This window comes from Cornus florida, unplaced genomic scaffold, assembly GCF_030987335.1.
Source record: "Cornus florida cultivar Cherokee Brave unplaced genomic scaffold, ASM3098733v1 CherokeeBrave_3.0.0_Hap2_Chr04, whole genome shotgun sequence".
Lineage (NCBI taxonomy): Eukaryota > Viridiplantae > Streptophyta > Magnoliopsida > Cornales > Cornaceae > Cornus > Cornus florida.
In genome coordinates this window covers 81,981,845-82,053,228 of record NW_026775574.1, presented here as the reverse complement: position 1 = coordinate 82,053,228, position 71,384 = coordinate 81,981,845, and the positions used below count along the sequence as shown (strand labels likewise).

General features: G+C 36.4%; 7 protein-coding genes and 1 non-coding gene across 9 annotated transcripts in view; 4 read left to right on the top strand and 4 right to left on the bottom strand.

Annotated features, from left to right (window-relative positions):
- Positions 1-7,820, top strand: part of LOC132303672 (uncharacterized) — an 18,221-nt gene extending 10,401 nt beyond the window's left edge. The window contains exon 2 of the mRNA XM_059801030.1: positions 6,973-7,820. Within this exon, the coding sequence (XP_059657013.1) occupies positions 6,973-7,591 (619 nt within the window). The 3' untranslated portion in view covers positions 7,592-7,820. The remainder of the gene's footprint in view (positions 1-6,972) is intronic.
- Positions 7,821-7,975: 155 nt separating this feature from the next.
- Positions 7,976-8,137, bottom strand: LOC132305995 (small nucleolar RNA snoR143). The gene has a single exon (XR_009481792.1). It is a non-coding gene; the product is annotated as a small nucleolar RNA snoR143 (small nucleolar RNA).
- A 3,697-nt stretch (positions 8,138-11,834) lies between these two features.
- LOC132303671 (ATP-dependent Clp protease proteolytic subunit 4, chloroplastic) lies at positions 11,835-27,427 on the top strand. Its single transcript, XM_059801029.1, has 3 exons — positions 11,835-12,321; positions 20,743-21,245; positions 27,096-27,427. Exons 1-2 carry the CDS (start codon positions 11,870-11,872, stop codon positions 21,224-21,226), a joined length of 936 nt encoding a protein of 311 aa, XP_059657012.1. The 5' UTR covers positions 11,835-11,869; the 3' UTR covers positions 21,227-21,245; positions 27,096-27,427.
- LOC132305221 (probable transcription factor At1g61730) lies at positions 24,417-24,875 on the bottom strand. The gene has a single exon (XM_059802894.1). The coding sequence runs from the start codon at positions 24,873-24,875 to the stop codon at positions 24,417-24,419; it is 459 nt and encodes a 152-aa protein (XP_059658877.1).
- Positions 27,428-28,349: 922 nt separating the features above from the next.
- On the top strand, positions 28,350-31,657 carry LOC132303670 (putative pentatricopeptide repeat-containing protein At1g31840). Its single transcript, XM_059801028.1, has one exon. The coding sequence runs from the start codon at positions 28,852-28,854 to the stop codon at positions 31,381-31,383; it is 2,532 nt and encodes an 843-aa protein (XP_059657011.1). The 5' UTR covers positions 28,350-28,851; the 3' UTR covers positions 31,384-31,657.
- Positions 31,658-33,278: 1,621 nt separating this feature from the next.
- LOC132303669 (uncharacterized) lies at positions 33,279-50,088 on the bottom strand. Its single transcript, XM_059801026.1, has 5 exons — positions 49,676-50,088; positions 41,084-41,214; positions 36,874-36,996; positions 36,519-36,646; positions 33,279-33,883 (listed from the first exon to the last, which is right to left on the bottom strand). The coding sequence occupies exons 1-5, from the start codon at positions 49,899-49,901 to the stop codon at positions 33,610-33,612; spliced, it is 882 nt and encodes a 293-aa protein (XP_059657009.1). The 5' UTR covers positions 49,902-50,088; the 3' UTR covers positions 33,279-33,609.
- Positions 50,089-51,257: 1,169 nt separating this feature from the next.
- Positions 51,258-58,496, bottom strand: LOC132303668 (uncharacterized). 2 transcript variants are annotated; one of them, XM_059801025.1, is made up of 5 exons: positions 58,346-58,476; positions 54,251-54,302; positions 52,855-53,021; positions 52,370-52,663; positions 51,258-52,165 (listed from the first exon to the last, which is right to left on the bottom strand). In XM_059801025.1, exons 3-5 carry the CDS (start codon positions 52,993-52,995, stop codon positions 51,518-51,520), a joined length of 1,083 nt encoding a protein of 360 aa, XP_059657008.1. In that variant the 5' UTR covers positions 52,996-53,021; positions 54,251-54,302; positions 58,346-58,476; the 3' UTR covers positions 51,258-51,517. The 2 variants fall into 2 exon arrangements, with proteins under 2 accessions (XP_059657008.1, XP_059657007.1); XM_059801024.1 differs by lacking the exon at positions 54,251-54,302 and having other exon boundaries at positions 58,346-58,496.
- LOC132305220 (putative F-box/FBD/LRR-repeat protein At3g59240) lies at positions 57,411-66,631 on the top strand. Its single transcript, XM_059802893.1, has 6 exons — positions 57,411-57,515; positions 65,225-65,455; positions 65,631-65,710; positions 65,827-66,190; positions 66,325-66,474; positions 66,590-66,631. Exons 1-6 carry the CDS (start codon positions 57,411-57,413, stop codon positions 66,629-66,631), a joined length of 972 nt encoding a protein of 323 aa, XP_059658876.1.
- The last annotated feature ends 4,753 nt before the right edge of the window (positions 66,632-71,384 follow it).

The window sequence follows — 71,384 nt, the reverse complement described above, 5'->3', positions numbered from 1 at the left end:
CTCTGGATCGCTCGATGATTTCAAATGGTGTGTCTAGTCAATGTTCTAGGTCACTTGATTAACTTTTAAGATAGTTCATTCGAGGCTCTGGGTCGCTCGATGATTTCAAATGGTGATTCTAAGTCGAGGTTGTGGCCATCTGTTGATGATATGTCACTATCATGTGGACCACAAATATACAGGTACCTACAGTAGGGTAGTCCCCCTGAGCTTCATAAAAAGTAGAAGGTTAGTTGTGCATAAAAAGATGTTTATCCAATTTGGGGAAGACGAATTGAGGTGCTGGGTCCATCAATTGACTGTTGGTAAATTCAAGGCTCTATGGCGGTCAATATCCAGTTTTGGTGACCTAGTTTGGATGCCAGTGTTGGATGACTCGAGGGCGTGGCCCGTCGAGGCTTTGGATGACCTGGTGTGGATCCCAGGGTGATGACCTGAGGGTGTGGCCCATTGAGGTCTGAGTCCGTTGATTGACTAGGCATGACGTTGGGACAGAGGCTCTGGGCGCTCGATGTCCAAGTCAGATCAAGGTTCTGGGTCCGTTGATTAACAATTCATGGCGTTGGGACACAGGCTCTGGGCGCTCAATGTCTAAGTCGAATCGAGGCTCTGGGTCCGTTGATTGACAATTCATGGCATTGGGACAGAGGCTCTGGGCGCTCGATGTCCAAGTCAGATCGAGGCTCTGGGTTCGTCGATTGACAATTCATGGTAGTGGGACATTCCAGGAGCTCGATGTCAGTCGGATCAGGGCTCGGTTGTTCGTGCCATTTTCGTCGGGTCAACTCTGCAGATGTTGTGCAATTGGGGTGTGTTTGGTGGTTTAATTGAAGTGGACACGGGTCATGACTTTCACTCGCCTAGATAGACATAAACCGAGCTTATAAGAAGAAAAAATAACAGAAGTGGTAGCGAACATGGATGAACAGAATGGCAGACGGCGGTCTGACGGCGACGGCAAATTGCTCGGCGACCCAACCGCGTAGCCCAAAGCAACCACGACAAAACTCAATCTAATGAGCCCTTAAGCAACGACGAGCTCTCAAGCCTCAACGAAACTTGTATCCATTCAGTGGTCTCCATATAAACACCAGACCCGTCCTTATGTTCATTGGCTACCCAACCGGCGCGGACGAAATCGATGAGCGTGGTCGTGAATCCAAACGGGTTCAACGAAATCGATGGGTTGTCGCCAGAGATCGACAAGCCCATCTAAAAAATGTGCGCTAAGGGCTTGTGAAGCAATGCATAATTATCATCTAGGTGAAATAAATCATGGGCACAGTTTGAAACTTGAATTTTTGTTTTATCTTTTTTATGTGTAATACTTTGATTGTCATGTACTCTGCATTTGATAATATGGCTGCAGCCAGTCATGTCTTTCATAAAATTCCATGGCAAAATGTTTATGTCATGGACAGTGTTGATTTCTGGGTACACAAAACAATGGGATGTTGAGATTGATGTTTGATGAAGCACCAGTGAAGGATAAAGGAATATGCACAGTCAAGGTTGGTTGTGAGAATCACCGGTCATCGACCAAACTGGTGGTTTGAAATCGACGAGTTTTGTTGACAAAAATGGTGGAATGAAATCGACGGTACTCGTTGATAGAAACGATTTGCATGAAATCAACGAGTGACGACGTATAGATGGTAACGCTAAACATTGATGGGTCGTCGACAAGGTTTGGTAATCCAGAATTGAAGGGTCATCGACAAAGCAGATGGATCGTCCATGAGGCTTAGCCCCAAAATCGAAGGTTCGTCGACTGGTTTGAGGCCATTGACATGGTCTAATTGCTCGGAATGGGGGCCTTGCCGACGAGGAGGCAGGTGGTACGAAATCGACCGGCATCGTCGGTAACAACTGGTTGCACGAAATCTATGGGTTGTCGCCGAAGATCGACAGGCTCATCTACGAAGCGGCTGCATGAAATCCACTGGCTTCGTCATTTAACAAAATTGGTCATCGAGTTGTTTATAGAAATCGCGTTGAAGTGAAGGAATTCAACATTTCAATGAGATTTCCACCAATAGAGAAGGGTCGATGTATACATGTGTGCATATATATGTATATATGTATGGCTGCACTTATAAAATTATAATATATCGCGTGGGTCTTCAATGTAGTAATAAAGATCTTTATTTAATGAGATATTCATAAAGCTGACATGGCCTTTTTAGATAAGGATAGCAGGTGGATTTTGGCATGTAGTATCATATATATATATATATATGCGTGTTATATAAATGTGACTAGTCAGCAGATAAGATTTTTGTGGCTGTAAAAGAAAGTAAGGAAAAGTGATATACATATATATATATTTTTTCAACAGTTGAAAGGATATAATACTTGTGGCTGTAAATGAAAGTCAGAGAAGTGAGCTTGTTTTCAGCAGGAAAGAGTATTTCTCATTAATGTTCAAACTGTAAATTATTTTAAGAGAAGGGGTTGAATGTTGTATAATGTATACATATATGCGGGTAAAAATAATAAAAATAATGAGTCAATGCAGCAGGAAGTGTGTATATATACAAATGCACACGACTCATCGAAGGGTCATGGACAAGGAAATCGAAGGGTCATTCATCGACAAAATATCAGCCTGTTGCCTCGGCAGTTTTTAACTACCTAACAATAAAAAGTAATATACTGACACAAGTAAACATTTGGCGATTATGCTGGGGAGGTATTCTCGTGTAAATCATCGAAGGAGTCCTTTGTGGAAATGGAAGAACTCAGAAGCCCTCTATTGATCTACTGGTTTGGGCTTCAATCTTGCACTCGCTGGCTTGGAAAATGAAAGATTTCTCTATAAACTTACGCTTCATACAGTGATCTCACTCCATGCTCTTTTCTTGGTTCAATATTTTTTCCTCTTAAAAATATTGCTCATCTCAAATATTGCACTTTATTACTTTGCTGCTTGCATTCTCTTAAATCACCATAGTTCTGAAATGGGTCTCGCTTTCTGTTGCATTCTATGACTTATTATTTTTACACACATATATGTGTACACTATACAGCATACATCGACCCCTTCTCTCTAAAATAATTTACAGTTTGAGAATAAAGGAGAAATACTCTTTCCTGTTGGAAAAAGGCTCACTTCTTTGACTTTCATTTACAACCACAAGTATCATATCCCTTCAATTGTTGAAAAAAGAAAAAATATCTCACTTTTCATTACTCTCTTTTACAGCCACAAAAATCTTATTTGCTGACTAGTCACATCTATATAGCACGCATATATATATATATATATATGACACTACATGCCAAAGTCCACCTACTATCTATCATTATCGAAAAACGCCAAGTTAGCTTTATGAATATCTCATTAACTAAAGATCAGGTACCTGATACTCAGGGGGGTTCCAAATCATAATAAAGTAACAAATGGTGAGGTATACCTTGCAACATGATGGAGTCCGAGGTGGATTGAGAGAGGTGGAAGCCCACACAAACTAGAGAGAGAGATAGAAAGAGGATGGCAGTGTACAAAAACACCATTGACTCCCTTGATGAAGGTGTGAAGTGTGGGGAGAAATATCGATTCGAGAGAGAGACTACAACCTCTAAATCTGGGAGGTCCTTTTCTCCCTCCTTTTGTCTACCCCCTTCTTAGCCTTAGGTCTTATCTTTTTATAGGCCAAGTGAGAGCAGGTGATGTCATTGATGACATCGTATGTGGGCCCATTAACAAAATAATTAAAGAGATTAATTTATTAAATAATTACAAAGCAATGTTAAATAAGATGGGATTAAATGCTCGGGAGTCAAAATGGTATTTCTCTCTCTACAAGTCAGGCCGAGTGTCGGCTTGACGAACCCTGGACTTCATCCACCAAACTAAAACCTCCTCAGATCTCACGTAATCCTGAGTCCTGCTCCCAACTCAGGTCTTCGTTCTTCTGTTTGAAGTATGCTGATGCCACGATAACTTTGGACCAGGTTATGTGGGCGATCGCTACTGATGTGGCATAGCTCGTTGATCGCTTGACCGAGCTGTGTGGGCCATTGTTGATGATGTGGCGTTTGCTATGTAAACTCGAGGGTATGACACCCACACACCCCATCTAAGATTTCTGATAAATCCATGAAGACTTCTATATTATAGGCTTTTGACATTATTTTCTGCCAGATCAGAACTCATTACTTCAACTGTCATGTGCCATGTGTCGTGGTAGGAAGGTCTTGATTCTTCACGAGATCAATTTCCTAGAGTGCTTGATTTTAATGCAACATTCTAATTACATCATTTGTGTTAGTTAGAAGAATTTACTCACATGCTTCTCTCCAAGCATATTTCATCCAATTTTATCCTGGATGGTTAAGGTTCATTGCTCTTGGTGCAATATAAAGGCTGAGACTCACAAGTGCGAGGTTGTTGGTTAATGTTAGAGCGTTATACAATATTCGGTAGGAAGGAAAGAAGAGCGGTGAAAGGAAAATAGGAAAGAAGGAATAAATTTCCTTCGTTCGGTAGAGATGATATAAGGAAAGAAAGAATAATAGGAAGGATAAGTCATCCATCCTTCCTCCTTCACAAATTTTCATCCGCCCAAATATGGGCGGAAGATAGGAGAGAAACAAGTGAGTCTATTATAGAAGTTTTAAGTTACTAAATCACCCTTCATTAATATTTAATAAATCTCATAAATAAAGTAAGGAATGGGTTTGATGGTAAAAACAACTTAAAAATTTATCTTTCCTTTTATCCTACAGATCAAATTAAATTTTCAGTTTTTTTCATTCTCTTCCATCAAACCGAACAAAAAGAGGGAAACACTTAATCTCTTCCCTAGGGATGTCTCAGTCATCATTTCCTCTCTCCCTTCTATTCAATTTTTTTCCTTCCTACCGAACAAAGCATTAAAGATTATTTGTCTCCAGTCTTCCCCTGCTTGCACCTTGCATAGATGGTTGATTTACTGCAAATATTTTTCAATATTACATCCGTCTTAAATAATTTTAGAAAAGCTAATAAATGAAAAGGAATTGCTTTTAATTATGCATTCCATGGGGTTTATTTGTCATTTTCAATGGCTTACTTCCTTTCTCCCAACATTTTATTTATTAATTTATTGACTGAGATGAATTGAATATACTGCATAACATGTTCTCCATTAGTTACAGCTTTCAAATTATTACTCGTGTCTGAGCAAATCCCAAATCCTAACTTGTCATTTTAATTTACGAGGGAATCACTTTGAGAACTGTGCCCATTTTGTGCTTAAAGTCCTTTTATTTTTTCCTTTTTAGTTGAATCATTTGTTATTTTATGGACTTTTTAGGAAGCGTAGTCCATTCCAGAATTAGACTGAGCTTGTTAAATTTCCAAGGCATTTTGCCACTCAACACCCCCATTGCTGAAATTCAGGTTTGCAGTTGGTGCTTTAGAATGTCAATACATGTTGCATCCTTCCAATAATGACAATAGGAAGGTATGCATATTTGGAACATCTGATAGTTAAATTAAAATTATGGAAATTATTTTATGTTATGACATTAGAGGTGCTCTTGACGTTCACTTCATAGAAACTCCAAGTTGGTCAAATTGACAATGCAAAGAATGAGATGAAAGATTGAAGTCGTGTTCTTATCTTAAATTGTATAGATCTTGCTGTCTAATGGCTTTTTTTTGTTGGTAAACAAGCTCTGAGTTATTGGTGTAGATAAACCTTTAAAAGAGAGGGTGATGTAGGATCAGAAAGAAAGTAGGGGGATGAGGAGACACAGAAGAAGAGCTGAGACTAGGAGGGGTGAGAAGATAGATGAAGGGGCTGAGAAAAGAATGACTAGATATACTAGACAAATAGAGAAATTTGAAAATCACGATAATCAGTAATCTTCAAAAAAGTTACTGAATTTTTTACATGCAGCATTTTATAGATGAACTAAAATGAAAAGCAAATAAAAGTAGTTGTTAAACCCCTCACAATCTCTCATCAGAAAGCCTTCTCATTTGTATTGGGGCCATTATTTGGTACTGTGGTAGCTCAGGCTTCCAAGCATATTCATTTTTTTGAAGCTATTTTTTGCATTGTAGCTTGTCCACCCCTCTTATCACCCTTGCTCAATGGTGTCAAAACTTGCTACTTTTCTTTTTGCGATTTTAGTGGCAGTTATGCCTTGCCGAGTAGTTGGTTGATAAATGAATTACTGTTCCTCTGAGTGCATTTTTGTTGTAACCTCGGTGTGTTTTTAGTATTCAGCTGGTTATTATTGGCTGCAAGTTACCAAGTGATGGTGGAAATATTATGTAAAATGAATGAGATCAATGAGTCATTTTGTAAGTTTCTAATTGTGTTTCTTCGCATTTTGAATGGAAAGCAAATAAAAGTCGTCGTGAAACCCCTCACAATCTCCCATCAGAAAGCCTTCTCATTTGTATTGGGGCCATTATTTGGTACTGTGGTAGCTCAGGCTTCCAAGCATATGCATTTTTTTGAAGCTATTTTTTGCATTTTTTTTATAAGTAAAAGCTATTTTTAGCATTGTAGCTTGTCCACCCCTCTTATCACCCTTGATTAATGGTGTCAAAACTTGCTACTTGTCTTTTTGCGATTTTAGTGACAGTTATGCCTTGCCGAGTAATTGGTTGATAAATGTATTACTGTTCCTCCGAGTGCATTTTTTTTTTATTTTAACCTTGGTGTGTTTTTTAGTATTCAGCTGGTTATTATTGGCTGCAAGTTACCAAGTGATGGTGGAAATATTATGTAAAATGAATGAGACCACGGAGTCTTTTTGTAAGTGTCTACATGTGTTTATTCCCATTTTGAATGGAATAAGGGCACTCCCAAGAATTCCCTGAACAACACTGCATCTCTTCTTATCCTCTCCTGTCAAAAAATTTGACTGGTTCTGGATATTTTAGCCTTTTCTTTTTACTACTTCTGATCCATATTAGCATTCTCTTTCTTAGCTCGTTTCTTCCTTGATTCAAAAAACATTGGACCATAGATTACATTTGGCAGCATGGTCTGGGCATGCAGAGGTGGTGAGTTATCTCTGCAAAAACAAGGCTGATATTGGTGCTGCTGCCATGGATGACATGGGCGCAATACACTTTGCTGCCCAAAAGGGCCATTTAGAAGTTGTTCGAATACTTCTGTCATCTGGGATCTCTGTCAAATCTTGCAATCGCAAGGGCACAACTGCTCTTCACTATGCTGTTCAAGGTTCCCACCTGGAACTTGTCAAGTATTTGGTGAAGAAAGGTGCAAGTCTCAATGCCAAGACAAAAGCCGGGAAAACCCCTATTGACCTTGCAAGTAGTGAAGAAATCCGCTCATTGTTGACAGAATGTAAAGAAGCATCTAAAAAAAAAGATTTGAACAGTGCAGGGAAAGCTGAAGAAGCTCATCCGGAATCCTCAGTCCAGGAAAACACACAGGTTTCTGGTGGTGAAGCTTCTGTAGCCATGCATGAAGCAGCAGAACATGAGAATGAAAAACCGGTCAAGAGGAAGGGTGATGAAGATGAGACAAAGGAAAGCGTACCAGGAACGAAGAAGGCAAAGGTTGCTCTTAATCATCTTCTAGCCGCAGATGATGCACAAGAGGAGGAAGACGATCAGTAAGGACTGATATACCGTCTGCTATGGGGTTAACTTTCTTGTCAAGTGTAGTATCTTTTACTGATCGGATTATAGCGAAATTGTTTGTGTTGTAGATGGTTTTGTGCTTTCCATCCCGCCTTTCCCCAACCCCTATAAACTGATTACATGAAAAAAGTAAATCAATTGATGTACTCACCACTAACAATTGCAATATCTTAGGTTGTGTACTGATGCTGTTAGAAATGTTGAACTAATTCTTGATAATTCAGCCTTTACTGTCAAATTTGGTCTATCCAAAGGCATGGTTTCTTTACCACCCATGGATTCAGCTAGCCACGTTCTACCATATTTTCGATGTCATAAGTTTTAACCAAATATGACATTGAACTAATGGAAGTAGAGTGAAAATGACAGGTGGAATTAGTAGGCAAGAATCAGGTGAAGCCATTCGCCTGTGGATCCATCTCAACGGCTGTCTGGCCGTCGCTGTCTAAACACCTTTTTCTGTATGCACCTTACGCTCAAGGCCCGCTCTACCAAGTCAGAGAGGCCACGATACAAGTGCAACACCATTCCTCATGATTTCTGCCCATAGACACTGCATGACCATGAACTTGATTCTAAATTTGCAACATCAGTGTCTGAGACAGTAAAATCCTAAGTTCTCAACACTTGTATTCACGTTTGCAAAACAACAATTCAGAGTTCATTATCTTCAGATATAATTACGCATATGTTTGTGAATTTGTCATATATCTAGACGTTCTATATTATTATTTTCATTGTGATCATCATCATACATCCTTTTGATTTCGATCAAGGAAGGCCAATATGAAATGAAGGCAGACAATAATCTAAAATTTCAATATGAATTCAATAGCAGGTAACAGATAAAGCATTCACCTGTGGATTCTATTTACATTTGTCCGCCGCCGCTGATAAGACGGACTCAGATCTTCTCCAGCACACTTCAGTGTGCAAAACTGCTAATATTCTGAAGTCGGATCAGACGACATGGTAAAGAGAGATATACATATTTATATAGAGGAGTGCTAGCGACAGTCGTGCTAGCGCGAATGTCGCTGCACAGTCGTTGTGATTGGTTGAAAAACCAATCATTTAACCAAACACAATAGCGACTGTGCAAAGACCGTCGTTAGCACTCCAAACATATATATATTACGGCTAATTGTGTATGTCTTAGGCTATCATCACACTGCTTAAAGTCTTTAAGATGGATTTGACCTTATTTCAAGCTAACTAGTATGTGATCCACCACATATTTATACTATTGTTAAAAGTACAAGGAGATTATTAGCATTTTTTTATAAGGGAAAATTACATATAAATGGAGTCAAAGTTTCATATTTACTTAGAGACTGAGTCAAAGTTCCATATTTCTCTAAAATGGATTGCTGAGGTGGCACATGATTTTTTACTGTTTAAAAAATTGTGGTGCCTAAAATGCCCTTCCCTAATAAAAAAGTAGTACCTTCAGTTCAAAAAAGTAGTACCTGCAGTTCAAAAAAGTAGTACCTTCGGAGAAAAAGTAGTACCTTCGCAAGTGTTTAAAAAACATGGTACCTGGACACCAAAAAGTAGTACCTTCAGTTCAAAAAAGTAGTACCTTCGAAGAAAAAGTAATACCTTCGCGGAAGGGTATTTTAGGCATCACAATTTCTAAACAGTAAAAAACCATGTGCCACCTCAGCAATCCATTTTAGAGAAATATGGAACTTTGACTCAGCCTCTAAGTAAATATGGAACTTTAACTCCATTTATATGTAATTTTCCCTATAATATACAGGGTGGTGATACCCAGACCGAAATGTCTGGCCTATTTACTGGGCAGAATTGACATGGCAGTCCAACTGGCATAAATTAACCATATTTGGCTTCAGCGCGTTGAGATTATTACACGCGCCATTCCCCGATCACAACCCAGAGAACAACCAAAATAACACATCAAAATCAGACTAGGCAATCTGGTTCCATTTGGGTGGTGGAGGTTTACATCTGTTGTTTGATTCTCTGAACGATCATCCATGGTTCTGGCGTGGTGTAACTTCTGGGTCTAAATTTCTTTTTTTTTTTTTTTTTTTCAACAGAAAGCTCTCTCTAGCCTTCTCAAATGGCAATCCACCACCGCCGCCACCTGCACTGAGAAGCATTAAGATGGCATCAGCCGCTCGCGCCGTTCCGAGGCTTCTCTCGCCACCACGCCGTTCCGAGGTCCTCTCTCGCCACCGCGCCGTTCCGAGGTCCTCTCCCTCCACCACGGCCTCCTCTCTTAGCTCTGCTCCCTCGCCACCCTCCAATCTTCCATCCGCAGAGTCCGTTCCGAGATCGCCGACCCACACCGCCAGATCTTCCGTGTCCAAGAAACTCCACGAAGTCATGGCCGCAGCCGAATGAGGGTTTTGGAGAGAAGATTGTTGTTTTGTTTTTGGAGGTGGGGATTTGAAGGCCAAAGATGCCATTTTTCTTGACAAAAATGAGGGTTTAGATATAGGTTTTTTGCAGGTCTGTTAATATGGCTTCCGTGGTGGTTGTGTTGGGAACTGTAAGGGTGGCACATAGGTTTGAACAATTGGGAGTGTTTGAGAGAGAGCCAAAGATGGTGAGGAGAGGACCGGCAGAGAGAGAAGAGTGGGAATAGAAAGAGGGAGGTTAGAGAGAGAGAGGAGAGACGGGAAGATGAATGGACTATTGTTTTAGCCAACTAGACGCCATTTAGGATTTGCCAAACAAATCGGCCAAATCCATTGGGCGTGAATATCATTTTCCTAATATATATAGGGAAAATTATATATAAATGGAGTTAAAGTTTCATATTTACTTAGAGACTGAGTCAAAGTTCCATATTTCTCTAAAATGGATTGCTGAGGTGGCACATGATTTTTTACTGTTTAGAAAATTGTGGTGCCTAAAATGCCCTTCCCTAACAAAAAAGTAGTACCTTCAGTTCAAAAAAGTAGTACCTTCCGTTCAAAAAAGTAGTACCTTCGAAGAAAAAGTAGTACCTTCGTGGGTGTTTAAAAAACATGGTACCTGGACACCAAAAAGTAGTACCTTCAGTTCAAAAAAGTAGTACCTTCGAAGAAAAAGTAGTACCTTCGCGGAAGGGTATTTTAGACACCACAATTTCTAAACAGTAAAAAACCATGTGCCACCTCAGCAATCCATTTTAGAGAAATATGGAACTTTGACTCAGCCTCTAAGTAAATATGGAACTTTGACTCCATTTATATGTAATTTTCCCTATATTATATCTACCGTCAACCTCATAACTCCCGGTATTGAAAAATGATAGGTATTTCGACATTAATTGTTTGACTCATATACAAATACAACGTAATTGGATTTCATTGAAACTCTTAAAAAAATTTCCGTAAACATCACTTTCTTTTCGACTCATTCCCAATCATGTTATATTCGAAGGAATAGTCGACAATTGAAGTCGAAAAATCTATCATTTCTCATATACATTATATCTTAAGTTACTGATTGCTAAATTTTTAAATTTATTAGAACATGTTTTAGTTATTTAATTTTGTATTTTGATTTTGTAATTTGAAATTCTGCTTTTGTGAGTTGTAGGTATTTATTTTTGTATGTAATTATTAATTTATATAAAATCACAGATTTTTTTGTAAGATTTATTGTTACAAGCCTTCAAATTAAAAATAAAATATATATATAAAAAGCAAAATTTTATAAGTTACAAAACTGGTGCCTTTTCTTAGTATTTATATATATATATATGTTGTAGATATTTATTTTTGTTTATATTATCGGAGTTTTGAGGCTAAAATTTTGATTATTTATGGTATGTAAGTATTAATTTATATAAAATTGCAGATTTTTTTATAAGGTTTATTGTTACAAGTTTCAAATTAAAAATAAAAAATATATAAAAAGAAAAATTTTATAAGTTACAAAACTGGTGCCTTTTCATAGAATATATATATGCTTGTTTGAAATTTTACAGCACATTTGCTATAGCTTCAAAACCCTAGAGTCGGTGACCGTCCAGGGGGCGAGATAGCTAGCTAAACATACATATCTGTATATAGATACACTATTGTCATGGGCTAATGAGTAAGTAAATGGGCCGACCCAAGTGTCATACACAATAGAAAGAGGTTTGCGAAGTGACAGTTTTAGGGTTGTCTGGGGCGGGCGGTCAAATCCTCAGTGATGGGTGTTATTGTAATTTCATGAAAGTGGGTTTATAACAGTGAACTATAATTTTTCATGCCTTAGCCATCTCTCTCTCTCCTGTTGCTTCACTAGACCATGGACTTGCTCTCTATCTCAGCTCCACTTTCTCCTCACCCTCTCTCTCCCTACTACTCATTGGGATCTCTCAGACTCCGTAATTCTCTCCCTAAACCCCCTTCTTTCTCTGTCCGACGTTATATATCATCATCATCTTTGAAATGCTCGCTTGGTTCTCAGCAATTGACCTCATCATCTACGAGTTCCAATGCCCTAGGTAGTCTAGGGTTGGGGCTCAGAGAGCCTCATTTGTCTCTCCATTTATCCGCTCCACAGTCGCCGGCCACTGCCATGAGAGGCGCTGAAACTGACGCTATGGGGCTGTTGCTGAGGGAGAGGATCGTGTTCTTGGGCAACAACATCGACGATTTCGTTGCTGACGCCATTATCAGTCAGTTACTGTTGTTGGATGCACAAGACCCAAGCAAAGATATCAGACTCTTCGTCAATTCGCCCGGTGGGTCTCTGAGGTATGTACATGTGATTTTGGTGGTCAATTTGATTTTATTGCCTATTTCTATGATCATATAGTGTTTTGTATATGTGTAATATGTTAAGCTAGTTTTTCGTATCAGTTGATGTGGCCATGTGAGTATCTGTAAATTGCTTTCTATGCATGCAACTATGCATATATGTGTTGTGTTTTCCTTCATTATAATTAGTTTTCACTTTTAAGTTTATATATTTTTGGGAGGATTGTGTAAAATCTTCATATACGATTCCAATTTCCAGAAGTTCGGTACTTAAGATATCTTGGAGGGTAATGATTAATTGCTTTCTCTAGTGTGAAGTTTTAAAATATTTGGCTTAAATATGAACTTGTGCACTATATCTATTGATTTTATCATTTTTCTTTTTCTTTTTTTTTGGAGGGAAGGAGGGTTCTAGTTCATCAATTGTGGTTTTGCCCTAGAATGGTCCTTGTTTAGAAGCTTTGCTAGGGCTTAGGAATTAGAAAGTTTGGAAAAAAGTTAAAGAAGGTGTTAAATATTAGTCCTCTACTGGTAGATAGAATCGTAAAATAGTTTCAGTAGCCATAAATTTAATTGTTAAAAGTATCTGAAATACTGATCCATGGTGGTGCACCAAGGGGGTGGACCATGAAATTGCAGTGAAGGATGAGGAGATCTTCGCAACAATTTCTCATGAAGATTATGAGGAATTTGAAGAAATGAGATAAAATAAGGACATGGTGGCAAGCAAATCGGGCACTGGAGAGGTGTGTGTGGATTGTAATGGCTTATCTTGGTTGCTTGTGTTGTTCCATGAGATTGTAGAAACCATGAAAAATGTTGGAAGGGCAAGAAAAACCATTTTAGAAGAATATAGTAACCTTAGGAGTAACATATTTTTCGTAGGGTCAAGGAATTAGAAATGCCTCAAGGAAGATGAAATCAGGAAAGGCTTTAAGGTCCAATAGCATTCCTATTGAGGTTTGGAAGTGTCTTGAGGGGGGTGGTGGGGGTGGTGTGTTTGGGATGGCTTGTCTTGGCTAACAAAATTGTTTAATAAGATAATAATAACTAATAGAATGCCTGATCAGTGGTGCCAAAAGTATTTGAATACCTATATATAAAAATAAAGCAGACATACAAATTTGTAATAATTATCAATTTATCATGGTATTTAATTAATAAGTCATATTATGAAACTATGGAAAAGAGTGATTGAACAACACCTAAGATGAGAGACTGAAGTGTCAAAAAATTAATTTGTTAGGATGGTCAACTACGGAGGCTATTTACTTATTGAGGAGAATAATGGAAAGATATAGAGAGAAGAAGAAAGATATCCATATGATTTTTATTGATTTAGAAAAAGCCTATGATAAGGTACCTGAAGATCTAGTATGGAGGTTTTGTTTTTTTTTTTTTTGGATAAGTAATTTGGAGGGTTTTAGAAAAGAAATGAGTCACAAAGGGATATTGACACAATAAAGGACATGTATGATGGTTGTGTGACTATAGTTAGGGTGACTGTAGAGGAAACATCTGAATTTTCCATTATTGCAGGCTTACATCAAGAGGCAACAATTTTTTTATTTTTTATTTTTTTGCCTTGTTAAAAAAATAAAAAATTTATCCCATGCCTTTTGGCCTTGATTATTGATGAGCTGACTTTAAGATGAGATTCCATGTTGTATATAATTTGTGGATGATATTGTTTTAATCGATGATACTAGAAAAGGAGTCAATGCCAAATTGGAGGTTTGGTGGGAAACTCTAGAACTAGAAGGGTTTAATATAAGTAGAAATAAAACTTAATAAATGGAGTGTAACTTTATAGATTTAGAAATACAAATGAGGATGTAGTGAAGATTGAGAATCAAGAGGTACAAAAGGTGAACATTTTCGTTATTTAGGCTCAATTATTCACAGTGACGGAGAAATTGGAGATGATGTTATCATATAATCAAAGCAGAATGGATTAAATGGTGGAGTGCATCTAGCATATTGTGTGGGTATCCCTTAAGATTGAAAGGGAAGTTTTATTGAACAGTTATTAGACCAGATGTATTTTTGGGGATGGACAGTGAGGAAATAACATATTCATATTTGTGAGATGGTTGGAGTAGCACCAATTTGAGATAAAATGATAGAAAATTGGTTAAGATGGTTTCAACATGTGTAAAGAAGACCTTTAAGTGCGCCAGTTAGGAAGAGTGATATAGTCCACATTGGGGGTACTACTAGGGAAAAGGAAGACCAATGTTAACATAGGTAGAGTTGGTAAGGAAGGACATGATAACATGTAGTTTGACTAAGGTTATGGCCTTAAATAGTGGAATGGAAAAATTTCATGTAGCCGACCTCAAGTAGTTGGGAAAATATTTGATTGTTGTTGTAGTTTTTTGTGGCATATATGAGTAAGGGAAACAATAAAAACTCCAACTACTATTATGTTTTAGAACTAACAACTAGTCATTTGAAAACTATGGAAACAGTAATAGAGCGAAGTGTCCAAAGACTAACCTGATACAAGAAAACTGAAATTCCAACATGCATTCATGCTTCGCATATTGCCCTGGGAAGCTATTTTTGTTTTCTTTTCCTTTCCTTTTCCTTTTTCTTTATCTTTTTGTTTATTTTTGGAAATTTAATTATAATCCTTGTAAGAACAAGCATTTGATATGGCCTCTTAACACCTACCTTATGTGATGGACTTCTGGACAAGGAACAAAGGGCTTGCATGGTGCATATATGTAGGGGATAAAATCAGAGGATTTGTAAGAAGGTTTTGAATCTTAAATATGCTTACATCTAACAATTCCATTGAGCACTTATTATTCTGCATTTGTTATGAGTAATTTAATTTGACATGAAAAGAAAATCAATGGTTCGAGTTTCAATAGACAACATAATTTGAATGATGAGGGTCATGAGAACAACATGGGGATTTATCGAGATTATTTGAACTCAAAACATAAAAAAAAAGGAGCGTCAAAAGAGACCAAATAGGATTCAAAATTTGTGTAGTACGGAGGTTAAGCAGTGGGAACCTACTACTCAATAACTGAGGATTATTAGATGCACTATTTGAAGTTTTGAGGCAACATTAGTTTCAAAGTGAATCTAGATACATGTATGCGTTGGATGTGGGAGGTACCCAAGTTGAGGAGTTAGATAGCCTATAAGGTCAAGAATCTCTCATCTCTAATCTGAGTTTCCTTATTAATAGGAGAGATGTTAGAGACTTCAAGGAAATTATCTATCTAAAAAAAAAAGGTGAGAGAGAGAGAAGAAAAAGAAAAGAAACAAGGATAATAAAGTGGTGGTTGATGGTTGAAAATTTGATTTCGGGAGGAGTTATGTTTATAGATGTGCACAGATATATTAGCTGTTGTGGATTAATACTTGTGACTCACTATTGGGGAATGTAGGACTTATGGGATTACGTCCTCTACACAGAATCTTCATTCTTTTGCAGGCCTTTGGAGGTACTCTATGGCTTTAGATTGGGTTTATAAGGGCCGTTCAGAGCCAGTGGACCATTGGATAGTTCATAGGTTATTTCGAGGTAAATCTTATTACATGCCTTTGCCTAAAAGGGGTGGCATCCTGTGTCCTTCCAAGTTTTATATACAGATAACGACTTCCAAGGGTTATTTCTTTTAATAGTGATTATTTTGATAGATATTATTTATTTATTTATTTTTGATAATGAAGAATTGACCCACCTGCTAGCCACTTTGAACTCTCGGATGCTTTGCAAACTTCGGATGAATGCTATCACCCGCAAACCATGTGCATCATTTAAGTCCCAAACCTCACCTTTGGCAAAATCCCAAACCAGAGACATAAGGGGGAGTACCCCCGATGTCCTTACCAGTTGAGTTGCCCGTGTGGGCAAAACATAGACACACTTACTTTTATTATTCACTTGAGAACTCCTAAATTTATAATCAGTTTGAAAGAAATCTCCAATAATTTTGTGAGAGTATTTGGTTATGAGGTAAAAAAAGCTTTGAAGAAGAAAGGCTTTGTAAATAAGCAAACTTTTCCATAAAAAGAAGAAAAAAGAAAAGAAAGAAAAGAAGCAAGGCTTAGGACTGAATGGTACTTAAATTGAGTTTTGGATGTCTATTATGGTTGCACACTTACCTGCTATGACTAATTTGCTTAACAAGATCTTGAACCTAGGGTATTGTCAAGTGGATGGGGTAGCATCATAGAGCCTAAGGAACACAATATAGGAAATTAATGAGAGTATTGGGGAAGGAGATGGTTCCTCCTAGGGCAATATAACGTGTCCTTTTTCTCCCAAATTTTGTAAGGGGTCAGAGTACCATAAAAAAAAAGGGTGATGGTGCTGCAAATGATGAATTCGTTCAGTATCAGCGTTATGGTAGACCAACCTATGAGGTAAGACCAAGTTTTTTTTTTTTTGGCAAGTAAAATTGTATAGAGTGTTCGAAAGGGGAACACATCCATCAAAAGCTACACAAGGCCAAATAGGGCCTCTAAACTCTCAAAGAGTCCAAAATAACAACTCTCAAAGGCCAAATAAGACCAAGTTTTATCTGCCCATGGGGACCAAATGGCAATGTTAGATTGCATTAAAGCTTTGAATGGATTTACTGATGAAATCATCTTCCAATGCAAATTATTCACCCAAGGAAGGAGCACGTTGGAGACCCCAACCTTATTGAGAAAATATTGTTGACGAATTGATTTTGAATGCTGATGCTTTTTGTCTAGGGAGCTGTAATACTTTATTTTTATTTGAGAGTTTTGGAGCTTGGAATCTGTCAAATCACTGTAAATCCGAGGTCAATGACCAGCCCATTCTTTTTTGGGTTTCTAACGATCCAGCTAGTTGAAAGACAAGCAACTGAATTGGGGATGGATAACATTTACTTTATGTATAAACTTTACAGTAATGAAGTGCAAAGGCATTAGCATTCATTTAAGGATAATAACAGTCGTGAGAAAGATCTGTCTAGCTGACAATACTTGTCACTTTCTAGATGCATCATATTCCTCCTTTTTAGCTTTCCTTCAATTTCACAATCTAAATCTTGCTTGCAGCCTTCATAAGGACATTTGTTTCCTGTTGATTTTTTTGTACCATATGAAGTACAAAATTATTCTAGACCATGGTACAGTGTGTTTTGACCTTCAATGTGCTTCTTGCCATCCCGTTAAGCTAGTTTATGAGTTACAATTATCCTTGTTTATTTTCAGTGTAAGTTGTTGGCTCGGTGCACATATTATCCCTCTAATCGGATGGTGTCATTATAAAAAAAAATCAGATGGTGTCATTATCAAAAAAAATCAGATGGTGTCATTATCACTAATAAATTCATATGCCATAGCTCTGTGTTCTGCCTTCATGTTAATATTGTGGTCAGTTGGCCACTTTTTATTTTTATTTTTTTTTCTTACTTTGTCTAGCTCACTGAATACCCGTCTAATAGAAGTATGATAATACGTCAGTAGATTGTTTATCAGAAACTGAACAAGAACAATGTTCAGCTGTTGTTACGTCAACCTTTTGCATATGCATGGTTTAAGAACTATATACCTCTCCCTAAGCTATTTTTCTTTTCCTTTTTTTTTTTGTTTTTTTGTTTTTTTTTTTTTTTTTGGATTTTTTAACTTTAACTACGTTGGAAGGATAGTCACTAAATTGTGGTAATATTTCAGTAGATTGTTTGTCATAAACTGAACAAGGACAATCCTCTCTAGTTCTTACCTCAACCATTATATATCAATGGCTTAAGATTAAGAATTATACATGCCTCCCTAAGCTCTTTTTTCCCTTTCTTTTTTTTTTTTTTTTTTTTGCTTTTGAATATGTTGGAAGGACAGCCTCAAATAAAGCAGTACTTTATCCTTGTAGTCACACCACCCACTTCATCAATAATGCATAAGTTCCCCATATTTTTCTCTTTATCAACCTACATCCATAATGTGCTCATCATTGTTACTATGCCTTGGTTTCATAGGATTTTCGGTTGGCATAGTTACCAATTTCTGGAAATGACTAAGTAGATTAAGCACATTCTGCCTAAGGAAATGGATGAACCTCACTTGTATCTTGTCACCTTAATTTAGTATCTTATGAAATCTTCCAAGGATTTGATAGTTCACCACTTGAATGAATGTTGTCAGTATTGGCATTGGAAGATTTCTTCTATTCCTTGTATTATGAACAAATAACATGTGATCTAGAGCAGTCCCTAGCCTACAAACATATATCAGTTTTACTTCTGAAGAAAGGATCATTCTTGTTGAATTTACATTGACCACAGGTGCAAATTACTTGGGTAGGAACCTATAAATGTCCAAGTGAAACCATTTCTATGGTTTGAAGTCCCATGTGAAAGTAAAAAAATTCACATATAACGAATAGTCTTGCCCTAAACCTTCAGAAAGATGACGCCAGAAGTCTAGAACTAAGTTGACCAACTCAACTCAAGAAAGCCGGTTTCCCATCTTTCAGGGTCAGCTACATTAATCATGTTTCCCAATTTAGGTCATAGCATCAGTCTAATTACATGGTACCGTATATTTTTTTTACTATCTTAACTTATTTGTGTTATTTCTTTTTTCCTTCTTTCCTAGCACTGTCCTCAATAATTAGCTAACTTGCTGCACATGGCCAAACCAATTTTCTTCCTATTTACCTCCAATTGGAGCTACTTCAACCATTTCACGACTGCATTCATTTCTAATTTTATCCTTCCTTGTCTTGTCTGTCACACATCCATTTCAGTATTCGCATTTTTGGTGCACTCAATATATGAATATGTTATTTCTTAGCCTTAGCATCCTGTAATTTAAAGTATGATTGGTCCCATAGTTGATTTACAGAATTCACCTTTCAATTTTAGAGGCATAAGCCATCAAACGACACGCCTGAAGTAGTCACCCATTTAACTTATCCCATTTTAGTTATGTGATTAGCGCCTTCTCCAATTTTTCCACCTTTGTGCATATTCAAGCCTAGGTAAAGAAAATGTTTTGACTTTTAATTCTTAGTCCCTCGATCTTCACTACGTCCTCACTTTTATTTCTAGTTTTACAGAAGTTTATATTCCATGTAGTTCTATTTTCATATAGTTTTACTTATCTTAAATGTCTTAATTTTAGAGCCTCTCTCTAGATCTCTAATTTAACAGCTATGTCTCATCAATTAAACTAATATGATTTGTAAATAACATACATAGTGGAACCTTACCCTAAATGTAATATGTTAATCCATCCATAGCTGAGGCATTTTGTTAAAAGATCTGTGAACATTAATTGTCTTAATAGGTTGCTGGTAAACTTTCAATATTTTTTGAGTGTTGAATGCTTAAGAGATGTTCATATAGGAGCTTAGGGATTTGTTATATACTCGATGTAGATTTTTTTTCCTGACAAGTACTCTTGATCTAGAATTAGGTGTACCAAAAGCATTGAAATAGTTAGGAAGGGACAAAGAGAAGGGTTTGATTGATAAAATCTTAATGGGGTTTGAAATCGAAAATCTGAGATATGGTTGGATTGATGACACGAATAAACAATCAAAAGTACCTTGGACTAAGAAGCTTCTGCACATGTTTGTGCCAATAACTTTTGAATTAATGGTATTTCTTCTGTTAAGGTTTGTGCCAATAAATTTTGAATTAATGGTTATTCTTTTCTTAAGAAAAATCTTTTTATTGAAGTGTTCAGGTACAAGGGATGTAGTGTTTGATACCATTCACTTCACAAAATGATTGTATCACACCCAATCATACACTATCCTCCAATATCTGCATTAAGATTTTCATTTCCTGATGTGTATTAATTTATTTCTCATTGTAAGCTCCACAATCCCAATGCACCTGTATTATGCAAAACTTGACACTCCGTGAGAAAAATATACGGAGTCATCGACACATCAAAACTACTATGGTTTGTGGCGATTGCGTGCATCCGGAGTTTGCAAGCCATCCGAGAGTCCAAAGTGGCTAGCGGGTGTGTTGATTCTTCATTTGAAAAGAAAAAGGAAAAAAGTGGGAGTCCAATTTGATGTGGCATGCCTATGCATCAAACTTTTAAAAAGATGACACTGACAGGGGTGAGGACATGCCAAATTATCCTTTTTGGACCAAAAAAGAAAGAAAAGAAATAAAGAAAAAAGGAACAAATAAATAAATAAGAATAATACAACTCAATTCTATTGCAGAGACTACATAGAACGAATATATAGTAATCAAATGTCGCAGTTGAAATTGAAGGAACCAGTAATACTGAAAGTAATTGCATATACATCTGAAATTTAATGTCAAGACTTGTTAAAAAGAAACAAAAAAAAGAGAGTAAAATTTCATGTTTTTACTTGGAGAATGTGAACTATTGGAAGTACTTGTTCTTTCCCACTTTTATTATTAACTGATTTGATTTTGTTGTTATTATCAGTGCTACAATGGCTATCTATGACGTAGTACAGCTTGTGAGGGCCGATGTTTCAACAGTTGCATTGGGCATTTCGGCGTCAACAGCTTCTATAATCCTCGGTGGTGGCACCAAAGGCAAGCGCTTTGCAATGCCCAATGCACGGATTATGATACACCAACCTCTTGGAGGAGCAAGTGGGCAAGCAATAGATGTTGAAATTCAAGCTCGAGAAATTATGCATAACAAGGATAACATCACGAAAATTATATCTTCTTTTACTGGTCGCTCATATGAACAAGTTCAGAAAGATATTGACAGGGACCGTTACATGTCTCCTATTGAAGCAGTTGAATATGGAATAATTGATGGGGTTATTGATAGAGATAGCATTATTCCTCTTTACCCTGTCCCAGAAAAGGTGAAAGGTACACTGAATTATGAGGAGATCAGCAAAGATCCAAGGAAATTCTTGACACCAGATATCCCTGATGATGAGATATATTAGCTGGGGATAATTTATACAGGTACATCATTCTTTACAGTTTCCCTTCTATGTGCTTGGTGCCCTGTGATTTGTGTATAATCTGCATCAACTTAGAATAATATGGTTGACATGCTTTCTTGCATTTTTTACTCATTTTAAATATCTTTTTTCTGTCTCCAAGGGGGGTCACCAGAAGCCTTGCAATTCTACAGATTTCTTCTAGATAAAAACTGGGATTTAACCCATTGCACCCATAAGGTAGAGCTGTTATCCACACAAACATTCCAAGATTCAATATCTTTGATGCCAATTCCCCCTTCAGTCTTAGGCTATGAAGCACTGATACAAATACGAGATACGGATACAACACGACACGGATGTGGTGAAACTCTAAAAAACAGGGTACGGATACGGATACGGATACGGAAAGATACGACAATAAAATGATACTATATTAAATTTTTATATTTAAAAAAAAAAAAAAAAAAAAAATTATTAGTTTTCCATAACATTATGAATGTAAATGTAATCACCGATATTTTCATAAATAAAGAGGCAATTAAATTAAACACAAAAAGAAAAACCCTAACACTAGAACTTGAAGGACCCAAATTAATCGGTCCCTTAATAGACACCAGATGTCCCTTCTTGTTCTTCTTCTTCTTCTTCTTCTCCTTCTCCTTTTTTTTTCTCTATATTTTCTCTCATTGCATTGATGAGTGCCAATTAGTATCTATTTCGGCTTTTAAGTCCTTTTCTTTTTATTTTCTTTTAAACAATGAACTTTTTTATTATTACAATTAGACTCTTGTTTTTTATAAGAATATTTACGATTTTACCCAGTCATATCCGAGAAGTATCCTGCTCTATTCTAGCCCTATCCAACTTAATATATATATATATATATATATAATTTCAGATACTTCCAGCTGTATTGGACATGTATCCGGTTTGTATCAGATACGTATCTGATACTACCATGGTGACCCTGGGGAAGCATCCATGCTTTCTGGCTCTTGGCCTCTCAGGTAAGCAAACCTATTCCATGCAAGTTTAGCCTTCCAAAAGAATCTTCTTAAAATCCACTCAAAGAAAGAATATAAACTGGACTCCAAAACACTTGAGTGGGAAATAGAACTGACCTCACTAGTTGGATCTGGCAAAGGAAAGCCTATTTGAAGTCCAAGATTTGATCCTCTTAGTAAGGAAGAGTGACATAGTCCTAAGGGTTAGTACTGGGGGGAAGTGGTAGTCCAAAGTTAGTGTAGATAGGGTTAGTGAGGAAGGATATGATAACATATGGTTTAATTGAGGCCATAACCTTAGATAGAATGGAATGGAAATATAGGATTCATGTAGCAAACAGACAGGAAAAAAAAGGCTTTGGTGGTGGCTATAATTTTTTCAACCAAGTCTGTACAATGCAACTTGCAACCTTGAAGCAATCAGTGGCACCCCCAAATACCTTATGGGAAGGTGGCCCTCGTAAAAACATGGTACTTTAAAAGTCGCAAGGCAGACACACAACAACAGGAGCACATATATTGAAACAACGATATATCAAGGTTGACAATTAGGTGTTGTAAGTTTTTAAAACATTTGAGGTCCTACAGCTAAGACACCATATATAGTAATTAATAATCTTTATAACCATAGTTATTAAAGGCCCAAGGCGCACCAAGGTGCTAAAGGTCCTTTGGAGCCTAGGCGCGAGGTGCGCGCCTGAGTGAAGTGAGGCGCACAATTGAAAATTTAAACTACCATAATAACATTCATATCTCATAAGTCATATCAATATTCTAAAAATTAATATCAAATATAAAAAAGTAAATCCATCAACTATACAAGCATCCAACAACCATAAAACAGAGCACAAATTTGTTTTCTTGAAAGGCAAAGCAAAATGTGTTTTTTGAATGGCAAAACAAAGCACATAAAGAAATAAATATGTTAACCAAAAAAAAAAATTCTTAACAAGAAGAAAAAAGAAGAATAAAAACAGAGCAAAAAAAAGACGACAGAGAGATGAGAGAACTAGACGAAGAGAGAGATGTAAACAAAGATAAGAAGAGAGGAGAGATCTAGAGGAGAAGAGAGAAAAAGAAAAGAAAAGAAAGAATTGACATGGCTTCGTTGTTCATCTCTGCAACTAGGGTTTCGTCTTCGTCTCATAATCTCATTCTATCGTCGTTCGGTTAACACTTTGACTTTTGGGCTTTCTTATTTTTTTATTTTTTTGAACAAAAGTTCCTTATATCGTATGATTAAGCTCTCTTTTTTGTTTATTAAGTTGCCAAAAGTACCCTTTTTGGCTTAAGAAATTGGACAATCGTATTTTTTTAAACAAATATCAATGAGGTGCGCCTAGGTGCACCTCACAAACAAGACGAGGCGCAACCGAGGCACGTGCCTAGTAAACATCAGTGAGCCTGGGATGACAACAGGCGCTAAACCTGAGCCTCGAGCCTAGGCGCGCCTTTAACAACACTGCTTATAACAAAACAACATGGCAACAAAGAAATTGTTTGCTTAAGCAAATTGATAGTTCTATATATCAAGCCCACATTTAAGTCTCTACTTAGATAATGTTTTAGGAGCAATTACAAAAGCAATGTGACAATGTAAACATAAATTTAAAATGGCAAAACATTCACTAATAAGGTCAATGACTAGCATCGAGTATAATAGAAGTAAGGGGCAATAGAATTGAAGTTCCAACAAAAGTATTACATATAAATTCAGCTATGAAAGAGAACAAAATTAAACTATTACAACCCATTAAACTACTAATGAACCAAGTATGCACAACCAATTAAACAACAATGCTACTGACCTCAACCAAAACCCTTATGACTTGCCAGACTTGATTTCAGCCAATACTAGTTTAGTCTGTTCCTCAATCAAGTCAACACGTTTTAGGTATAACTTCATTTCATCAATCTGCAAATTTAACCACTTCTCCTCCAACTTCTCTGACTTGGCACTTCCAATCAAACTCATTCCTTCCTTCAAGAAGTTCCTCCCAGACTCCGACAACCCGTGGTTTCTCTACTGCAATGACTCATTCAATCTGGGATACATGGACAAAAAATCCTCTCCACTAGCTACGTATACACCACCCCATATATTCTTTAAGAGCTTGATTGACTTGTGCTCATGGGGCTTAGAGAAAACCGGATTCTTGCCTTTTCCTACGTTTTTCCTGTACTTTTTACTCAAACCTACTAATCTTATCTGTTAATTGCTTCCTCGATGGATTGATATAAAGAGACTTTTTGATAAAGTCATGAAAGGCACCCATATCTGTGTATGGGTAATCCCCTTTACTTGATTTGTATTCAATCATTCCCTTCAAGATTGCAATTTCATCTTCCTCGCTCCAGAACCTACTAAAAACATAAATCTTCTCTTCGACAAATCCATTCTCTTGATGGCCATTGTCAACCTTTTTCTTCTTCCTCTGCGGCTCCAGTATCTCATTTTGTTCCGTCTCTGCAGGATGTTTCACAGCAGACTTTGGGAGGGGTTTGGAAGAGGGGTAATCAGATTCAAATTCTGATTCTGATTCTGAATGAAACGCTTCATCAGTTCTGCTGGTTGGATTGGATTTTTGGACAGCTGTTGATCTCTTGTCAACAGGCAGTGACATGGGAGGACTCTTAAAATCCATTCAACCTCCTTAATGACCCTCTTTGGAAGAATATAAACTGGACTCCAAGACACTTGAGTGGGAAATAGAACTAACCTCACTAGTTGGACCTGGCAAAGGAAAGCCAATTGAAGTCCAAGATTTGATCCTCTTAGTAAGGAAGAGTGACATAGTCCCAAGGGGTTAGTACTAGGGGGGAAGTGGTAGTTCAAAGTTAGTGTAGATAGAGTTAGTAAGGAAGGATACGATAACATATGGTTTGACTGAGGCCATAACCTTAGATAGAGTGGAATGGAAATATATGATTCATGTAGCTCACCCAAGTAGTCGGGAAAAAAAGGCTTTGGTGGTGGCTGTAATTTTTTCATCGTTTATCAAGAGGAAGAAGAAGCTGAAGAGGATGAAGAAAAAGGGGGAAAGAGTCCTCCCATGTCACCGCCTCTTGACAAGAGATCACCAGCTGTCCAAAAATCCAATCCAAACCAGCAGAACTGATGAAGCGTTTCTTTCAGAATCTAAATCTGATTGCCCCTCTTCGAAATCCCTCTCAAAGCCTACTGTGAAACGTCCTGCAGAGACGGAACAAAATGAGATACTGGAGCCGCAGAGGAAGAAGAAAAAGGTTGACAATGGCCATCAAGAGAATGGATCTGTCGAAGAGAATATTTCTGTTTTTGGTAGGTTCTGGAGCGAGGATGATGAAATTGCAATCTTGAAGGAAATGGTCGAGTACACATCAAGTAAAGGGGATTACCTATACATAGATATGGGTGCCTTTCATGACTTTATCAAAAAGTCTCTTCATATCGATCCATCGAGGAAGCAATTAACAGATAAGATCAGTACGTTGAGTAAAAAGTACAGGAAAAATGCAGAAAAAAAGGCAAGAATCCGGTTTTCTCTAAGCCCCATGAGCACAAGTCATTCGAGCTCTCAAAGAAGATATGGGGTGGTGTATACGTAGCTAGTGGAGAGGATTTTTTGTCCATGTATCCCTGATTAAATGAGTCATTGCAGTGGAGAAACCACGGGTTGTCGGAGTCTGGGAGGAACTTCTTGAAGGAAGGAATGGGTTTGATTGGAAGTGCCAAGGCAGAGAAGATGGAGGAGAAATTTGCAGATTGATGAAATGAAGTTATACCTAATGCGTGTTGACTTGATTGAGGAATAGACTAAACTAGTATTGGCTGAAATCAAGTCGGGCAAGTCATAAGAGTTTTGGTTGAGGTCAGTAGCATTGTTGTTTAATGGGTTTGTATATTTGATTCATTAGCAGTTTAATGGGTTGTAATAGTTTAATTTTGTTCTCTTTCATAGCTGAATTCGTATGTAATACTTTTGGTGGAACTTCAATTCTATTGCCCCTTTCTTCTATTATACTCGATGCTAGTCCTTGACCTTATTAGTGAATGTTCTGCCATTTTAAATTGATTTTTACATTATCACATTGCTTCTGTAATTGCTCCTAACACATTGTCTAGTAGAGACTTAAACGTGGGTTTGATATATAGAACTGTCAATTTGCTTAAGCAAACAATTTCTTTGTTGCCATGTTGTTTTGTTACAAGGATTATTAATTACCATATATAGTGCCTTAGCTGTAGGACCTCAAAAGTTTTAAAACTTCAAACACCTAATTGTCAACTTTGATATATCGTTGTTCCAATATATGTGCTCCTGTTGTTGTGTGTCTGCCTTGTGACTTTTAAAGTACCATGTTCGTAAAAACCAGTGGACAGGTGCCGTCTTTACTCCACTGCTCACCCAGAGAAGCAGACAAGGGATTTTTTAGAATTAAGGAATAACCCAGACTAATTACTAAAGCAGTCTATGGTCTGTTTTAACTGCATCAATCCTTCCTGCACTTCATCATCATCTTACATTAATCCCATATGAATAGGGTCTCGGCCACATGAAATCTCTCTCCCCCCAATATTTCATATTATATTTCTTCTCTCCTGCTCTCTCTATTTATTTTTGTTTTTTTTATTGTGTATGTTGCCTCTGCTTCTTACCGGCAGTGAGAAAAGAAACAAAAAAAATAGAATTTTTCCTGCCCATTTTCACATTTGACAAAACAGAAGTTTCCTTTTGATATTTATTTTTCTTATCGGAAGAGATTGGAAAGGGAAAACACGTTGAAGTTATATTCCATGAATCATTATTTAATACATATACCTATTATAATTGTTTTATTATATTGTCTCATTTATATTTTCTCATTGGTCTTTCTTTAATCAGGTAAAATGCGCAAGGAGGGGCCAGGTATCAAGGCATCAGTCAGGACTTGGATTATTAAATTTTGATCCTCTCACTTCCCTTTGTGCTACTGATGGTTCCAGAATACATCTTGTTCTCTCTAGTGTTTGTTGAATATTAGAATGATGCAGAGGAATGGCATTATGGAAATTAGATCCCAATAGGACATGCCTTTTTTCTATTCTTTCTTTTATGTGGCAAATTATTTCAGTTGGATGTGAATTTTCATTATGGAATTATTATCCTTGTGGCAGATGATTAATAATAAGCTGTGCAGACTTGTTGCTATCGTAATATTATTTGAATTTGTTCGTTGTCTGGCTCTCTCCCTCTCCCTCTCCCTCTCCTGCCTGGGAATGCATTTTGATGTGATAAGGTCATATGAAGTTAACTGCATGTTTGTAAATGGCTCCTCTCTCTCTCTCTCTCTCTCTTTTTCTCTCTCTCTCTCTCCTGCCTGGGAGTGCATTTTGATGTGGTAAGGTCATATGAAGCTACCTGCATGTTTGTAACTGGTTCTTGTGAAATACAGGAGGAAATACATTATTCCAAATGCCAAGAAAATATAGTAAAAGGAGGAATTAAAATCAAGAATGTTAATGTTGGATTTTTATAAATTATAACAAAAAAATAAATTCTCAACATATTATTAACAAATAAACTATTTTTCTTCAGAAACTTCATTGTAAGGCAGCATTTGATATGCACAGAGGGTATTAGAAGAATTCAAAAAAAATTAGCAATTAAATGAGCTTGGCTAATTGCTAGCAAAAAGAAAAAAAATGGAGTTTGCCTAAGAATTAGTACCTTGATTCAGTGGTTACTTGATGGTATTATGGATCAGACAACAATGAATGTCTTTTGAATTCCTAGATCCACTGGGAGGATTTTCTGTGCCATATAACATTTGAACTTGGTTTATACATGGTGAAAAGAAACTTATGTGTTGTATCACATTGGACGAAACTCATGTCAAAAAAAGCTTTTGTGTTGTATCACATTCGATGGAACTCATCTCGGATCAGACAACAATGAATGTCTTTTGAATTCCTATATCTACCGGAAGGATTCTCTATGTTATATCACATTTGAACATAGTTCATACACGGTGAAAAGAAACTTATGTGTTGTATCACATTCGACGAAACTCGTGTCACTCACGTGTCCTTGTATTATATCACAAAGAATCTCATCCGATGAAACTCATCTCACTCACATATCCTCGTGTTGTATCACAAAAAATCCCAGCTCCTACGAGAGAACAAATGATGTATCAACTACAATATAGGGCATAAGATATTGGAGCACAAAATCTCTAAAAATATATTAGAAGGGTATATACATATATAACTAAAATCAATCGACTAAAAATGTGGCAAAAAAATCATTTTTATCTAACAAAGATTGGGACTAAATTTACAGGTCGTTGTACGAGTAATATTTTTGTTTTGTCGTTCTCTTACACCGGCCAAATAAGAGAGAATGGACACAAATAAATACTCGGTCAATAAATAAACAAAAATAAAAATTGATCAATAAAATAAATAATAAGAGGAAAAGAAAAAGAAAAAGAAAATTCAGAGTGGGCTCTAACTGAACTCTCTCTCTCTCTCTCTCTCTCCCCCTCTCCCTCTCTCTACTCTTCCAAGCAGATGCACCGAAACCCTCTCGTGACCTTCAAGCAAACCAAAACTCGAATATATGGAACTTCCAACGGTTAGTTCAAAATTTTCAAATAATGGCGGCTTCTTCTGCACCATTAAAGGTACTCTCTCTGCTCAAACCCATCTCAATCTCTCGCTTATTCATGTTTTCATCCATCAACTTTCACTCTGCATTATCAGAAACCCCTATAATGGACCAAATCACAGACGCATTTCACCAAGGGAACCTCAAACACCTAGACCCTCTTTCTCTCTCTAAACTCCAACCCAACCACGTAGAATCAATCCTCTATCGTCTCCGCTCAAAACCCAGTTCAGCAATCCAGTTCTTCGAATGGTCCGAGAATTATCTAGGGTTTAATCACAGTGTTCGGTCTTTCTGTAGTATTGTACATGTACTGCTTAGTAAGAGAATGTTCGATCAAGCTCGCCAGGTGTTCGATAAAAGAGTCTGGGTTTTGGGGGATTATGACGTTTTCGGTGTGTTTCACGAGGGTTTTAGGAATTATGAGTCGAATCCTACCACTGTTTATAGCTTCTTAGTCGAAAATTATTGTCGAATTGGGATGATTGATCGGTCTGTTGACATGTTCTTTCGGATGTGTAAGATGGGTATTTTTCTTAAGCCGTTTGTAATGTGTACAATGTTGAGGTCTTTGGTTGAATTGAAGCATGTAGATGTTATTTTGGATGTGTGTGGTGAAATAGGCAATGGGTTGAGAGAAGATCAGAGTAGATGTTTTAATGTGTATGATTTTGTAATGGATGCTTTCCTCAAGAAGGGTGAGGTTGAAATGTGTTTACATTTTCACAGAGCAATGATTCAGAGAGGATTTGTTCCTAATGTTGTTGCTTGTAATAAGATTATTCAAAGTCTTTGCCAGCATAATAACATAGGAGTTGCTTCTGATTTATTTTCGTTAATGGTAGAAGTAGGCCCAAACCCGAGTTTGGTGACATTTAGCACATTGATTAATGCATATTGTAAGGAGGTGAGATTGGAAGAGGCATTTGATCTGTATAATCTAATGATAGCGAAGGGTATAGTTCCCGATGTAATTATGTACAGTATTCTCATTGATGGGCTTTTCAAGGCTGGGAAGTTGGAGGAGGGACACTGCCTTCTATCGGCAGCATTAGATAGAGGCATTAAGTTGGATGTTGTGCTTTTCAGCTCGATAATGGATGCATATGTGAGAATTGGATATCTGGAAAAGGGGATTGAAGTATATAGTGTAATGCTGAAAGAAGGAATCGAACCAAATGTGGTTACTTATAGCATACTTATAAATGGTCTATGTCAGGAAGATCGGGTTCTTGAGGCTTGTGGCATTTTCTGTCAGATTGTGAAACGTGGTATTGAGCCATCTGTTTTAACGTATAGTTGTCTTATTCATGGCTTCTGCATATCAGGTCATTTGAGAGATGGGTTCGGTTTATATGAGGAGATGGTAAAGAAGGGCCATGTTCCTGACATTATCGTTTACAGTGTGCTGATAAATGGTCTTAGCAAGCAAGGGCGGATAGATGATGCTCTTAGTTTCTTTTACCGGGCTGTCAAGAGGGGTTTAAATCCTAGTGTTTTGACTTTTAATACCTTGATTGATGGCTTTTGTAGATTGAAACGAATAAAGGATGCTATGAAGCTGTACATCCAAATGAGCATGTATGATATAATCCCGGATGTAGTTACTCACACAGTGCTTATGAAAGGTATCACCGAGAAAGGGAGACAGGATGTTGCATTGATGCTTTTCTTCCAAATGTTGAAGAGGGGCTTCTCACTGGATGTTGTAACATATTGCACTCTCATTAATGGATTCTGCAAAGTAAGAAATCTAGCAGCCGGATTACAGATTTTTGAGCTGATGCTCAAGAATGGAGTAAGTCCTGATATTGACATATACAATGTTCTCGTTAATATGTTTTTCAAGGAAGGTTGTTTGAAAAACGCATTTGAACTGTTCAGGCAGGTTATTGAATATGGACCAAAACCTGATATTGTGACTTACAATACAATGATCTGCGGCTACTGTTCTTTGAAAATGTTGAGTGAGGCAGTTCAACTTTTTGAAACACTGAAATGTGGACTAACAAAACCAAATGCCATGACTTTTACTATTCTGATTGATGCTTTCAGTAAGGAAGGTAGGATGGATGATGCAATGTCAATATTTTCCACAATGCTGGAAAAAGGCCCGGAACCAAATGTGTTCACTTATAGTTGTCTAATTGATGGCTACTTTAAGTCCTATAATATGAAAAATGCATTTGATCTTCATGAAGCGATGCTCAGGAACAATATTTCTCCAAATGTTGTGAGTTACAGCATCCTTATTGATGGCCTTTGCAAAAGGGGACTAGTGGAGGAAGCGTCGCTTGCCTTTCGTTGTGCGTTGGACAGCCAACTACTGCCTGATGTAATAGCATATGGGATTTTGATTCGTGGTTATTGCAAGGTTGGACGATTAGCCGATGCCATGATGCTGTATGACCGTATGTTAGGAGACGGCATCATGCCAGATGGTTTAATACAAAGAACACTTGCAGAGTTTCAACTTCAAAGTAATCAGGTAAAAGATTTGTGCTCAATTGAAAGACCGTAGAGTCAATCTTTCCTGTTATGGTTGGTTCGAAAGAAGAAAAAACACCGATGTTCAACACTCTACTTGCTGTGAAGTCACTGTACCTATGTGCAATATCATTTAAGACGGTGATATTTGTGCATGTGTAAACTGTATACCTACAATTTTTTATGTAGATGTATTGATCATAGCCAAGTATTATACAAATTTTTGTGAAGTTGGTATGATGAACTGCAAACAACACCATATGTTATGTATACTTTCTTGGGTAAAATGAGCGTCTCACATTACATGCCAGATGAAGCAAATGCATGCTGATATGACTTTGGTATTGGTTTTTAAACTTTGTATGCAATATCAAAGGCTGTAGTCAAGTAGTATTTGCTCGTCTTTCAAAGTGGGTTGAAGGTTCAAGTCCTTACATAGGGTGTAAGGGGTGTGAGTGTATTTCTTATCAAAGTATAAACAAAAATAAAATAAAAAAATTCTGCGCGCAAAGTGATTGTTTTCCCTATGTAACAAGGAACTGCATGTGGTATACTTAAAAGACCTATGGTCTTTCAAAGGCTCTTATTTAAGTCTATAACATATGCCATTTGCCAATCTAGTAATTGGATTTTGAGGCTTTCATGAGTAGAGATAGAATTGGTGTGGTGGGTATGTAATTGTATATCATTTTCATTTCCTTGGTTTAATTTGAAAATATTACGAACTTCCTAAACTATTGTTTACACATTTCTTTCAAATATTAAATTTTTAAAAATTAAATTTCCCATTCAAAATTGATCTTAACGCTTTAATTGTTGTCATATTCATTTAATTTGTTATAACAGGTCACTAGCATGGGGATTGCCCGAACAAGCATGCCCTTAACTACAAAACGTATAAGAAAACTTCAAGATTTCTTCCAAAATCTGTACTTTACAGAAATTTCAAAATTTGGCTATTATAAAAGAAAATTCTACCAACAATTCTCATCCTTCAACAATTATCTTTCTCAATATTTCTTTTAGTTTTTTTCTCACTCAATTATTATCTTTCAACATTCCATGGATCATCTTTTAAATTTTTTAAATAAATTAATTAAAAAATAATAAAGTGAATAGCAAAATAGTGAGTTGCACACCACGAAACATAGTTGGTAAAAAAAGTGAATAGCAAGATAATCTTGCAAATGCACACCGAATGCTCTAAGTAGAGAATATGAGAAAAATAGGGAGAGTGGGGGCTAGCATCCAAAGGTCATGGATAGTCACGTCAGTTGGCCCCACGCCACATTATATATCACATACTCTGTAGATAGGTAATAAGTAAAGTTTCTAAAAGCTGTTTTTTCTTACTTTTTGGTAATCCCTCTCTTTCAAAAAGCTGTTTATATTTTCTCCAATTTCGATTCAAGTACACTAATCTCATGCAACTAACATAGCAAACAATTATTTATTTGCTAAAACATATTTTAAAGGAAAATACTATAGCGAGGACACCTTTGGGTTGGAACTTGGTTCCAGTAAACCATGCGGTGAAGGTGCAAGCTCATCATAAGCACGCTAGCCTTGCTCTCTTAAATCTTGTTTCTTGTTAGATACTGTGAGTCATAGTTTCCCAAAAAAAAAACATTTATTTTGAAATAGAGATGGTACATGATTCTTCTTAGAGATTGTATATGATTCTTCCTACGCGAGAGCACACCAAACTAGAACAACAAAAATGAAAATTTCCCCCCAAAGCCAAAAGCCTTTGATCCATCCTTAACTTCATTCGCCGTTTAATTCATGAATACATGTATTCATGAATAACCGGAATAAAGCTCACACATTTACTTGCACGTAAGCTTGTGATTAGCCAAAAATAAGTAATAATTTCTCCATTGGCATACATATATATAAACCTTATTTGATTGATTGTTTTCACAGATGTAACAAATGAAAACTTCTTGATATTATTACAAAACATTGTGTTGTTTGTATACACCTGCAAAGGTGCTTGAAGTGTATTCCAAGCGAGCCTTGTATATATAACATTACAAACCTTTGCACTTGCTTTCACATGTATTTTGCAAAATCACAACATTTTCATTCCACCAGTTACCTGTACCACTACTATCTGTTGACCAGATTCTATGCATGATAAAGTACATGGACCTGTCTACTCACAAACTCTTCCTCTATGCACAAGGATGATACATTTATTTGTGAAATTCCCAAAGGCAACTAGCACATCTACAAAAATGAGTGCCACTTTCTGTTACTATACTCCGAAGATCTCCAGGAGGCCGAGCCTTTTCCCATACTGGATGGCCAGCCAACCTGCAAAAGAGAAGTATGCTACAAAGAAACATGTCCGCTTTAAGCGGGCAGCGTAGATTCGAGGCAAACATGATTTCAATTGCTGTAGAAGTCTAATCAAGCTTATGGAGATCAAAGAAGTCGAAAAACCAGTGACAACTCCAGCTATTACTTCCCACTTCCAGTACTTGGCTTTTCTAATGCTGGAAAACCACGACTTTAACATCCTTGTGGACCTATAAAAAAAAAGCATAGAGTAATTATTTAAATAACCAAAAAGAGTAGGACATGCACAAAAGCAAAAACATAGAGCCATGCAGAGACGCAAATGCACATTCATGCTTTTCTCAATTATTTCCATCAAAATAAATGATGCACTAAATCAATAATGCCCTGAACACAATCTACTCTAGGTATCATTCTATTTAATTTTCAAATAAAGAAGCATTTTTCGGCTAAATTATTTTGGACAAAATCATCAATTACATCAATAATCCACAATAGCAATTCAATTAGTTTATGCTTCCCTTTGAAAGAATACAATATCATCATATTCCGTATTAATTTATGCTCCATTCTGAAAGTATACAAATATCACCATGCCACAGGGAATATTATTGCAGGCTAGTTAAAATAATCTCCCACCAGATAAAAGAGCCCAGATCTTTAAGCAACAACCATGCTGATAAAGTTTCTGAATTTAATAATACTGATAAATTGTTCATAAGTCGGTGCCAAAGTTTATCTACCTATCACAACCTAAAATGCTAGGAAAAATATGAAAAGAAGAAGATACATCTACCCATCACCCCCTAAACATGCCACAAATATGAAATTTAAACCCAAAAAAAAAAGTCCCTTTAATTAGAATAATGCTAGAAAAGGTCCAACTTTTATAATAGGACGCTAAATTTTCATGTTTAAAGTTTTCCTTGAATGTCTGTCGATGTTTGGCCGTGTCCTACTGAATAGGATTGTGGTCCTGACGGACAATAGCCTTACTGTCAGAATACGTGTCAAGAAACAATCAAACATTTTCATGCAGTTCCTTGAGGCTTCAGTGGAATGTGTAGCCACAAAAGTTTCAGATACCATATCATGACTCAAAATTAGACCTCTGCCCTAGTGCTTGGTGCAACTGATGACTGCTTGTCATTCTACATTGATATATCTCTTCAAATTAAATGGAGAAATTAGATATAGATCTCGGGTCTACCATGGAACAACCACATTCAGCATCAGCATACACTTTCTCCAATATGGTCAAGTTTTAGAATAAGATCCCATCTCCAGGAGCCATAAAAATATCAGTTAACAAAGAACTTGCTTAATTTAAGGTGAAGAATCGAACGAGCAATTGGTACATCAACCACCAAACAGCCTTTGATATTGCCCTAGGTTAGAAAGAGCGGCTCCACCTTCATCGCTCAATATATGATTTGTATTTATAGTCACATCTTTATCAAAGCTCACAATGTCCTCTAAGAGGTTAAGGTTATACTTTGGAAGCAGATGTTATCTTCTCAGAATAAGGCGTGCATCTTACAAGATGTATTATAGAATTAACAACTCTATTTGGTATACCAGAACAAATAAGATAAATTTAAGTTTTACCCTTTGAATCCAAAGACAAAAACCACAGTTTGATGTTTAACTTAGACATTTAAATGCGTAACCTAAACATGTAATCAATCTTTCACTTCTCCCCAATAATCATAACTCAAAAGGTATTCGAGTAAAATTGGAGGAGGAGATGAAATAATTTTTAGAATGCAAAAATATGTTAAGACTCAAGATTGACCACATGTAATTTATGAAAATACATTTTGATGAGTTAATAATATTGTCAACATTGATTTGACCCTTTCCTTCTACTGAGACCTAAAAGAAAAATAAAAAAATAACTACGCACTTTAAAAACCCAACACATTCAAATACTTAGACCAGCCAAAAGGCATCTAGCCCAATGGTATAACCTCCCAGTCCTCAAAGAGGAGGGGAGGGGTTCGAGCCCGGGTGTGGGCAAAAAGTGTGTCTGTGTTTCTTGCCAAGGTAAAAATAAATAAAAAACCTTGGACCATGCAACTGCCTAGAAGATTCAAGATTGTGATGTATTCAGTAGTTACTATTTTCGGACTGATGCAATTTATGGGCTGCAACTAGCTCAAGATGATATATGAGTCATAATCTGTATGTATACGTTTCACCACCAGTTGTATTAAAAGGAACACTGATATCAAAAGTCAATAACTAATTGACTTTGTCAAAACAAAACATTTCCTACGATGATTAATTCACAATATACAAACACACTATCAGGAAACATTCATCTCAAGGTATTGGAAGTAAAATGGTAGCATAAAGTAAAACCAAGTAAGAATTATCTCTACGTAGTAAAGGTTGTTCTCTCCCTTTTGGATATCATGAGGTATCCCCACCCCCTTTAGAGGTGAGACAGCCCATCCCTTTCTGCCCACCACCAGTCGAACCCTATGCAAGGGAGCTGGTTAGTTGTGGGGTAGGAGGAGTTGAACCTAAGACCTCTGAAAAATTGTCGAGGCTCACATCAACTCAGCTACTCACATGCAGGCAAAGTAAGATAAAGCAGTATGAAGCAGAACCAAACCCGGTCACTTGCAACCTGACACAGTTTTCCTCGTATTAATTTTTAAGTGGAACAGACTAAACAGTGATAATAGACCAATCAGCATCATTCTGGCCTCCGTGCTTTATCAATATGAGGCCATTGCATGGGGGTGGGGGAGTAGAATTCCTTGATATGAAAATATGTCTAATTAATAAATTTCCATGTATAGTATAAGTCAAAGAATAAATGGTAAGGAGCATTTTTTAAATCTGTAATCTACTCACAGGACAGAATAGCGTCTCAACATCTCAACTGTAGATGGATCATTGGCTTGGCAATTAAAAAATCTGTCATGATATATGTTCACTTTGGAAATGCCAAACGTATACCAGCAGTCATAGGTTTCGTTCACCTAAGGAAAACAGGCAACAAGTACAAGAATATCAAAACCACTGTCAAAACTTTCTCAAAGAACACATCCAAGATAATTTTAATTATGAAATAATTTAACAATAAGCTTGTTAAAAATACTAGAATAATATTTATTTTAAATATAAATGTAAATTTCAAAGATTAAATAAGCATGGTAGTTCAAGATTGTACAGCATCTTGTGAGACTACATATTTTGCAACACAAACCTTGAATCTATCTTTCGTCAACCATGCCACACCAAAATTAGGCCTGCAATCAATGGGAAGGGCCTCATTTGGAGCCTCTGCGAATGCAAGTTGTGTCTGACCTGAATGATCTTCATATTCAACCTGACATTTTATAAACAAGAAACAAGTTAAACTAAAATAATTTTTAAAAACCGTTCATGGAGTTGATAAAAGTCAAAGAAGATAAGAAGTAGAAGAGAGAGAAATATGACGGAGAACTTCATCCATAGAACGGTTGGCTCCTCTACTCGTATTTCTAAAAGCTGAAATTATAGGTTTACCACTAATATATAACACTTCTAATACTTCGCCTCAAGCTGGAAACAGACATCTATCATGCTTAGCTTGTTACATAGATCAGAAAAAATGTGATCCCTAAAGTTTAAGGACACATCACCTAACTGTTCACATTATTATATACTGTAATAATGTTCTTTCTATAAATTGGCAGTCAACCTCTATTTGTTTAGTTCTCCTAATGGAATATTGGATTAGAAGCTGCCAAACTGGTTATCATAAAACATTTTAATAGGTGAGTCAATCGATCTGCGCAAAAAGAGATCTAAATGAGGTCATCACACATGCCGTACACGCCATAGATCCATTATAATTGGTTTTTACTTAATCCTGCCACTAAATTCTGCTTTGTACTCAATTAACAAAGAAAACTGTGCAATATCCACACCTTTTACCAATTAGTCTGCATCAGAATAGCCCATGACATCCAAAGAACTAGAAGTCTTAATTGTTACAACTTTTTGTTAATACTCCTTTAAGGTGCCTCAAGGAGAAAAACGTAAATGCTCCAGGTGCAGTGATGACAAGGTATTATGCACTAGAAGTCTTAATTGTTACGACTTTTTGTCAATACTCCTTTAAGGTGCCTCAAGGAGAAAAACGTAAATGCTCCAGGTGCAATGATGACAAGGTATTATGCACTAATTAAACACGGATACATAAGTAAAAATGTATCTTTTTTAGTGGGTCCTATTACTATGTGTTCTTGTCTAATTAGTGTGTGATACCATGTCATCCTAGAGCATTTAAGTTTTTTCTCATGCCTCAAGATACAACACTCAACAGTCTCAACTTATTAGTATCATTGGATCAACATCTGCATAAACTGATGAACCACCCCAATAAGTACAATATCTTGACAAGAGTTGCATATAATATATAATATATAAGCTCACCATCTATTAGGAGCATAAACAAATTGTCCTATGCCTATTCAAATTTTACATCAGGATCAATAGGGTTTCTGTTGGTTTTGCCTTTAACAGACCTGCACTGCTAGAAAGGCGCACAAATCCTTACCATAGTGTCATCCGCTTCATATTGATCATTTTTTGGTAGTGTTGTTTACTTGATAAACAATATAAACACTTGTTAGATTTACTTTAACTTAAGATAATTACTATTTTGGAATTCTTTAAGTAATCATTTCATGTATAAAAATTTAAACAATCTCTCTTTAAGAATTTAAAATAAATGTACAGATTTCTTGACTTATATTTCTTTAAAAATTTTAAATATAGTATTACTTTTTGTTTTTTTAATTATTACAAATATTATGCATCTCCTAACATAGAAGAGATATTGCTTTCCTCGTAAGTGTAACTCGAACACATTTCCTCATGCTAGTAAGATTAAATTATTATTATTACACCAAGAAATAGCCTTCAGCATATGTACAAATATTGAAGGTGTTTTACATGCACATGTTATATCTATATACATAATAGCACACAAGTATAAGCGCTCTAGAGACACTCCAGCTCTGACCAAGTTTTAGATATTGCCCCTTATGGTTACAAGCGCCCTAGAGGCGCTCCCTTTCTGCCCAAATTTTAGATATTGCCGCTTTCTCACTATTTTAACCATACTTTCAACCAAAACTCCACCCAAATTCAATTCAAGGTGTCACCTCGAATCTGAGTCTGGTCAACTATTCACCACCACATTGAAAAAAAAAAAAAAAAATCACAATATATATCATGTAACAACTAAATCATCTATGTATTAGAAGGACGAGTAACAATGTTTGTGGTATCATATATGATACAGTTTGCTTGTTCGGTAATGTTGATTATTCCCAGGCCTTGGCCAAAGAAAAGTAAAATTAGGATGATTCCCAATCATCTTTACCATGTTTGTCCTAACGATAGTCCTTCATAGCATTAGCCTTCTCATACTAAGAGCACATATCACAGTTTCCGAGTTCTACGAGGTAACTGTTTGTCAAATGAAAATTCAAAGAATGCCTTCAACTCATGGAGCTTCTTAAAGCAACCCAAACGGAAAAACACACCAGCTTGAAAAGGCTAGAATCTAGCCCATAAAATTTAATTCTCAGCACCACCAACAAACTCAGACATCTAAGCTTAAAAACAATTCATATGTTTGCTATGACTGCTTCTCGCTCATTCAAGAGAACAAATTACAGCCTGGTGTAAGACTGAACATAAGTCCACCAAGGGCCAGATGACCACAAGAAGCAATAACAGGCTAAGAGACCAAAAAAAAAAAAAAAAAAGATCGACACATGCAACAAGCCGCAAGCCAAAAAAAAAAAAAAACTCCATCAGAGAACAACACAGACCAACAGAGCATGAATTGCATTTTTTAAAAAATGTTGAAAACTACTTGAAAATTATCAAAAGAACCAAATCCAAACCAGAACAACAATCAAAGAAGAGAACTTTCTACGAGTACTGGTGACACAAGTGATAGCAACGAAAACATCACAAGAGCATTATTGCAGCTAATCCCATATGAAAGAGCTGAAATTATTAAACTCAGGCCACCCCAATCAGTAATTAGAGCTAAACAAAATATACATGGAATCCAAACTTGACAATTTTGACATATACATAGACCCACTTAAACAGATTTCAATGAAGCTGAATTACCAGTACTTCACAGCAAGTCAGATGGAGGAACGAAGGCTTCAATAGAAATAATAACAGTAAAAATAATAATTAATAAAGGTTTCAAAGACTTGCCAGCCAAGCATTGAACTGAAAATCAACACAAACAGAACAAGTATTCTGGCAAAGAGAGTTGATTTTATACTTACAGTGTCTCAGTGATTATTCATTCAACGCATTTCAGTGATTATTCATCAATGCACTACATCTACTGAGATCACCAAATGACATCATAGATGAGAGGGCCTCCTTTAATCAGTCAGGAAATTTTTATTGCCTATGAATTGAAATTTGCAGATGAAAGCTGCCTTGCAGATTTTTTGAATAAAAAATAACAGTATAATTTAAATTATACACCAAAAAAAAAAAAAAATAGAAAAAATGAATATATGGATTGAATCATAGTGCTACTGCATAAAATCACTCAACGTGAACTGGATGATGAAATGGAGAGAAAAAAGAGAAGAAGGGTGAACGGAGTGAGGAGAAAAGGGAAACATGTTCTAATAAAACAGTTCAGTTTCAAAGAAGACCTTTAACATCAATCTAGCAAAATAATCGTCAAAATACCTTAAACATCAACCTAGAGAAAATTCTATTTGGAAAAACTAAATAAAATCTAAAAAGGTGTATCTTCCATATAGTTTTAATAATAAAAGTTAGTTTAGATGATAATACTCTAAGCTTTAGAGTACTTAACAATAAGTTAAAACGGAGTGAGGACAAAAGAGAAACGTGTTCTAATAAAGTCTCTTATTTTCACAGTTCAGTTTCAAAGAAGACCTTTAACATCAATCTAGCAAAATAATCGTCAAAATACCTTTAAACATCAACCTAGAAAAAATTCTATTTGGAAAAACTAAATAAAATCTAAAAAGGTGTATCTTCCATATAGTTTTAATAATAAAGTTAGTTTAGATGAAAATACTCTAGGCTTTAAAGTACTTTACAATAAGTCAACTTTCTACTGATTCTCACTCGCACTGCACATTAATGTGCCAATAGAGCTTCTCGAAACTATTCGAAAGATGCCAATTTAGCTATAAATGCTGGCTTTTAGGGAAAATGTGCTAGGGAATTCCTATAGATTCTAATTATAAGGCAAAAAGGGAACTATTCAATCAAATAGTAACATTGTATATATTAAATATTTGTGCCAAAAATTGTTTACGCATTCTTAATACAAGACTTCTGAAAGAAAAAGCAATATGATATAGATTACAGAATCATGAAGTGGTTTAAGAATTAGTAATGATCACCTTGAATACAGAAGCCCAATAGTAATCATGACGACATCGGAATTTTTTTCTTTCAAAAGGATAAAACACATGCTTCGCTTTATAATTCAACAGGCCAAGTTCACAGACCTTTGATGACCTAAGATCCACACCTGCAAAAAACTAAAATAAGTTACATTGTGCTTGAAATTTTATAATAAGGCTATGAACAAATCTAACCAATTAAGTTATGTTCCAAAAAGACCAAGGAAACAAATACATGCACAGTAAATAAGTAAATGAAACCACCATAAGTGTGTTTAACTTACCCGAATTTAATTCATTCCAGTTGTTCTTAAACTTAACAACTAGTATAACAGATTAAGGTTCTCTAAAGCTAAGAATTCTGGAGTGATATGAAATAATTAGCACAAGATTAATTTCTAATAGTAGCAAGCATTATAGCATATAGATGCTATAATGAAGCATTAGTACCATTATTCAACAAGAAAAGTGAAGGAGGGCTCACAAGCACAAAGTATCGTTGTAGCGAAAATCAATCCCATCAAAAGAACAAAAATCTAAAGACCATAACTTAGAATAGCTCATTCTAATTGAAACTGTTAATCTCGAACTGTGAGGGAATTTATCATATGATTGAGATGGAAAAGGCCATTGCAAGTTTACTGAGTGAGTAACAAAGAATGCAATAGTTTAGAGAGGCAGCTAGTTGACGTTATGCTAGTGATGTTTTCATAGGAGAATTAAAGATGCCAACAGAAGATGTTTCTTTTTTTTTGACAAGTACAGAAGATGTTTCTACTTCACTAGAAATAAGGAAAAGTACGGATGATTCCTGTGGTTTAATGCAATTGTGCAATGGTTCATTGAGTTTTTATCCTTTCTAAGTAACTTCATTAATTCCATCAGTGGCACATCACTGGCTGAAATCAGATAATGATCTCTTTGATTTGAAAGATCTTCTTGGTTAATTCCTTTGGATTCCATAAAAAATGTGGATTTAACAGTTAACACATAGGTTTGTTTTATGTGATTGGTTGAAATAAGCATTTTGCTGCTGCAACAATGCCAATGTTGCCCACAAAGCAAAAACATTAAAAGAAGTTGTACACAGTTGAAGTAAGAAATCTTTTGATATTTATAGAGAACATTATTTGATGCAGTAGTAAAAATTGGGGCTGTGAAGTGTGAAATCATAGAGACAACTATGAGAACAGCTATTCAAATGAGTAAGCTGAAAGTTCCAATGCTCCTATCACCTTTAACAAACAACCCAACACTGAGTAATGGCCTTTTTCATGCTTGGGGCTTGGAGAGGTTGTATAGTGGCGGAGGGTGATGCCCCTGTGCTTATGGTGGGGCTTGTGGAAGCAAAGGAATTAGAGATCCTTCGATGGAGAGGAAAATCCTGCGTAGAGTTTAAGTTCTCTCTTATTTGTTCCTTAATTCAACAGATCCACTTTGCCAACGAGGAAGGTGATGGTATTCGGGAGCCATGGGATGCATTTTCTCAGGACTCTCAAGAAAGGTAGTTCCAACTTACGCATTTTTTGGGTTTATGGGAGATAATGTAATCTATGGTGGAGATTGTGGATTTTGTGGATATGTTGAGAGATTAATGGCCTTGTTTGGTCATTGTGTAGTGGCTCTTGGGGTTCTCTCCCCATCTTTTGAGGGTTCTTAATGATACTTTAGTTATTTTTATTTTTATTTTTTTAAAAAAAGGAGTATAGGCAGGCCTAGTCTTCAAAATTATTTACTACACTCTTTTTGATAAGTAATTTCATTAAAAAAGAAAGCATCAAAATTTCATGATTAAGTGGCTCGAGTCTCGTGAAAGAAAAAGGGGACTTCTGTGTCTTTGCCATGCTTGCCAACTTATCATCTTAACAAACAATGACTTGCATTCATAATTCCCTTTTATTCACCAACTTCCCCAATTGCCATTAATTAAATTCTTCTTTTTCCATTTCACTAGAATTACATTGAAATATTTTCTTATAAACTAGTAGATGACCGGAAACAACTTCACAAGTGCCAACTCCTAATATCGATCCAGATAACAGCACCCAAATATGTCTTATCACAATGATTACTTCACCTCCCTCTACTTAGCATTGATTTATTTATTTAAAATCAAAATGCACACCTTAAATGTCAAAGCACAAGACCTACCAAACATTGATTCAAGATTATATCACAATTTACCCTCTTTATATTCCATTCTTCTTTACTTGGTTTTTATCACAGAATTATAAATTAAATATTGACCTGAAAAGCCACATCTAATTGTTTTTCACATGTAAAAAATGTGAGCATTGTTCTTACTTCTTGTCAAAAAAAAAAAAAAAAAATTGTGAGCATTGTGACTTGGAAGTCTGGGTCACTAGTTCGAAATAAGGAAACAGTCTCTCCTTATGCGGAGGTAAGGATGTGCAGGGACAGACCCAGCAAAGTATGTGAGAGGGGGTGGCTTTTAACAAAAAATGTTGTGGGGGCAATAGCGCAATTTTTCTATAATTTCAGTGGGGGCAAATTTCCCATTTTATAGGTATATAATTAAAATATATATATATAGTAGGCATATAATACAAAAAGGAAAAAATTTCAGTTGGGGCAATCGCCCCCATTGAGCCTACACTAGGTCCGTGCGTGAGGCTGCGTACATCTGACTCTTCCCGGACCCCGCAATGGCGGGAGCCTGGTGCACTAGGTTTGCCCTAAAAGGCGTCAAAATTCTGACCAAAAGAATTCCAAAAGTATGATACTCTCATTTACTTCTATGATGTCATATTTGAAAGCTTGAGGCTCTTTTTGGTTTTTTCATCTTGTTTCCTTGGGTTTCGCTCCCCTTTGAGCGCTTTTTTATATAATTCTTACTTATCAAAAAAAAAACTTCTATGATGTCATAATCATCTTGCCTTAATCACATATGACATTTATTTTAATTTTGGATACATATTACGAATATTAGATACGGATATAGCAATATGAATATGCACCTTACGATTCTATTCCGATCACATGAAAAATAGCTGGGAACTAGAATCGCAGTAGGAACGGAAGCAGGATCGTAGAATCGCACAGCCCTACCAATCCTACGAAACCATGTTGTTTGTTCTTCTTTTGGATTTATTTAGGCATACAACCCATTATGGGAAAATACATTAAATAATTTTAAATATAAATCCCAACTCTTTAGCCTAGTTGCATTATAAATTAGAAATAAAAACAAAAATCAAAGACCCAACGTCAAAGGTATAGACTATATAATTCTGAATTTCCAAGGTATGGCTAAAAACGCCAAGAAAAAAAAGTATTTTATTTTGCTTCATTCTTCCTAATTTCTCTTTTCTTCGTTCTTTTTCAAGGGAAAAAACAATCAGAAAGAACTCCATTTACCCACCAATTCTTGGTCCATTTTGAAAAAGAAAAACAAAGAGACTTCATTTTTTCCCCGCCATTCTTTCTATCTATGTTTTGTTCTTTTTCTGAACCAAAAAGTAATCTTTTCAACTAAATTGCTCAGACAATTAGACAACTCTATTTATTTATTTCCTTTTTCTATTTGCTTAGACTTGACTTTAATCTCTTTTGTGAGATTCTGTTATGCTTATGCTTTTGTATAAAGGAAATCAAGAAATTGATTTTAAGTGTTCGCGTGTGTCTTAGTACTTTTAATATCAATTGATTTTGCTAGAATGATGGTCATGTTGGTTGTTTAGCCTAGTTCTATACTTATATTGATGATATTTGATTTTAAAAGTTAGTTTGAGTTATTTTTCTTTAGTAGTTTTAAAGAATCTTACAATCCTCGATCCGATCCTATGATCCTGATACTATGGACCCCTCGTCAATCCTAACATAGAATATCCTGACAACCTTGCTCTCATTGATGATTAACTTTCAAACTATAAGTTGTTTCAGAATATTCTAGAAATCATATAACTAAGTTGATAGATGATAAATTAATTTCAATGAAAGTTGACTTATAAAGAATAGCCATATTTAAAAAATATTTTGCTCTCGCAAGTTCGTCATAATTTTCAAGAATTGCAATCAAGCAGTAAGTCTCCTAGTTAATGTCTGTCCAAATTCAAGAAATTGCTATAAATTCAAGAAATTGCTATTGTACTCGGGAATAAGATCTTGCTCAATTAATTCTGGAAAATCTGTGACTTAATGCTATTACAATTTGCATTAAAAATGAGTTTTTCATGTCACAGTTCCCAACTCTTACATAGAAATTCAGAAAAGGGAAATTTAGTTTTCTTCAGTGCAAGCCTCTTCTCTCCTCTATCCCATGGTCACCTGCCCATGATTTGGATTTAATAGAAATTGAGTTATTACATTCTACTTGTCTAGTGCATGATTTATCTTAGCAATAAATAGCAAAGCAATATACCCAAAAAAGATCACATAATACACAATGTGTAGATCAATTTGGGGTTTCCAATCCTTATATATTCAGGCACTACAAGAGCCACTGACCTTGTGGTTCAAGTGGCATGCAGTAGGACTTTTATTCTAAACTTCAAAAGCTCAAGTCCTCTTGTCACCCCGACCCAAAGAGAGAAAAAATAAAATTACAGGGAATCATAGGTATTAATATTAACACCTACCATTGTTCTTATGAGCACATTCTTGATATTTTAGACACTATTATAATTGTAAAGCTTGTTCAAACCTATAGTAACGTAATTTTGTTAATGATGCCTTCTCAATTCTGTAAAGATGGAACTTGTAGTCTAGATAACGTGAATAAGTTCTTTGCAATTTTATACATGTATGCTGTGTTGCAAATGTTTCCTTTTTTTTTATTCTTTTTTTTTTATTATAAGTAAAATACATTAGAAAATCATTCAAAAGGGGAATGCGTCCCTAATACACAAAACGCAAAAAAGACCTAAGGACCAATAGAGTCCAATAGATCAAATAAATCATCAATCGAGGAGCAAGCACTTCCTCTTACATAACAGAAAAGAGAACAAAGAATATGAATTTTTAAATTTGCTAGAGACGATTCATTTCCTTCAAAATTTCTGTTATTTCTCTCTCTCCATATACACCACTAAATACAGCGTGGAACAATCCTCCAAAAATCACGGGCATGACCTTTGACTAGGCATCTTCTTCATGCGTTAATCAATTGTATGGAGTGCTTAGGCATTACCCAACGAATGCCAAAAATATTGAAAATGAGATTCCAATAATCGTACGCCACACGACAATGCATAAGAATGTGATCCACCGACTCACCGTCTGATTTACATAGACAACACCAGTTAACAATGGTGTTGCCTCTCTTTCTCAAATTGTCCAACGTCAAAACCTTTCCCAATGTGGCAGTCCAAACAAATAATGCGACTCTAAGAGGAGCTTTAGAGCTCTATACAGACTTCCATGGGAAATCTTGACCAACAAAATTGGACAAACACAAGAACATGGATCGGACACCATAACTACCATGGGTGGAAGGGACCCACAAAGTATCGTCACAACCTTTGCTAACATCCTTCTGTCTATACAACAGATCCAAAAAAATGCATGCTTCTTCCATCTCCCAATCGTAAAAAGAACGCCTAAAACGCACATCCCACGTAACCCCGCTACTATCAAGTTGATAACAGTCAACTACGTAAGCGTGCTTATTCTCGGCAATACTGTAAAGGCGAGGAAAGGAATGAAACGATAACTGATCTCCACACCATAAGTCTTTCCAAAATCCAACATGCCTACCATCCCGAACCTTGAATCTAATGTGGGAGGAAAACACATCCCAACCCTTCCGAATGAATTTCTACGCGCCAACGCCCCCCGTAACAGAAACAGGACAGGAGGACTAGCCCCCACTCTCCTCCCCAAAACGACACAAGACAACTCTTCTCCACTGACGATGACGCTCCTTACTGAGTGTCCATAATCACTTTCCCAACAAAGCTTTATTAAAAGGGACCAACTTACGAATGCCTAACCCGCCTAATTTCAAAGGTTTGCAGACTTGCTCCCAATTAGCAAGATGTTACTTGAACTCCTCTCCTCTTCCACCCCAAAGAAAGTCTCTCTGAATTTTTTGAATCCGTTCAGCAACAGGGCATGGGATTTGAAACAAAGATAAAGAATAGGTGAGAAGGGACGAGAGAGTACTCTTAATAAGAGTGACGCGCACCCCCCCCCCCCCCCTCTTCCTTTGAAAGATATTGTTTTTTCCATCCTGCGAATCTCTTCTCATACCTATTAATCACCGGCTCCCAGCTCCCCACTCTCCTAGAGGAAACTCCCAAAGGCAATCCCAAATAAGGAAGAGGAAAAACACCCACTCCACACCCAAGAATTGGAGGAAATATCTGGAACATCCCCCACTAGGATAAGCACACTCTTTCCAACATTGATCTTAAGCCCGGACACCACTTGGAAACAAGCAAGAATGCACCTCATATATCTCAGTTGGAAGACATCAGCATCACAAAAAACCAAGGTATCATCCGCAAACAACAAATGGCAGATCTCCATCTGATGAGCAACATCTCTACCGACTCTGAACCCTTGATATAACCCAAATCCTCCGCTCTTCTCATTAATCTGCTCAATCCTTCCATGACAATAAGGAATAAGAAAGATGATAAGGGGTCTCCTTGTCTCAAACCGTGCGAGCTCACAAAAAAACCAGCACGAGATCCGTTCACAAGCACAGAGAACATAACGGACGAGAATATGGTGCACTAACCCATATTAAACGCTCTATATCACATAAAAAGACTGATATAATCTATGAAGTAACAAATAATATTAAATGATATGAATACTTCATTGTCTTTGTGTCCATGTGCCCTTTGACTTGGTGATTTGACAAGTGAACGCTTAACCAAATATCTATACCTGGCACAATCATCTAAGTCCATCTAACATTACCTGGAATGGGTATGAGTAGGATCGCTCCAACCTCAGCTATCCTGGTCGATCATAAGCTAAGTTTACTACCGATTAATTCCTACCTTTTAATGTTAACCTCAAATACCCTTTAATAGGCAATTACGGTTTCTTTATATCGTGCACACATGACATGTATGTATCTCTCTACCCTCATAGTCGCTCACTCAATCTTTATCAACTCACCGGCACCATTACTGTCTGACAGTCACTGTCACAACCTTCAAACTTTATTGCTACCCTGATCTTCATTATCAACTCTCAAGGGAAATTTTGTATTTTTCACTATTTCTCTTTCACTGCAAAGCAAATCCAGATCCAGCAATCTTGTCAAACTTGGATTTTTTCCCCTTTAATGGGTGTTCTTTCTGAGGCTACCAAACAGGGACGGAGCCAGGATGTAAGGTAAGGGTGACAAAAATGAATTTGGGGGGCAATAGTGCATTTTTTAAATAATTTTAGGTGGGCAAATGTATTATTTTATGAGTCTATTACTGAAAATGAAAAATTATAAGGGTAGAATACTAAAAAAAAAAAAATTCAGTGGGGGCAATTGCCCCCACTGCCTTCAATGTGGATCTGTCCCTGCTACCAAACCAAATCAGTTGATTATGTAAGAAATCTTTGGAGCTGCAAAGGGCTGGAAAGAGGTTAAGAATTTATCTCATGATCAAATTTATGACATGCATAGCTAAACCGCATTGGGCACGCCACATGGTTCCAATTGCCAGCCCCCTCCTACAGCCACTTTATTGCCATTCCTAGTTTTTGACCATAATACAGTTCCCTGGAGATTTTCCCCAAACCTATAGCAAATATGCAAATTATTACCCATTTACTAGGACTGCCATGACAACACGTTCCAAGTTCAAGCCATGTGATCATCACTAGTTTAAGTAGTATTTGTAAATTAAACGGAAGTATAAAAGTTAAAAAAAATTAAATATGCACAGGCTTTAGCTAAACTAGCTGCTTCACTATAGTGGCACAACCGCCCAAAAATATAACTTATTGAAATGGATCATTTGGGAACTTTTTAATTGTGGCACTTGCAATGTATAATGAACAAAATTTGTGAATGCCATAGATGAGGAAATAGTTCATTAAACAACCTTATCATGCATAAATCATTTCAATTTACTCACATACAAGATAGTGTTTTGGGATTTCAAAACATGCATTTTAAGTAAGTAATGTCAAGCTCGTTTCCAGCAATAATAGTCAACCTGTCTAGATAATTACAAACCAAAACTGAATTCCTCATCTAAATTTCAGATCAAAGAAGAACATAAAAATAGTTATAGCAATGTAAAAGGTATAGAACCAAAAACACAACCCTAAATGCACCAAGTCTGGTCTACAGAATTAAATTTCCGGCATGCTACTTAAAAAACAAACAAATAAATAAGGTAATAATTTACTAACTACCCTGTGTTTGGTTTCCAAGAATACTGAGAAAGAATAGGAAAACCCAAGAAAAACCTTGAGACCTATAATTTTTTACTTTACTAAGCTCCCTGTACAATCTGAACCTGATTAACTTAACCAATAGCATTAGGCTTGGTTGATTGGAGGCCTTCTGCATTTCAATAAGCTAAATTCTTTTCTTGCAATTTCTCAACAACCAAGCAGCCCTAAAACGATTTCCAGAAATCTGAGAAGAAGGAATTAAAGATAACTTACTGCTGGAAACTATCCTGCACTGGGAGGGCACCGAAATCGGATTGGTAATTGATGAATTCCCGATGGAAAGTGTCACGAACACCACTAGAAATGATGCGAACACGAAAGCGAAGAGCAAGAAGAGAATCGCAAGCGAGAGACGCAATAGCACGTAGTGAAGGCCCTCCTTCTTGGTCTCCGGAGAATCCACGATGTGAGACGCCTTTTCGGTCTCCGGAGAATCCATGATGTGAGAGACTCCGGAATAGTTTGTGAATCAACCGATTGTGTGAGGTTTGTTACTGGGCTTTCCGGCCACCGGAATCACATTCCCGGTGATCGGACTGTTGCAGAGAAAAGGGGTACGCACGGGTGTGTGCGTTTTTTGGGCAAGCGGTGCTGATATATGAAGGGCGGAGATATTTTAAAACCGAACAAAGCACACATGTCGTTCAAAGAAGGGCATCAATCTTCAAATGGCGGTCACAAGTGTCCTAACACTTGCAATAAGTTACAAAAATGAATATCAAAAAAATATTTAAATTTATTATATTAAAAAAAAAAAATCAAGGATCGGGCACATTAATATAAATTGTCAAATAAGCTCATGAATTTTAGTCAAATATATATAAGATTAAACAATGTTATCCATTGAACAAACAGAATGCAAATTCATTTTTATATGAAACGAAGGCATGTTTTTTCTTCTCATGTCAGTAAATAAATTTTCAAATGTCAATTTTACCTCTAAAAGTGATTGTCTTAACAATATTACCCTTCTTCAATGATAGTCAAATAAGGTTTTCATGAAAAAAAATTTGTGATGTTTATTTTGAAATTTTCGAATTATCTGGACTCTTTTTTTTTTTTTTTTTTAGAGTGTCTGAGACTCTACTCGGACTGATTTACGGAACTCGTGTAAGGCCCAACACGAATCAAGTAAATTTAGGATTATGACTGCAATATGCGGACATAACCATTAAAGAATTGTTTGTACTTCAAAGAAATCATTATAATATCTAATACTTCATAAGGTACCAAGATCAAGTATTTTCTATCCCATCAAGTATTTTCCATCTAGACTAGCCCTCTGAAAAAATAACTCTTTCAATTCAAGCTAATGACAGAGGACACTGATATTTGGATTGATGGAAAAAGTTCAATTGTTCTGATGCATTGATATTTGTTTTATCTTGTCACCTCAAATTTTGACATCACAAAAAATAGAATCCCAAGTGAACCATTGTCTATTTTTGAGAATAAATTTGTAAACTGAGTGGAGTTATTAAGGACATTTTAGTGCAGTGTCCCAATGTTTGGTATCACTTCCTGGAAGAAGTGGACTTGACACCTTAACCCATACAGGAATAAGAAATCCCAGAAAAGTAAAATCCCATTTTAGTGCATTGTCCCAATGTTAATCAAATACTATTTTCGTGGATTGTCCCAATTTTAGGATTAGGATATCATGGAATCAGGATATCCCAAAGATTAATCCAATCCAATCCAACATTTCATAATTTGGGAATAATTTCTCCCCACCTTTAAGAATACCTTTCTTCATGCCTCATCAAACAAAGAATCAAAATTCAACTCAAGTCTATGCAAAGTTCCAAATAACATATAGTTTCCTTTTAAATACATAGAGCATGTTACACATGAAATTTCAAGAACAAGATGTTTTCCAGTAATATTTTTTATTAATAGCATTAGATATGGCTGAATCACACCTTTTGCCACAGAGTTCATAATGTATATTACAAAAGCCAACTTCCAATTCTTAGGATCCTCTTTAGCCTTCAAATATTGTTTGCCTACTTATTATTAACCATAATTTCACCTTGTTAAGTGATGGCAACAGGCTCAGAAACACACACTGGCTGATGAAGATGTGGGCCTAGAAGCCTTGATAGGAAGTGGGTCCCACATCGTTCCTTCCGCGCCGCAATGAGCACCGGTAAAGCCATCAATCTGGCCCGAGGAATGCCCTGCAGCTGCATCCAGAGTAGCTACCTGTGCTGCTGCCTTTACCTTTTCAGTATTGGCTTTCAGCCGAAACCGCTCAGCTCTGGAGCCAATGACCTGTCCTAGGATGGAAGCTCCAATTGTTACTACCATAGCATGTTTGGGCATCAAAACAGACTTCCTAAGCATGGCTATGAATGGTATTGATGCGTGAATTGCAGCAAACCATGACGGCGAGAATTTTTTAGTGTGTTCCTTCCATATGCCGAGTGGGATGTTAGCTGCTATGCCCAAGGCCCCTATAACGAGCATCTTTGCCGGAAGTGGCTGAGGGCGGAGAGTCTTAACAAGGGCAGTCCGGGCAAGGGCAGCCCTGGCAGCAACTACTGCAGGTGGGCATTTAAACTTCATGCCAGGAGGTGGCTGAAGAGCTGTTGCAACAAGTGGAAGGACACGGCTTACAGCTCTGTATGACTTGGCAATTGGACAGTTCCCAGTTTCTAACCACTCATTTCCCAGTGCCTCATGTTTTGACAATTCTCCTTCCTGAAATATTACAAACATAATGCAGTTTAATGTCTCCAACTACTGTGTAACCATTTGGTCCATTTCTGGTATCCAGTATCCACCCCATGTTACATGAAAGAAGGCCATAAACTTTGTTTAGCAAATCACCCACATTAATGTCACTAAATTTGAATCAGTTCCCTTTTATAGAAATGAAATGTATTTTCGGTCCCATACACATACCTGAGAAGATGGGTCTCTCTTTTTGGATGACTCGGATTTCTTTTTCTGCTTCCTAAATTTATCGGAAAAGGGACCAAAACTGAATGGCCCTCCAGGTCCAAATGCTGACAAACTGATAGTAGCAGCTTTTGCGGCTAAAGGGTTAAACTGAGGCACAGGCTCAGGTTCCGAGTTCTCAGTACAAAAGTGAGACCTCCCTGAGAGTGGGACTACCCCATCCTTTCCATGAAAGAGCTTAAATGCAGAATCAAAACTGGGGCCATCTTCAAAGATTGGACCTTTTCCTCCCCTTACCTGAGAATATGAGAGAGAGAGAGAGAGAGAGAGGAGTCGTTTTATCGTCATAGTAAAATTTCAGCAGATTGCAGGACGTGGTAAATAGATAACAAAAAAACAAATTGAAGTATCATGCTTCAGAATATAGACCCAATATTACAAAGTCTAGCATATAACTGCTCAAATCTTGAAGGCAAAAGAAAACTTACAGGAACAGGGAAGTTTGCAGTTGAGAGAGCAAAGCTGGTAGGTTTGTTGATGTTCCTCAAGAATGGACATCTCAGAATGTCTTTTTCTTCGAAGGGGCACTCAGTTGCTTCCTCGTTCATTCCCTTAAAGAAAAAATCCATCTGTACCTCTACTACAAGCAGTTTATCTGTGGCAAATATATAATTAAAAAAAATTTTCTGAAAGAGATGAAGCACGAAAAAGAAAACTTAGTCACAACATAACTAATTAAACATATTAATTCCAATGCCTTAAATCTTAAAAAATGATAAAAGGACTTGGACTCCATTCCAGCAGTTAATTAGATTGCCGCTTAGATTGAATTTGAGGCATAGTCAGAATTCACATCACATCATCATTTTTCCTATGAGTATGAGAATGTTAACTTGGGGTCTTAATTAGCCAAGAAGAATATGATAAGAACAAATTGAACTAAAATATTACAATATGTGAAGAAACAAATTTATCACTGAATGTAATTATCAAAATTAACATTACGAAGCCTACTATGGGTGTTGAATAATGCTATCTTAATGCAATGATGAAATGAGAAGCTTTTCCAACTCATGTAATGATGCTATATTTTTAATATGGCCTTGAATTGACAATAAGGAGCTACAGACCCCTAAAATATAATATCTACAAGAATGAAGCTCAAAACAACATTCAGGCTCATTTTCCTTATCATGGAGCTGGAACCAAGAGAAAGGACTCAATAGGAGAGAGAGAGAGAGAAAAAAACACATCCAACATTTAGGCAAAGGTTAAAGCACCACCAATTGAGAACAAAATGAAAAAAAGTTGCCAAGATGGTTTAGTCATACGCATTGAAAATTCATGCTTACTCTTCTACTAAAAAGAAATGTTCAAGTTGAAGCATTACTGACAGAACTTGAGGGGCCAATGATAAATGAATTGAGCATGGAAGAAAAAAGGTGCCAACTTATGAATTCATAGTAGATGATACGGCCTTAGATAGAGCACAACAACTGAAGAGAATTTGAGTAACTGTCTAATAGCGGTGATAAAGCTTCATTGAGTATTTATTATGACAACTACTAAATATTTGATTGAAAAATTTATATTCTTCACACTAAGTGTAAAAATGGTAAGAGTGTTTATATGAACGAAGAGTTTATATGGGTCAAGTATGGGTTGATGGAATTTAATCAAACTAACTAACTTCGGTGTTTTAAACTTTTAGTTAAACAGAGTGGTTTTGGCTTGAGTAGCTGGGGATAGTGTCTATAACTAGTGCTCAATCCGATATGTAACCCTTTGCAACCCTACTGCAACATCCCAATTCCTAATTCATATGACAACACCACCAAGTGGAAGGAAAAACAAAAACATAAAAGCTATTAGTTTCCACATTACCATCAGCTTTTCAAGAAGCTACTTCACTCCAACTAAAAACCGCGAGTCATGCCTATAAGAGAGCAAAAATTAATCAAAATAGAGCAAGAATTGAGAAGCATCCCTTTTATTTCGATGTAAAACAGCTTGTTCTATTAAACAACCTGTCATTTCAGTTTAAGAAATCTTATATGATTATAACCCTCTAATAAGTAGAGCACAACCATGGTTACACAGATAAGAAGAAACAAAATAGCATATAACTCATTGTTTTGTGATGGATTTTGTCAATAAAAGGGTATACTGGATTATAGCTTTTTTAATAATTAATGTATTATATTTATATGGAAAAGATCATATATTTGCTTTTAACTTTTTGTTTATCTCATGAGAAAACATGAAAAAAAACTGATCAAGTCTAAACCAAATTTTGATGGTCACACAAACACACCCACAAGGAAGGGGGGGGGGGGGGGGGGGGGGGGGGGGGGGGGGAGAGGTCATGAGAAAAACTGGTTAACTCTACCAACGAACCAGTGGCCTAGCGGTATCGGCCTCTTACTTCTCAAAAGGAGGTCAGGGTTAAAGTCTCAGAAGAGACGTGTGTGTAAGTACCAACTAGGAAAAAAATAAATAAATAAATAAAATAAAAATAAAAAAAAACTCTTGATCAAATTTTGATGGTAACACAAACAAACACACACGCAGGGACAGAGAGATGCGCTACATAGTTAACTAATAATGTTGCCAGTGATAAGGCAATTTAGAGCTAAAAATAGATATAAGGACAAGCTGTGCTACACAGTAAAAATAAATAAAAATCTAATAACATATATTTTTTTTCTTTCTTCTCTTTAGCAGTAACGAAAGCTTCACCTAGAGCTTTTTAATAAACTACTTATGTTTTTAACAGTAAAAGATTCTAGTCATTTCTCTATTAGATGCATTTTATAATGTGCAATTGGTTATAACTTAAGCAGAAATTCCACTTGAAAAGGTTTTAAAATGAATAAGAAATACTTAACCCTTCATCAAGAATGAGTATGACTAGTAAAAGGTGGCTTTAAAATCTAATGCAAATTTACAAGATTGCCCTTTAGTTTTCAGTTCTAGAAAATTTTCCACGCTACAATTTTCAGTACTTAATATTTCATTTTATCAGATAGCACCTTAAAAATGTTTAATCGAAGTAAATTAATCTGTAAAAGCACGGATGCAAATTTACAAGATTGTCCTTTAGTTTTCAGTTCTAGAAAATTTCCCACGGTAGAATTTTCAGTACTTAATATTTCATTTTATCAGATAGCACCTTAGAAATGTTCAATCGAAGTAAATTAGTCTGTAAAAGTATGGATGCAAGTACCCTTAAAGTGGATTAGCTTTCCTGTAACTGAGCATGAATGTAGTAAAAATATAGATATAATTTGGTCGGTTTAATCAACAGCTTGACCCTGGACTTAAAACAATTGGTCTAATTCAAGTTTTACGACTTTTTCCAACCAAATGCATAATAATGCTTCAAATGCTCTAAATGCAATACCTCAAGGAAGTACTAAAGTTGACATGTCTTTAACTGTTTAAATTTGGAGTTAATCCATTCATGACATAAGCTAAATTTGTAAGCTGATCCCATCAGATGATCAATTCCCTTTGAACAGAAAATTTATAATTATGACAACCTCATTCCACAGACTAGTATTGGGTTCGATATTTCCACTCAAGAAAGGGGTGGAAAGTAAGGGGGAGTGAAGCAGGAGATTCGCACAGCCACTTTGCTCCTATGGGGACTAGAACCCTCAACCTTCAGTGAGGAAGTACCACTAGGCTATAGGCTACAGCCATTGGCAGTCAGATTTGACTTTTAAATTGCAAATTTGACAGAAATTTTGCAGCATGTCTTAAAAATAGCAGTTATGCATCATTAAACCAACTACTTCACTTGTTTATGCAGAGGGAGTTTTACATGATGCATCTGAAATAACATGTTCTATATATATACACACACACACACATGGAACTCTGGTGACGCTCTCAACCCCCTGGTATGTCTAGAATAACGACTCTTGCAATCTCGCTATACAAATTGGTATCCCAGGTCAAAATCAATCATCAATATTTCATCTCCTCCTCAAATCAATCAACAATCTTTCATTTATTCCTCAAATGTGATGTTACAACATGGAGAGCCACCAATGCTCCAGAAACAATAAATACTAGAAGACCAACAAAGGTGGGGAGAGGAGGGGAGGAGGACATTCGCACAGCCACTTTGCTCCTATGGGGACTTGAACCCTTGGCCTTCAGTGAGGAAGTACCACTAGGCTATAGGCTGCAGCCATTGGCGGTCAAACTTGACTTTTTAAATTGCAAATTTGACAGAAATTTTGCAGGATATCTTAAAAATAGCAGTTATGCATCATTAAACCAACTACTTCACTTGTTTATGCAGAGGGAGTTTTACATGATGCATCTGAAATAACATGTTCTATACACACACAAACACACACACACATGGAACTCTGGTGATGGTCTCAACCCCCTGGTATGTCTAGAATAACAACTCTTGCAATCTCGCTATATAAACCGGTATCCCAGGTCAAAATCAACCATCAATATTTCATTTCTTCCTCAAATCAATCAACAAGCTTTCATTTCTTCCTCAAATGTGATGTTACAATATGGAGAGCCACCAATGCTCCAGAAAAAATAAATGCTAGAAGACCACCAAAGGTTGTGGCCTACTGGTACTTCCCCGCCTTCCAAAGTACAAGGTTGAGGGTTCAAGTCTCCATAGGGTCAAGTGGGTGTGTGGGTGTGTTTCTTGCCAAAGTAAATAACAAAAAATAAAAAAATTTGCTAGAAGGGGTAGTTAAGCCAGTCCTGTGGATTAATTGTCATGAGATCACAAAGCCAAGTTTTGTAAACTTTTTTTGAATATGAAGTAACCAACTCAAAAAATGGATTGATGGAGACCAAATCCCACTAATTCGATGGAAATTTTTAAAGCTACTTTAAAAACAAGAAGACTCAAACTAGATTTAAAAACTATAAGAGCTGCAGTTCATTCGTGAGCATTCCCTCTCCCAGTGACAGGTTACAAATCATATGTTTGAAAAAAGATATCAAGAATACAGCAATCTCATACTAACCAATTCATATAGGCAGCCAGCCATGTGCAACAATGGATGCACTGCTTTCCAATTACGCAATAAACACATTCAGGATTTCTATGTCAGAATGCAAAGTTCTATCCTCAATTTTTACTCTTCCCAACCTGGCGTTTAAGGTAATTTACCTGAGCATGAGCTTAAGCATCGACACTAGATTGGCAACATTATATTAGCCTTATGATCCAAAAGCACCTATGTATATTTGTTTTGTGCACAAACATGTATGTTTGCCTAGTTTTCTGCAAGTTTATTGATGAGTATATGATATATTCACCATTTTTTTTTTATACCATGCACTTTAAAGTTTCAATATAAATGATACCCGTAGTACAATTAAGTGAACCATTGATGATGTACTTTTATCACCACAATTAAATCTATTATCTGAAATGATAAGAAAAACGACTTCAAAAAGAGTTAGCAACCAATCTGCCAATTCCAGGATTTGGTGTCAAAGCCTTTGTAGCCCCACAATTGAAGCTCTTCAAACTACACGCACAGAATTTCTACAAGGATGATGGTGAAAAAAATGTTCTAAAACATGGATCGGAGTTTGACCCAAAACTTTTTGCACAGCTAGAATATCTAACCAATCAAACATACTTAAAATTGTGGATATTAAGAGCTATACATTCATCAAAACATTTAGATACAAACACATACAAGTCTATGCTAGTTTCTGTCACTTGACGGCACAAATTATGCAGAACATTACATCCTACAAGCATCCAATTACAAATGAAACAGCATAGAATCAATCAACAACCTGAAAACCCAATTAGAACCCAAAATCATTCAAAAACTTGGGCATTTCGGGCAACATTTCAATAAAAAACAACCCTAGATATCAATTTCATACACCAAAATTATCAAATTAACAACTAAATCTGGTGACTTATAGAACATATGTATATATACAGATATAGATATATAGAGAGAGAAGAACCTGTGTAAACGGTGATAAGTGCTTGTGTTTGCCGGGAATTTCAAAGCTGAGGAGTTGAAGGACGTGTGGAGGCAACGAACCTTGTTCTGGAGAGGCCTAAATTATTGTTCCAGACGGCGTTATATTGACCGGCTCGGCCGGTCAATTGGCTCCTGCGTTACCTGTTGTTGTCGGTCAGAATGTTTGGTGAACCGATTCAACCTTTTTTATTTTATTTCTCACATATTTTCTTCCTTTCTTATTTTATTTCTCACATATTGTCTTCATTTCTTATTTTATTTCTGAGTCCATAAAATAATATAATAACCATTTTTTTTTTATGTTTCTTGTCCATAAAAAAAAAAATATAGATATTTGAATGAGTGGGGCTTCTAATTTGGAAAGAGAGAATATTATATCTAGCCAGTAACTTTTCATTGGATAATTTTTTCACAATTCAATCCATATATTAAATTGATCAATTCTTAAAGATGAATTTCTTGATCTACAATGCTTGGTTTGGTTGGTAGGATAGAAAAAATAAATGGAAGAAAGAGGGAGAGGAATGGACTAGGCATTAACAAATCGGGAAAGGAAGATATCTCTCTCATATTTGGTTAAATAGATTAAATAGTAGAAATGGTAAATGGGATAATTTTTTTTTTTTTTCTTGTTTGGTTGAGATAAGAGAAATAGAGTGTTTAAAGTTCTTTTACTAATATACCCTCGTTATATACAATTACAAAAGGTAAATGTTTATTTTTAAGGTAAATGTTTATTTTTAATTTTTATGAAGGTTAAAAATGAAAATTAAAAAATGCTTGCTCTCCGTCATCCCTTCTTTCCAACCAAATATGAAATATTTTATTAACTATCCTCTCATCCATTCCTCTCAATTCTTCTCTCCAGCCAATCATAAAAAGTTATTTTTCTTTCGTTTCTTTTTAATGTTATAAAAGAACATACTGTTTATTTTCCTTTATTGACAAAAAAACACATTCACAAACTCACTTTGTCCTTACGAAGTCTTAAATTGTCGTACACTTTTTATTTTGAAAGGTTAATAAATACTGAGTATCATTTAATTTATTTTTTCAAAAAAACAAATAAAGACAAAACACATGATAAAATAAATAGATAAATAAAAAGGAAATGCACTGAATGAATCGGTGGTCCACAACTATAAAGTACTACCCACCACAAAAAATAAAATAAAATAAATTGGGAATTGATCGATTTACATTCACGTCCTATTCAAGGTGGTGGGCCCAAGATCAACAACTATGGGGGCACAAATGAGATCGATGTAATTGTCCGCCATACAGATCTGTTTGGATGGATACGTTTAGGAAGCGAATCTCCCCAAACAATAAAGAAGAAAAAAAGCCAATCAAAAAATTAGAGAGCTAGAGAGAGATTTTTATGTCATTGTCATTAAAAGCAATTCAATACGAAAGTGTTTTTCATCGTGAACTCACATTTCGTAAAATTAAGTCAAAGAAATATAGTATCATGTGACACATTTTTTAATTATTTAATAACCTAGGGTATATGAATAGTGAGACCACTAATGATAAATTTACGTTTTTTATGTCGTAAATTTAATCATTTTATTCTTATTGATGATTATATTTTAGAGGGGAAAAAAAGGTTGATTAAATTAACTCTATTAAAAAATAATAATTTGAATAATTAACATAGCAGATTCAAATGCATTTTAACTGTCATACTAAATTTTTGTTTTGTTTTATTTTTTTTCTTTCACAAAGTAGGTATTTAATCCACTTCTCGACACGCAAGCAACGGTTCCAATCACAATTCCCTCTCATTCGCGGGAGGGAAGGAGTTGGCTTCATTCCACTTTTAGACAATTATTTGTGCATAAGAAGAGTCATTAAAAAAGAAGCATCGAATTTCTTATAAATATGAATGAGATCTTTCTTAGGGTGTAATTGAACTTTATTAGACTTTTTAAAAAAGTATGGAGAGGGTTAAGTCTAACACATAACAAATCACGTTTATAGGAAGGACAAGCTCAGGCTGAATCTGATTATAACTTTAACTCGTGTGAGTACCTCACAAAAATGGTCAAATCTAACATTCCACAAATGGCATTTACACGATATGTTCAGGATTCAGCATGATTATAACTTCAATTTGCGTGAGTACTTTACGAAAATTATTTACTAGGCTCGAATTTAAGACCTAATATTTCATGAAATTCAGGACCAATCGGAATGATTTACTCTCAGCATTGTCTTTTCTTTCCCTTAATTTTTCATCATTAAGTTCCGTATCCCCACACTGACCCTATACCAAAGAAGTCCGAGATAAAAATTGAAGTCGAGACTTCTTTCTTTTTCCAACTCCACTAATCCGTGGGACTCTATTATTGATAGTTTGTCAATCCATCCACAACTACCCTGTAAGTGGAATAACAAAGCCCGTTGACTGGAAATTGGGAATGACCTTGATTATTACTGCCTTTATGAAGAAAAAGTCAGTGATCTATCGCATTGGCCCATCGGACTCAACCACTACCATAACTTGATCCAATAATTTTCAACTTTTATTTTTATTTAATTTTTTATTTTTTTTAAATTCAAGTAAACACATACTGACTCATAATATTATCCTTAACAGGATCATCTGAACTAATGTCCATCTAAAACATCTTTCCCTTTACATTTTACCCCAAATTGCATAGTTTTTATCAATAATATACCCTATATCCGTATGTATATAGTAAAAATATATAATTTGTGATGTCCCTGTGGGCAGGTGTGTCGTGTGCGGGTACGAGAGAACTGACATGCTACCACATTAACGAGTTACGGGTGTACAGTCCCACATCGTCTGGGTAGAAGAAAGAGAAGTGCTTATATATAGGTGTGTCATCTCTAATTGGTATGAGGCCTTTTGGGATGAAACCCAAGAGCAAAACCGTGCGGGCTCAGGCTCAAAGCGAACAATATCATACCATGTGGTTACAAATGGTATCAAATCCTAACCCAGTCGGAAGCAGTAACTTTTCAAAGGAACATATGTGCGTGGTACCAACTAAAAAAAAAAAAATTATTGTGTAAATGTGTGTTGTTGATATATATAATGATATGTTTGGTTAGGATTTGAAAAAAATTATTATAAATTTTGAACTAAACTACTTCTAATTTCAAATTCAAAGCACCAATCCCCAAACATAACAGAAGTGTAAAATAATGGCCCAAATTGTAATAGGCCATGGGATATAAGAGTTTCTATATGTAAGGGCTACTAAAAATAAGGGTAACTTAGAGTGACCTCCATATTTGGGTAACTTCAGCTTCCTCGTTTTAAAAAATTTCTCCATCTTTCTCTTTTAGAAAGTCCCAAAATATATATCTCATTTTAAAAATTAATATACAGTTTTTTTATAACATTCCCAAACTATTATTTTAATATTAACTTGATTAAACAAGTTCACTAATTACAGAGTACTCCTTTGCATTTTAACAAGGATAAATTTGAAAATTCACTCATATTAATACAATAAAAAAATATTTAAAATCCACCACTATACAAAGTTGGATTCCCTAAACACCACAAGAATTTTAGGATAGAGGGAGTACATGAATTAGAATGTTTACCATTTATTATTTTCATCTTCTCTCAATTTTGGCACTTATGCTCAATGATACCCCTAACGTTTTCTTTTAGTAGACCTGTTTATTATGAGTTTTTTATTTTCTTAATTAAAGAGTTTTTCTAAAATTCTACCACAGAACACCTATCTTATTATATATATATATATATATATATTTTGCCTAAGGTTTTTATTTTCTCATTTTAAAAGAGTTTAATTGATTTGTTGAATATTATTCATTACTAAAAAAATATTAGTAAATTGTAATTAAAAAAAATTTGTTTAAATTTTGATATTGTTTTAAGATTTTGAAAATACACATCAATAATTGAATTCCTTTTGAAAAGTTCAAATAAAAATTAAGATCTTTATCTCCTTTACCTTGTGTTAATTTTATGTTGATTGATAATGTTATTAGTTTAAAAAGTTAATTTTAATTATTGTTTAAAAAATTAATTATTTAATTACCTTACTAAATATTAATTTTAAATTAGATGGTGTTTCGAGTTTCTATAAAACTCTACCACAAAACAAGTACTTATCTTATTATTATATATATATATATATATATATATTATATATTGCCTAAGATTTTTATTTTCTCTTTTAGAAAGAGTTTCATTGATTTGTTGAATATTATTACTAAATTAATATTAGTAAATTGTAATAAAAAAAATTATCTTAATTTTGATATTATTTTAGGATTTTGAAAATACATCTATCAATAATCGAATTCCGTTTGAAAAGTTCAAATAAAAATTACAATCTTTATCTCTTCTAAGTTTTGTTAATTTTATGATGATTGATCATTTAAGAAATCAATGTGATTATTAATTTAAAAAATTAATTTTCATTATTGTTTTAAAAAATAATTATTTAATTACTTTATTAAATATTAATTTTAAATTAGATTTTACTCATGGTGCAACGCACTATATGTTCGGTGGAAGGAAAATAGAAAAAGGAAGGAATAAATTTTTTTACCTCCTTCACAAATTTTCATGAGCGTGAGCCTATTATAAAAAAATTACTACATCACCCTTCATAAATATTTAATAAATTCATAAATGAAGTAAGAGATGCGTTTAAAGGTAAAAATACTTAAAAATTTATCTTTCATTTTATCCTACAAATCAAATTCAATTGTCAGTTTTTTCCATTCTCTTCCATCCAACTGAACAAAAAGAGAAAAATGCTTAATCTCTTCATATGGATATCTCATTCATGATTCATCCTTTCTTCTCTCCCTTCCATTCAATTTTAGTCATCATTTTTCTCTCCCTTTCATTCAAATTTTTTCCTTCCGGAGTAAAATATTATTATATATAAAATTTTGTCCATCCTTCCACAACTCTAATAAGCATGTTGAGTGGGATTGGACCGAAAAAGTCAGTGATCTCCCACATTGACCCATTGGGCTGAGTATGGGCTGATTGATAGTGTGGGCTAAGTTAGGATTGCATCCTAAGGGTGTGGGTGATTGGTAATCTAGGACACGCAACAAATGAGTTGAGCCGTTCGTGAACAATTTAGATTTGCCCAGAGTATTCATTTATTTAACAAATAAACTGATTTAGAGTTAGAATAAAAATTTAAAAAATAGATCAATTTCAAATGTACTTCAACTCGTGAATACATTGATGAATAGGCTTGTTTATAACTATTAATTTCAAGCCGTAAATTTTTCTAAAGAATTTTTGAATATGTTTAGTTAAATTATCTAAAATATATATTTTTTATTTTATTTTATTTTCATAAAACTGCAACCAAAAAAGGCTTTTTTTGGATGCATTTTTTTTTGTTGGTTTTCAGAGATGAACCAAACAGGTCATGTATTTTTAGGGATCACAACGGGGCAGAGTTGGGATGGGTTTGGCTAAACCCTACTCCGTTCCATTAGAAAATCTATTACACCAACTTCGGAACGGGTTTATAATTATGAAACAATCTCCGTCCCTATTTCAATAAACAAAGTACTGACTCCATCCCATGTACTTCGTTTAATTGCAGGGCACGACGGGGCGGGCCGGGTTATGCCACTTTATTACATAGTAAAAAAAAACTAGCCCAGAGCTCAAATTGGACCGATAAATAAGCTGGCTTAACTTTTAAATTATTAAGTAGTAATTATTAATATATTAACGGACACTTCATAAAGAGTCTTAAAAATATAAAATATATATTTTATATATAAAAAAAATTAAAAGGTTCAAATATAATCAGACGGGGTCGGGGCGGGTTCATCACTAAATCCGCCCCTACCACCAACCCGCTTCGCGTTTTTTTATTATTTTACCATACTTGTCCCAAATCCATTTAGGAGCCACTAAATCCATCCCATTAGAGACGGGGGTGGGGCGAAAACCTGCCGGGTCAGAGAAAATTGCCATCCCCATATGTATTTTCAATTTTTCATTCAATTTATTTATTTATTTATTTTTGTCCAATTTTCATTCCAATTCATAATATATAAAACCAGTCCAACCTAATTTCGCTTATATTACAGCCCAAGCCCATATATAATTCCCAAGCACATTGTCTATTTTTGCAAGAAGGTAACGCAAGCAAAATCGATGCAACGGTGACGACGACGACAACCACCACCACCGATCGGCCACCAATACGCTTGTAATACATCTTCACGACTGCAATTTAGTAGATTTCCAGGTATATGTAAATATGTCTTCATCTTTCTCTTTGTTTTGGTTTCATGCAATTTGCAGTGTTTTTTTTTTTTTTTTTTTTTTTTTTCAGTGTAAATTTCATGCAATTAGTAGATTTCCAAGAATTTTGATAGGTCATATTAATGTTTGAGTTGCGATGAATACTTTGATGGTGGAGAATGTGGCATTGCTTTGTTTTTCTAGGGTTTCCATACTGTATACGGAGTATTATTTGATCCCAGCTATGTCTTTTCAACTTTTCCAATGCAATTTGAACTGTGTGCATATCATATAAAGTAAAGTAACATATTATGTGCATTTAGTAGTAGTATAGATATGTATACACACAGATTGTATGCCTATTGATTCTTTGAGTAACTGAATTTTGTTCGAAATTTGTCAAACCGAACTCGATGCTAGGCTAGGAAGAGCTCAATCAAACACAAATCGAGCACGGAAACTCGTCTTGGCTTGGTTCGCTTACAGCCTTGTACTATCCAACCAATAGTTAAATAGCTAGTTCAAAACTCTATATGTAGAAATATAAGTTGATCACATTGTTTCACTGGCATTATAACTTATGGACATGAGTTCATATTTCTTTTTTCTGAGCAGCAAACGGTCACTGAAGTGATGGATTCAATTTCAAAACGCCCGAAGCATTTTAAGAAACTGAGAGTGGAATGTAATGAAGACATGATTAGCAACTTACCAGCAAGTCTCATTGGCCATATCCTCTCTTTCCTTCCAACAAAGAATGCGGTGGCAACGAGTGTCTTGTCAACCAAATGGAAGTTTCTCTGGACCTCAATCACTAATCTGGACTTTGATGATTATTCTTTAGTTGTAAGTAAAGATCCTCGTATGCAAAACAAACATGAACAAAGTTTATTGGAAATGAGCTTCATAAATTTTGTTTACCGAGTACTTGCACGTTCCGTATCAGATTTGCAGAAGTTTCATCTGAGATGTGTTCGGGATTATGATGTTTCACATCTTTGTGTATGGGTTTCAACTGTAGTATCGCGTAATCTCCGAGAACTTCATCTTTAACGTGTTCCGAGTCTGCCTCGTGAGCTATTTACTTGTAGAAGTCTGGTGGTACTTAAACTGGATGGTAGATTCGATCTCAATGTTCCTACTTTGGTTTGTCTACCGTGTCTTAAAATCCTTGCAATTGAGTATCTTACATTTTTGAATGATGACTCAATTTATAGGTTGTTTTCTAGCTGCCCTGTGCTTGAAGATTTGTCCATGGAAGAATGCAATTGGAGAAATATTAATGTTTTAAACATTTCTGCTCCTCTTCTTAAGAGATTAACTATAAAATGCGAATGTTATAGGGATTCCGATTCTAAGTACAAGATTGTGCTTAATACACCAAATCTTCAAGACCTTGAGCACGGAGACTATTTAGCAGAAGGCTATTCATTGAATGAATTAAATGCTCTTGTCAAAGCAGACATTTTTCTCGATCGACTACCCAGCGATGTTCCTGATAGGTCAGAACTTGCTATATCAGAAATTTTTGAAGGAATATCTAAAGTAAAGTTGCTTTTTTTATGGGGTGGTTGGACGGAGGTTAGCATGCTCAATTCTGTGTCTACTTTATATATATATATATATATGCCCAAATGTACTTTTGAGACTACATATGCCTATTACTTTTATAATAGTATTTACTTGACTCGAATTTGCTTTCTTTTTGCATGTAGAGATTTGAGTTGTGCAGGTTATCATTACCAAAGTTTAACCATTTGACTTATTTGGAGTTTCATGCAGAGCTTGATGATATATTTGTTGGATGTGAAGGGTTACTATATTTTGTTGAAAGGTCGCCACGATTGGAAACACTTATTTTTAGGGTACAGCACCAACTATCTCGATCAAACCACTTTGTTGTTTTCTTGTAAAAAAATTACTTGAGTTATTAACATTTATATTTCTTACCTGATTAGGGACTTTCACATGTTTTTTTAGAGGCGTGGTAGGGATGCGGTAGGAGTCCTCTACTCCGACTAGTCCCCGGAGTCATTAACTCCGGTAAAATCCTCTACTACTTTTCTTCTATTTCCTTTTGTTCGAGTGATTTGTTGTTTCTGGAGTGTTTTTGTGAGTTGTTCGTTTCATCTTTGTCATGCGCTCGTTCTTGGAAGTTGTAAGATTGCCTCGACTGTTTCAAGGTGGTGTTGCGAGATCTGCAAATCCGTATAGGGGACCATCGATTTATTTGGATGATGACTCGGTTGATAGGAGAAAAGTGGACCTTAGGTCGTGCTTGGTTGGCTTTTTTGATAAGGAAGTAGGCGATGGAGCACAGATTGCAGCGTGGGCTTCGAGAGCTTGGAAGATCTACACTAGTGTGTCGGTCTCGCCGTTGCCTGACTCGCTTCTTTTGTTTCGATTTCCCTCAGCAGTCGAAGCATCTCAAGTTCTTAAAGAAGGTCGACGTGACTGGGGGAAGGCAACTCTTCATGTGGATACTTGGAATTTCAGGGTCGGGTGTTCGGAGATCTTGAAAGAGAAGGGGTTGAAGAAGGTGACGATTTTTGGCCTTCCACTTCACCTGTGTAGTCATGCTTTGTTTGTGACAGTAGGCGATTTGTGCGGTGGGTTTATCTGGGTGGAGGCCGATGAGGCCATTGATGCTGAAAGAGTTCGTATTATAGTCGCTGATGGAAAGGTTTGTCCACCTTTTGTGTTCGTTCATGATGATCGGTACTGTTACAAGGTGGCAGTGTGGGAGGAGAAGCACCCCGAGCTTGTTCCGACGACGGATTGCTTGGAAGGAGGTGATGGTTCACATCTGCTTAAGGAAAAAGAATGGTTGAGGTGGGAATCTATGTGGAAAAAGGGAATGGCAGAGTTCCAGAGATGGAAGAATTGGAGAGATGCGTTGTGGATTCGTAATAAGGAATGTTTCCAGAGGCTTTTTGTTTAGAAACGTAGGGATGGGCTCTCGTCTGGTTTGAATCGGCGTCAGCCGGTTGATTTCTGGAAGATGCAGTGGAATGGAGGATCCACCGGGTTTAGTCGTCGGCCATTTTTGCAGCGGTGGGAACAGAAAGGGTTTTGTCGTGGTGGTGTTCACGCGCAACAAGCGCGTGGGAGTGGGAAGGGGAGAATTGTTGACCAACCACGTGGTTGGCTCCCAGGAGTTGCCCGTTCACAGTGGAATACAGTTGTTTCCACGAAATTTTCAAATTTCGCTAAGTGGGCTGGTAAGAATACAAAGATCATACGCGATGACGGGCCTGATGTTGGGCTGGGGATTGGGGCTTTAGTTGTTAGTGAGGGCTGTACTTCTTCTTGTGGGCCTGTTCAGAGGCATCCAATTATTGGCAAGCCTGTTTGTGATTTGAGGTTGGATGGTGGATCGGATACCCAGTCTTTTAAAGATGGGTTGGTTGGCAGGTCGGGTGCCCATTCGCTTGATGGGTCAGCTGGGTTGAATACTGGGCAGGTTGGTGGGTCTTCTTGCTATGGGCCTGACTTGAAGAATTATTTTGAGCCATTGACTTCTGCTTCGGTTGGTAGTGACTCGCAACTTTCTGGAAGAGTCAAGGAGGATCGGCGTGCTAGGGATCGGGTGCAGCGAATACGTCTTCCTAAGAAAAAGATCCGTCTTCCTGCTTTTCACAAACGTTGGACACGAAAGGATAAACAAAAATGGGTGACGTCTGTGCAGTCGGATTTGGATCTGGGTAAGTCCACTGTTGTTTCTAAGGCATATCCTTCTTGTTTCTTCTCTCCCTCTGCTCCTTTTCCTTCTCAAAGGGGGTCGAGTTTTTCCTATAATTTGAAGGATAGTTTGGAGAATGGGCGAAAGGATGGTGTTGGGGTTTGCCACGTTGTTGGATTAGGTATATCTCGGTCTGTGAATCAGAAGAATGAGAGTGTCACAGTTTGTGTGGGACGTGATATGAAAATTTGTTTGGATGATGCTTCAGCGACTGTGTTGCTGAGTGAGTTGCGGACTCATTTAGCTTTAAAGGGTTTTCAGTGTGGGACGAGTGGGTTTTTGGCTGCTGAGGTTAATGGGACTCTACTGGGTGGTTATTCTCCTCCCTCGTGAGTCTTTGAGGACGGGGATGGTGGGTCATGCTCTTTTTTTGAGGATTTGGGGTCAGGTCAGTGGAATGGCAATGAGACAAATTTTGACTTCTTTGCTTTTTGGCGGTTGTTCATCCGGATGAGGTTTTTGTGGATGGGGCTGGTTCTGATTCAGGAAGGGTTGTTTTGGAGGACAATTGGGTGAGGGAGAAAGGAATTGAAATTGGCTCTTTGTTGGGAGTTTCTCTTGAAGGACGAATGGAGGAGGCGACGAATATGTTTTTAGAGGTTCTGTCTTCTCAGAATTTGGATAGAATGGGTGGTAGGGAGAGTAGGGGGAGCATGCCGGGGGAGTTGGAGGTTGAGGAGAGGGGAGTGTTGAGCCCAACGGCTCTTGTCACTTATGAGAGAAAGAACAAGGGGTGTAAGGAAAAGGGTGGTGGAGGGAGGGATGTGTCTATCCAATCTGTTGTTTCCTTATGAAGCTACAAATCCTTTCTTGGAATGTACAGGGTCTCAATGATCCGATTAGAAGAAAAGTGGTGAAGGCAGTGATTCATAAAGGGGGTGGGCATGTTGTGTGTTTGCAAGAAACAAAGATTGAGACGATGACGGATTTGTTGGTGTGTAGTTTATGGGGAGGTAGATTTGTGGAGTGGTTTGCTCTGGATGCTATTGGTTCTGCTGGTGGTGTTCTTGTGATGTGGGATAATCGGTGGGTCTCTATGATGGATTCTCAGGTTGGACGTTTCTCTGTTTCCTGCATTTTCTCTGTGTTGGAGGATGATTTTCGTTGGATTTTTTTTGGTATTTATGGCCCTACTGAGGATTGTGTGCGTCATTTGCTTTGGGCGGAGTTGGGAGAGGTTCATAGGAGATGGTCTTTGCCTTGGTGTATTGGTGGGGATTTCAATGTTGTTCGTTCCCCGTTTGAGAGATCTTCAGGTGGTAGGTGGACGGTCGAGATGGAGGCTTTCTCGGAGTTTATTGATGTTTTTGGTTTGATTGATTTGCCTTTGGTGGGTAAGCCCTTCACTTGGTCGAGTGGTCGTTCTCCCCCTACCTTCTTTAGACTTGACAGATTCCTGGTGTCGAGTGATTGGGAGGAGCACTTTTCGGATTTTATCTAGACCACTTTAGCTCGTCCTTTGTCTGACCATATTCCTTTGATGTTGGACTGTGGTGGGTTGCGCAGTAGAAGATCCCCTTCAGGTTTGATAATATGTGGCTTCGGGCTGAAGGTTTTTTGGATCGTGTCCGATCTTGGTGGGTGGGGTATGTTGTTGCTGGCACCCCTAGTCATTCATTTGCAGGTAAGCTGCGGTTTTTGAAAAATGACCTCAAAGTCTGGAACAAAGAGATTTTCAATAATCTTGCGTGGATGAAGAATCGGGTTTTTTTCTGAGATTGCAGACATTGATAGATTGGAAGGTCAAGGATCTTTGTCAGATTCCTTGAAGCTCAGGAGGGTGGAGTGTCAGGCGGAGTTTGCTAAGATTGCGGTCATGGAGGAAATTTCTTAGAGGCAAAAGTCTAGAGCTTTGTGGCTCAAGGAAGGTGCAACAACACGAAATTTTTTCATAGACTTGCTAATGCTCACAAACGAGGCAATCATATCGGGAGGATTCGGGTGGAAGGGGAGATGTTTTGCAAGGATAGATGAAATTTCTAAGAGTTTTGCTGATTACTTTTTATTTTTGTTCTCTGAACCGGTTGAGTGGAGACCTTTACTGGCTGGGCTTCATTTTGACTCTATTTCGGATGAGGATTGTTCTCTTTTGGAGGTCTTTTTCTCTGAAGAGGAAGTCTTGTCTGCTTTGAAGAACTGTAATGGGGATAAAGCCCCAGGTCCAGATGGCTTTTCTTTGCGTTTTCTTTTGGAGTGTTGGGAAGTGGTCCGAGATGATGTGATGGGCTCTTTTCATGCTTTCCATGCTCATGGCTCTTTTGAAAAGAGCTTGAATGCCACTTTCATTGCCCTTGTTCCGAAAAAGGGAGGAGCGCTGGATGTTAGGGATTTTCGTCCTATTTGTTTGATGGGTTGTTTTTACAAGATACTTGCCAAAGTCTTAGCCACTAGGCTAAGGAAGGTTCTGGATGGCGTCATTTCTGATTCTCAAAATGCTTTTGTGGGAGGTCGTCAGATTTTGGATTCGGTTCTTATTGCTAGTGAATGTGTGGACTCCAGGCTGAGTAGTGGGGTTCCGGGTGTTTTGTGTAAGTTGGACATTGAGAAGGCTTACGACCATGTGTGTTGGAGTTTCCTCATCCACTTAATGGAGAGGATGGGTTTCGGGGAGCGTTGGAGGAGATGGATTCTGTTTTGTATCTCTAGTGCGCGTTTTTCTGTCCTTGTGAATGGAGCTCCGACGGGGTTTTTCTGTAGTTCGAGGGGCTTGAGACAGGGGGATCCGCTTTCTCCTTTCCTTTTTCTTTTTGTGATAGAGGCTCTTAGTAGGTTGTTGAAAAAGGCTGTTGATCTGGGATTGTTGAGAGGCTTTCGAGTGGGTAGAGATGTCGCTAGTCAGTTAGAGATTTCTCACTTGATGTTTGCTGATGAAACCTTGGTTCTTTGTGATGCTGATGTGTCCCAGCTGAGACATTTGAGATGTGTATTGATTTGGTTCCAAGTCGTCTCTGGGCTTAAAGTGAATGTTGGAAAGAGTGTTTTAGTTCCGGTCGGGGATGTTCCTGATATTGAGATGTTTGCTCAGATCCTCGG

Excerpts from the sequence above, each read along its gene's own strand:
- LOC132303669 (XM_059801026.1), bottom strand. The coding sequence starts at position 49,901 with ATGGATTCTCCGGAGACCGAAAAGGCGTCTCACATCGTGGATTCTCCG. Across the intron at positions 41,215-49,675 it reads GTGCAGGATAGTTTCCAGCA|GTGTGGATCTTAGGTCATCA; the intron begins GTAAGTTATCTT and ends AGTTTTTTGCAG. Across the intron at positions 33,884-36,518 it reads TTGAGACGCTATTCTGTCCT|GTCCACAAGGATGTTAAAGT; the intron begins GTGAGTAGATTA and ends TTTTTTTTATAG.
- LOC132303670 (XM_059801028.1), top strand. The coding sequence starts at position 28,852 with ATGGCGGCTTCTTCTGCACCATTAAAGGTACTCTCTCTGCTCAAACCC.
- LOC132305220 (XM_059802893.1), top strand. The coding sequence starts at position 57,411 with ATGGATGCACTGCTTTCCAATTACGCAATAAACACATTCAGGATTTCT. Across the intron at positions 66,191-66,324 it reads TATGGGGTGGTTGGACGGAG|AGATTTGAGTTGTGCAGGTT; the intron begins GTTAGCATGCTC and ends TTTTGCATGTAG. Across the intron at positions 66,475-66,589 it reads TGGAAACACTTATTTTTAGG|AGGCGTGGTAGGGATGCGGT; the intron begins GTACAGCACCAA and ends ATGTTTTTTTAG.
- LOC132305221 (XM_059802894.1), bottom strand. The coding sequence starts at position 24,875 with ATGGATTTTAAGAGTCCTCCCATGTCACTGCCTGTTGACAAGAGATCA.
- LOC132303668 (XM_059801024.1), bottom strand. The coding sequence starts at position 52,995 with ATGGATTTTTTCTTTAAGGGAATGAACGAGGAAGCAACTGAGTGCCCC. Across the intron at positions 52,664-52,854 it reads CTGCAAACTTCCCTGTTCCT|GTAAGGGGAGGAAAAGGTCC; the intron begins GTAAGTTTTCTT and ends TCATATTCTCAG. Across the intron at positions 52,166-52,369 it reads AGAGAGACCCATCTTCTCAG|GAAGGAGAATTGTCAAAACA; the intron begins GTATGTGTATGG and ends GTAATATTTCAG.
- LOC132303671 (XM_059801029.1), top strand. The coding sequence starts at position 11,870 with ATGGACTTGCTCTCTATCTCAGCTCCACTTTCTCCTCACCCTCTCTCT. Across the intron at positions 12,322-20,742 it reads TCGCCCGGTGGGTCTCTGAG|TGCTACAATGGCTATCTATG; the intron begins GTATGTACATGT and ends TGTTATTATCAG.